This window comes from Chanos chanos, chromosome 1 (assembly GCF_902362185.1).
Source record: "Chanos chanos chromosome 1, fChaCha1.1, whole genome shotgun sequence".
Lineage (NCBI taxonomy): Eukaryota > Metazoa > Chordata > Actinopteri > Gonorynchiformes > Chanidae > Chanos > Chanos chanos.
Window position 1 is genome coordinate 34,521,365 of NC_044495.1, and position 72,089 is coordinate 34,593,453.

At 39.5% G+C, this 72,089-nt stretch overlaps 4 protein-coding genes across 5 annotated transcripts; all 4 read left to right on the plus strand.

Annotated features, from left to right (window-relative positions):
• Positions 1-5,401: 5,401 nt before the first annotated feature.
• syt12 (synaptotagmin XII) lies at positions 5,402-14,265 on the plus strand. Its single transcript, XM_030784933.1, has 7 exons — positions 5,402-5,463; positions 8,748-8,941; positions 9,253-9,636; positions 10,508-10,723; positions 12,123-12,243; positions 12,560-12,693; positions 13,641-14,265. The coding sequence occupies exons 1-7, from the start codon at positions 5,418-5,420 to the stop codon at positions 13,812-13,814; spliced, it is 1,269 nt and encodes a 422-aa protein (XP_030640793.1). The 5' UTR covers positions 5,402-5,417; the 3' UTR covers positions 13,815-14,265.
• Positions 14,266-16,133: 1,868 nt separating this feature from the next.
• On the plus strand, positions 16,134-25,815 carry cat (catalase). 2 transcript variants are annotated; one of them, XM_030785446.1, is made up of 13 exons: positions 16,134-16,264; positions 17,506-17,677; positions 18,394-18,504; positions 20,830-20,960; positions 21,167-21,271; positions 21,418-21,543; positions 21,625-21,816; positions 21,985-22,137; positions 23,280-23,418; positions 24,126-24,256; positions 24,420-24,527; positions 24,639-24,728; positions 25,133-25,815. In XM_030785446.1, exons 1-13 carry the CDS (start codon positions 16,199-16,201, stop codon positions 25,193-25,195), a joined length of 1,587 nt encoding a protein of 528 aa, XP_030641306.1. In that variant the 5' UTR covers positions 16,134-16,198; the 3' UTR covers positions 25,196-25,815. The 2 variants fall into 2 exon arrangements, with proteins under 2 accessions (XP_030641306.1, XP_030641298.1); XM_030785438.1 differs by having other exon boundaries at positions 16,135-16,264; positions 24,639-24,722.
• A 10,387-nt stretch (positions 25,816-36,202) lies between these two features.
• Positions 36,203-38,141, plus strand: ifitm5 (interferon induced transmembrane protein 5). The gene is made up of 2 exons (XM_030790454.1): positions 36,203-36,409; positions 37,920-38,141. The coding sequence occupies exons 1-2, from the start codon at positions 36,203-36,205 to the stop codon at positions 38,139-38,141; spliced, it is 429 nt and encodes a 142-aa protein (XP_030646314.1).
• A 2,649-nt stretch (positions 38,142-40,790) lies between these two features.
• Positions 40,791-48,743, plus strand: LOC115806306 (uncharacterized oxidoreductase YjmC). Its single transcript, XM_030766995.1, has 11 exons — positions 40,791-40,975; positions 45,591-45,739; positions 45,919-46,107; positions 46,238-46,299; positions 46,422-46,475; positions 46,702-46,800; positions 46,891-47,026; positions 47,464-47,582; positions 47,878-47,973; positions 48,109-48,219; positions 48,382-48,743. Exons 1-11 carry the CDS (start codon positions 40,962-40,964, stop codon positions 48,442-48,444), a joined length of 1,092 nt encoding a protein of 363 aa, XP_030622855.1. The 5' UTR covers positions 40,791-40,961; the 3' UTR covers positions 48,445-48,743.
• Positions 48,744-72,089: the final 23,346 nt, after the last annotated feature.

The window sequence follows — 72,089 nt, forward strand, 5'->3', positions numbered from 1 at the left end:
TCAATTAGCGCACAATTAGGTTCAGTAGGAGCTGTCCTTTCAGAACCACTGAAATGTGCGATGTTCATTGGAAATAACTCGTTGCATTTAATTTAATTCATCCTGGAAAGGTGAAAAGATTTGTATACAGTGGATAAGAAAACAAATACAACACTACCGACTAAGTCCCTTTGCAACCCTTAGTATGGCAATCATGCAGGCCCTTTCGGTTGACGTCACGAAATTTCCACGAAAAAATAGTTTCCTTCGGCATCATTCTATCATCTCAATCCGCTTTAAAAAATCATCAGTTGATTAAATTAAAAACATATATATCTCCTACTACAAAACTGTGGAAAAGTGGTAGAACGTGAAAAAAATCGTCACACACTTCCAAAGACAAACAGAACTGTTTACCTACCCTTTACTGATAGTAATGCATATTCTGAAATCTTAAAAAGGTGGTCGGTAATACTTCAAGGATAAAGGTACGTCGTTTAAAACGTTGTGCGTGCATTCAGTAGAAAAGATTTCACTTTCTTGCCTTTCAGTGATCATGAACAAGAACAATATGCTTCTGTAATGATACAGATGCAATAGTTTTCTGGGGTTGTCATGGTCACCTAGCTGCTTGGTGTATTGTTGTGGGGCCTTCAGGGATACTCCAGCAAGGCTTTAATTTAATACCAGCGCACACATATAAAGAGCACAATGGGATATACCAATACATCTTTCCTTGATACTAACAGACAGTACATATTGAACGTATCTTAACTAAAGAACATTATTCTGTTAGAGGGTGCAATAAATTTTCAGTATGATTCATTTTGCAATTACATAACTGTAATACAGATCCAGTTCCCACACTTTGTCTTAAGAGTAAAAGTATGTACTCTTTATGCTCTGTATACTCATACACGTATAGTATTACGTAGTTAGAAAGTGATATTAATAGTAGAACACTGTCAGATAGCAAAGCACAGCCACAGTCTGTAATTCTTTGCTGGCAGTGTGATCAGCATCAAAATTCAGCACCAGACGTATGACAAGCAGAAGAGACAAAACTGTGAAAAATAGCAGCAGAGAATTCTCCTGTATGTTCAGTTCATGGTGACATTGAGTAAGCAGCTTCACCATGTTCATATGGCATGTAAACGGCAGTATGGGTTACATCTGAGCCTAAGACCATTGGTATCTCTATAGTTTTAAGAAGAAAAAGTATCAGGCCTAAAGTACTAATAACACATATTTTATTATTAGGCATCAGGAAGAGAGAAGATTTGAGAGAAGTAACAGTGGACTGTCCACTATCATCATGATTTTCAGTCAGTTCAGACTATTGTGTGGTGGCGATGAGGTTAATTTTTATAATGACTCATTGCATGGGCACAAACTTGATTTATTAGACATTGCTAGCTGTGCTCCCTCATTGAGAGAAGCACATTTGAGCACTCTCTCTCTCTCTCTCTCTCTCTCTTCCCCCGCCTTCCCACAGCAATGCAGCGTCCATTATTATTGATCACTAGTGTTTTAGTATTGACGACCAATAAAGGGAAGTACACTTTTTCATTTATCCTCAGCAAAAAATAGGACAAGCCCCTTTCTTTCTTCAGCCAATACAGTTTTGGACTAAACCTTTGCAACTGCATTATGAATTATAAAGGCTCTTTCTCTCACTCTCCTTTCCTCCCATCCTATCATTTCACATTACTTCACCCAACAGATTATAGTCATGAGTAAAATTTTGCTAAGCTGTTTTTTTTTTTCTTTTAATTTGCTTGTTTATGAATTGAGACACTTCAGTTCCCTAGTATAGAGGGAATGTCTAGGAGATGGCTCAGTTCTCTCACAACAGATGCACTGAGTGGCAGCCTATCTGTGTTCCTGTGGTTTTCACAGGCAGAGCGTGGGCAGTGGCAACACCCCCCACAGCACAAAGGACTCTCTGCATTCAGCGGCAATTTAAACAGGCACAGCAACATTCTTCAATAAGCGTCACTAACTCAGAATTGAAGAGCCATGCTAATTAATCGTATGACAGTATGTGTTATTGCTGAATTGAAAAGAAACATAATTAGTGGACTAGGGGGTTTTGTACAAAGTGGACAAATTAGGTATTATGATTAACTCAAGCTTTTATAATATGCAAAAAATTGTATACATTGCAATGTTGTTGTGGTTTATGATTGTTCAAGATATTTGTTCTACAGCAACAGTCAGTTGTATTTTCAGTGTAACTTGCAGAAAAAGATCAAAATGCATTTGTATGGCTATTCTCATGTTGCATGTTTAAACTCCTCATTATGTATCAAATACACAGAAATTCTTAATGTTGGAGTAACTGAGCAACTAGGTAGTCCTGTATATGCATATATATATATATATATATATATATTTATATATATATATATATATATATATGTGTGTGTGTGTGTGTGTGTGTGTGTGTGTGTGTGTAAGACTAGGTAGGGCAGTTAAGCATGCAAGTGACTGAATCTCTAATGCATTATGGATATAACGAGGGTAAGGGGTAGCTGAGGAAGAGGAAGGAAAAAGAGAGAAGAAACGCTTGACATTGTTTTGCCATTTCATTTATTTCAAGCTTGCACTCCACCAGTTATTTCATTCGCCCTGTAATTGCAAACTTCATCCCAAGAACTGAGTATTTTTCATGTTTTTTTTTCCTTTGCTCCTTCTTCATGTCATTAGCGTTATGCTTTTCTCCAAGCTTCAGTTCCTAAGAGGAAAAAAAAGGAGAGGAAGCTAAGAGAGTAGGGTGTGGAGAAGGGGGTGGATGAAGGTAAAAGGAAAGGGTTTATGAAGTATGACTCATGCTGTCAACTTACACAAGATTTTGTAGCTTCAAAAATAGCACAGCATGAAGGGCAGTACAGTCCTCATTTTGTCTTGCTCAACCATGTTGCGGCAGATATTGGAAATAAGACTGGAACGAATTCTTGGCATTGTATATTTATCTTAGAATAAAGCATATACACTTGAAGCAAAAGATCTAACTACAAAAAAAAAACAAAAAAACAATACATTTTGAAATCCAAGAAGGATGCAATCCCTAAAAACCCATGAAACACCTTTTAAAATATGTGGAAATTCCAAATAATGTTATTTTTTTTTAATCCACGTCATGGTGTGTGAAAGAGGCTGATGTGTCAGGGTTTTAAAAGTACAATAAAAAGAAAATAAGATTTGATTTGTTTTCGTAACAAGCCCACCATGCTTAATTTGAAACAGCTTATGAATTGTAAAAGTCATTATAAGATATGCTCGGTGATGGTCAACCTGAGCTGAAGTGTCTTTAGAGCTGGAGAATACTGGTTTACGCAGAGTGTTGAAGCTCACTCATTTACTCCATGTATACATGTGTGTGCGTGTGTTAAACATGCGGATAGGCTTTCATGGATATGAGTGTAATTGTAAACAGGCACTTGGCTGCTTATCCATTGTTCTCTTTCTAATCATTATTCGGTGAATACAGTGTGAGCAAAAGGTCATTTTTGTCATATGAGGATCTGCTGTAACACAGTGTATCGCCCACATTTGGAGGCACTACTTAAGACTATTTTACTGCAACCCATTGCTTCAAAGCAATGTTGATGGTAACTCACTGGTATACATTTGTAACTCACTTGTATACATTTGATTCCTTGACAAACAAACCCAACACAGTAGCCGAAAAACACTTCTCCTGTAGGAAATTTATTAACACAATGCTAAGCACACTGTCCAAAAGTAAAAACTTTGATCAAAATGATTTTGGAACTAATAAGCTGTTCACATGAGAGAGAGGTTATGGATGTGCAAACATGAAAACATCATCACAGTGCCTGCACATTCAAGAGAATATCAACATTACAGCTGAGTTTTTGCCCCTCTCCCCATGATGCACTGACAATTAGACAGCTTGGCAAAGTAATCTTAGCACCTCTGGAATTCATGCAACAATTGGGCAGCCAGTTCACATTAGTATGCCAGCTGCCACACATATAGTTGTCATCTTTATCTGTATCTTTGGACTTTGTATCACAGAACTTACCTGCTTACTTTAGAAAGAAAGTGTTGTGATGACCGGCTTTGCCCCATAACGCTGTTCTAATCATCCATGTCCCTCGTCTTTCACACAGATTGACTTATTTATATACCTGCGTTCATTTTCCCCCCTGCCTCATACACTTGGGCCATTCCCCAGAACAGAAGGAAGTCACAGTGTTGGCATGGTGATGCAGCATGCATAGTTCATAGGTTTTAGTTAATAACAGTAACACCAATGATTAACCTACATAATTTTTCCCTCCCAAATGAAGGCATCTGTCCACAGTGGTACGGGGCAAGTAAATGGCCTTTTTCAAGTCTTTCATACACAGACAGTTGAGACCTATGAAAATGAGGAAATGTGGACTGCTCACAGTTGTTCTGTCTGTCTGTCTGTCTTTCTGTCTGTCTATTTCTTTGTTTTTAACACAGAAATTCAAGTCCATTGATTTGATTGCTTCAGTAAAGAGATTCCTTTAGCTGAAATAGCACTTTGGTCTTGACTTGCACTTGTAACAGAGTCCAGAGGTCTGCTCACAGCTGCATTATGTAACATTTGACAAGTTCATCATCACATCATATTAGGGTAGGTACAAGGAGTAAACCCATAACCATCCTAGACAAAGTGTAAAGACTACCAACGAGAAGATTATCAACACACCACATGAAAGAAGTAGTTTACTGATAATGGCCCTCTCAATTCACAGTATTAAAGTACAAGCTCTCACTGAGGAGATTTTCAAAACATCATTTTAATATACTTATATACTTGCTCTCATTAAAGGGATTCTTCAAACAGCAATTTAAGAGGCTCATTGACAGGAGTTTATCATGTACCATTTGAAAAGTAGGAATTCCTTAGTAGGAGTTTTGCCAAACCACCGACTAAGGTATAGGATCCCCCTGAAGAGATTCCCAGCATATTTTACGCAGATTCAGAATTCAGAGAAGCAGTGAATCAAAGCTCCAAATTAAGTTGTCCAGGGTCACGCCTTCTGTGAGATTGCACAACATGTTATGCTTTAGAGCACCTCATGGTAAATGCTACTGTTAACAGTTTTACTGTTCAAATACTGTACTAAAGTACTAAAGTCTGTTTCAGAGTCCTCCACTCTGTCAGCAAACAGCTGTGAAAATAGGGACCTAATAGTTGTAACCACTTTTGAATCCAAGGTCTGAAATGTGAAAAATGGAAAAGAAGCTTAGTTGGATGACAAAGGTGACACAAAGAGGTGGCGCTCTCTCAATAACTCTGACAGGTCAAGAATCAAGCTGTAATCTTCTCATGTCATTACAAAGAGTAGAATATTTGCTTTAAACCTTTCAGTTTTGATCTGAGAATTTTTTAACTTTTTTTTTTCACTCTTTTATTGCAGGTAGGTTTCTGCATAATGTCCTCAGTGCACGGCAGGGACATATCTGACTACCATGTGAGCGGTAAGTGTATGAGCCACATTCACACCATTCTAATGTAGCTAGAGTATAGTCAATTACTATCTTATCCCCCTGTGCCAGTATAGCCACCTAAAGTGTCTGTCCTAGGACAGGGTTTCCCAAAGCCAGGCCCGGGGACTCATGTGACACATCTGTGTCAATAATTTAAGGTCTCACTATTGCTTCACCTCAACAGTTGGCTTTGCTGTCTAGTTCAGTGAACTGATTACATGGTTGTACTGATTATTTGGCTTAGTTGTATACGGTGGCAATCATTATTCACTGCTTGGGAAATTGCTTTGCTATGCTTTGCTATAGTAGAAATGATCTAGAGAAGATAGTAAACGTTTTGTAAGTGTACTCATTAGTTCTTTCATACATATTTTTGTGAATAAGCATGTCTATACTCACCATTGTGATTTCCAACCTTACTCCTGATCTATTTTTCACTGAAATGTCTGAACTATGGAAATTTTGCTTTCAAATTTTCATGCTGTAAATGGAACTGGATATTATTAGCAAAAAAAGGAAGAGTTATCTTCCAGCCTTGTGTCAGCATTGAAAGACTTCACATTTTTCACATTAGGCAGATACACACATACCTGTGTAGGAACTTCTAAATGGGCATTTTATAAAGAAATAGTGTTCTTCTACAACAACTTTATCAGCATACAAATTACTCCAGTGAATCTATGACCATGTGTGTTGCATATTTAAAAGCACTTACACAGTCTTGCAAAATTGATGTGATTTAAGAGGAAATTATTAGAAATTACTTAATTGAAAAGCCAGGCAGCACAGGCACAAGAGACCTCACTTAGAGGATGACAACTTGACTGTAGTCATAACTCTAGCAAGAGCCACTGAAGGTGAATCAGCTGCCTTTTATGCCTACTGGCAAACTGAGGCACAAATGGCAAGTTCGCTGGCCCCATTCAGACGGTGCGGGAGGCTCAGTGCACAGACTGTAGTTGTCAGTGTGATACTGACCCCAGTGGTACCCTACAGCTGATGAGACTGCATGTACCTCAGATACATCAAAAAAGCTGACTCTGTGGCTCCGTTATTTTGGCCCCCCAGCTGCCACACTGATGGGTAAACCTGCAGACAATGCCTAAAGCCCAATCTTTTTGCCTAGTGAAGCAGATCAGCGGCAGCACTGAACTCTGCAGGACAGGGCTCTTGACATCCTATTTCATACAAGACAGACACAGGCCCCGCTGTCATTCATATTGCTGGCCCTAACTCGCAGACTCTGTGGATGCCCTCATTCCTCTCTTACTGAATACTGATTTTGAAAAGAAGTCTCTCTTCACAATATGACCTCCAATGAAAAGTTCTTGTAACTATCATCTTTATATCCTGTCAAGGATTTTATGATGAAAAGACCATCTTCAACATAACATTTCACATTACGTAAGACGGCAGGAATATTTTGAAACTTCACTACTTTTTTGAGCTTGGTTTCTCTTTGTCTGACAGCAGCAGCTCCAAAAATCTCACAAGGCACAATGCTATAGCCTTTTTCATTGACTTTGGTGGCTTGACTAGCATGAAATTAGTGTGAACCACATGCTGTCGACATCTCAGTGATAGGGGAGAAGAGCCTGAGACAGCACTCCCCACTACCATCAACACCAAAACTCCAAATGGTGTTATGTCTGGTGGAAAACGGAGTTGCACTCCATCAACTGAGCTCTAGACACTGTACTAAAGCCCAGTGAAGCTGTTCTGGCTCGTGATGGCCTATCACCCTATTAATTATTTTGGTGTAGAAAAATATATAAAATATTATAATGCCAAATTCTGCCATATCAGAGAGTGCTAGCATGCAGTGTTATGCTGAAAAACATCTTGCAATAAAAAAAAAAAAAAAAAAAGAATCAAATAGTACATATAACTGATAACCCTTTATAATAATGATTACTGATGAGTAAATTGCAAGGCACTAGAACAAACTATTGACAACTTCTTTACTAATTTTTGTAACTAATTAATTAATCATAATTAATTATATTAGGTACATTTACAGATTATTCTTTGGTGTTTTATCACACATTATTTGTGTACAGATCATTTAAACATCATTTATTTGATATATAAAATGTAACATAATTATAAGAAAAAAGAGAGCATGCTCCCCAGATTCATGCATGAAGGACTGGGCTTAAGAGGCCATGATGATACTGTGTAAACAAGCTCTTCTCCTTCTGTTCAAGCATCTTGCCAAGTTCAGCAGTAACTGGGTTCTTTGACATGTTTGCTAAATTGAAGTCTTAGAGCTGAGAACGTGTTTAAGAACATGTTGTCTCCCATGGACTTCTGACTCATATCTGATGATGACACCACCCTGACTGGTTCACTGCCAATATATTGTGGCCCTTTTCCCTGATAGAACTGCAAGATCCAGCCTCATTCCCATCTGTCACTGCATACCCAGTTCCTTGGCTTGAGATAGCGTGCTCACACTTCGCACCATGTTTCGTATTCTTAAAGGGAATGGAATGTTGTGACAATCAGCTTCATTGTCTGCTCTGAGTACCTCTGAGTCACAGTTATGGTCTCTTTGTTCAGAGTGACTATTAATCAAGAAGTACAGAGAATATTTTTTCTTTATAAAGTAAGAGGCTTTGCTTGTTGAAGTAAAGAAAAGAGTGCAAAGAAAAGTGATCTGGTTTATTCTTTAATATATAATCTGGGTGATTAGAGGACACTTAGATTAGAGAACTCATGTGAGTATTAGGTCTGTTGAAGATGGGCTAGACAAAAAAAAACCCATGTTAAAGTAGTCCCCAAGCCAGGAGTTGGTAAACACTCACCTAAAAGAGCATCCCTTCCACCATCCCCACTACCTCATACTCTGTCTGTCCCCAGATGTATAGACAATTGAGAGTGGAGTTTGTTATTTTATTTTATTTTATTTTATTTTATTTTATTTTATTTTATTTTATTTTATTTTATTTTATCTTATTTTATTTTATTTTATTTCATTTTATTTTATTTTATTTTATTTTATTTTATTTTATTTTATTTTATTTTATTTTATTTTATTTCTGGGTGCCTCAGAGGTTATTAAACCTGCAATTTTTGGTGAAAATCAGAATATGACAAAACAGTGTTATTTAAACCCTCTGGTGCCTTTTTGCAATTTTTTATGTGAACTTGAGCGTCGTGATTAAATAAAATCTTCAATATTCTACATATAAAAAATGGCATTTCAGTTGTCAATACTCTCACTGAAACATACAATAAATAACTGTTCTCCCTCTCACCTCTCTGTGTGTAAGTGGTTCGTGAACCCCCTGGCTGGGAGGTTGGCATCTACATCACAGGATTTCTGGTGTTGCTGGGGGTGGTGGGGATTAACCTGTGGAAGCTGTGGAAGTCTGGCACCTTCCCTGTGCCCTCCCCCTATCCAAACTTCGACTACCGCTACCTTCAGGAAAAATATGGCACTTCTTTCTCAGAGGTCAGACAAAAGGTAAGTCAGTCGTCTCCCCAGCTCCTAGGACATTGTCCATTTTTTTTAAGGATTCTGATCCTGCTCTTGTTCTTCCATACTTATGGGAGACCTTACATACCTGCCTGAGTTACAGCAATACTACAGAGTATTAATATAACAAGCTTCCATTCAGATGCCTCTGACTGACTTTAACATTCAGATTTATACTCAGTATGCGAGAGAGGGTAACAATAACCAGGTATCTAAAAGACAATATTTTAATATCCAAGTGGGCCAAATATCAGCAAAGAGCTTATTATTCTCCATCACATGTGTTCTGTTTTGTGCAGAGAATGGCAGCCAACAACCACCGGAGAGCATCCACTGCCAGCCGTAAGCCAAGCCTCCAACTCGGAGATACTCCAGACGGACTTCGGGAACTGGGCACACTGGAGCTGATGAGCCGTGAGCTGGATCCAGCCGGCACCATGCAGCTGAATCGTTCCATCTCAACTGACTCCCTCAGTTCCATCTCCTCTGTGGCCAACAACTTTGGCCATGAGTTCACCGTTGGCCAACTGGAGGTGACCCTGGAGTATGAGGCTCGAGTCAGCACACTCCATATTACCTTGCACCAGGGTAAAGATCTGCTGGAGAAAGAGGAGGAAACTTTCCCTGGATGTTTCATCTGTGTCACACTGGTGCCCGAGGAGCTGAACGTGGGCGTCACCAAGGTGAGAGGCCCCTTGCCGGTGAACTTGTACATCCCAGTCACTCCCAGTGAACATCCTATGGTTTTACTGGATAATCTGAGCCTTGGCAAATGCCAATCAGCTGTTTCCATGGTTGCCTCCAGGCTGATAAGAATCAGAGCACCGTGGTGCCGTGTAAAGGTTTTATACACAGGCAAATAATGACAGTTTAACTACCCCCAGCTGAGGACTGAGGACTGGGGGAGATTGTTGGGAAGAATGCTGATGTCAGCTCTAGAGCTTGCTACAGTGCCTGTAGAGACCAAGCTGTTACGCTTGGCTTTGCTCCCCATTCTTTCCTTTTGCCTCAGGCTGAAAGACAACACAATATTCCTGGAAGCCTAGTGCCTGTGTCTTCAAGTAGAATCATTTTAGAAGTGAAGAAGTGAATATGTTTGCAATTCAACAAAAATTAAAGCCCTCTGGGTAAAACTAAACTTAAAATTAAAAGACAAAATACAAGCAGTAATAATCTATATAAACTGGGAATACAGGCCGACGTGCAACATTGTTATGACAGCAAAATAACATCACTAAAGAGAATGATTTCACTGATTACTGCCCCCAATATATTCTTTAAAATAATTATTGTTTATTCAGAGGCATACAGGTCAGGCCAGTGGATTCTGAGTATTTTTGTCAGATTTTGTTAGTTCAGATAAGCATTTTCTGAAGCTGGTAAATCTCACATTCTCGCTATTCAGTCTACCTCTCTCTGATGTTTAAAGTCAAACTGTGATTTACAAATAAGACATAATACAATTTGGGCGGGTCTAAAGAACCCATGTTGACTGTATGATATGGTTTTTGAATCTCTTAAAACATACACACAAGTCTGTCTGTATTCAAACAGGTGCAGAGGAATGCATTCACAGTGGTCTTTGATGAGCGGTTCTCCATTGCCCTTGATGCTGCTGCACTGGAGGAATACAGCTTGCGGTTTTCTGCATTTGGGATTGATGCAGATGAGAGAAACATAAGTGCTGGAGTTGCAGAATTGAAGCTGTCTGATCTGGATCTCTCCATCCGGCCATTTAATGCTTGGCTTTATCTGCAAGATGTCAATAAGGTAATTATTTGCCTTGCCTAATTTTGCCATCAAGTCCTCTCTGAATTAATTTGGAAGTAAGATATTTTGGATATGTTTTTTACAGACAATGTGATATTCACTGATTCAGTTGAATTGATCAAGAAACAACAAGCCACCATTGTTTCTTTCTTCTTGGAATTACACTTTCCTCCATCTAACATGACATTAAACTAAACATTTTGTGGAAGTTGAACTGAAGACAGGGCAGTCTCCAACAAAATTGGTCCAAAGATGCATGATTTAGCACTGATCACACAATCACACATTAGGAATAGTGAAATACACAGTGAAGAAATTGTACAGAATCTCCCTCACTGTTTTCTTTTTACACTACAGATAACAATGCATGGGAGGCATAATTAAACCATTGCAAGTCTCCAGTTTGCGCTTCTCAGGGTGGTGGTAGGCATCTTAATGTCTAATCACCGAATGTAATGATTTTAGCACCTCTTTTCTCTTTTCAGTTTCACTCATAAGCACAAAACTATGTCTGCTTGTTCTCTGGTGTATAGAGGTTTAGGGAGAGCAGCTGTCTAAACTGTCACCATTTTGACTAAAATTGCCATAAGTCTAGTTTTCTTAAAGGGCAAGTGTTCTGCTCCTCCAAAGAGTTTATTCTAGGGAGGATCTTTATGGACCATTATATGGGCTATACAAGTTATCATTCCCTCCGGCCTGCTTTTCCATCTTCCAAAAGGTTCTCTTCTTGTGCAGATATACTGAACAACTAGATGCTCACTAGAGGATTTTGAAGTTGTGAATAGAAATTTGAGGTTGTGAGCACCAAATTACAGGTTTTACTTATCCTTCTTCTAGGCAATTTGCAGTGCACCCCAGAGTTCAACATCTTGTGGAACTAATCCCTCATGCCCTCAGAACTGACCCTAACTCTGCCACAGCGTACATTTGGATTACACTTGATTTACTAATGAACAGAATACAGATATGCATTCTGTTACATGCAATAATTCTAAAATGCACCAGTTTCACTACTTAATAAAGCACAACCACACAGAGATCAGGTATAGAGGGTATTCTCATGTGACACAAGTGGTTTTCTATGAACTAGTTTTTACATTCTTTCTGTCATTTCTGAAAAAAATAATTTTACTTATCATTTTTTGCTCTACCGTTTAGCAGGTAAGTGATTTCTACATACATCTCATATTGTGGTTAAAAGCAATGAAGAAATTACCACAAAAAGGAAATCCACTCTTTTTTTTTGTCCCTGTGTTTAACAGTTAGGTGTTTAACTGAAACTCAGGCTTGCTTCTCTTTGAAATGTTTCTCTATCAAGATATTATTTATCATATTGGGCTTCATTTGAACTGTATTTGTTGTCAAGTAAAAACCAATGCTCTTCCTCTGTCTTCTATAGACAGTTGATGCTGTGGGGGAGATACTGCTGTCACTGAGTTATCTGCCAACAGCTGAACGCCTTACAGTGGTCGTAGCCAAAGCTAAGAATCTGGTTTGGACCAATGGGAAGACCACAGCAGGTAATCACACAACAGAAACCCTTTTTTTTACATAGACTTTGTCCAGAAATATGCAATGTCACCTTACTTCTTTACCTTTTCATTTGAAAAACATTTTACAGCTCAAATGGGGATGACTTTTTATTATTATTTAATGGTACATTACCTGAGATGATCAATCTTGGTTCATAGTAATTAGGAATGTTTAAATGTAAAATAAACATCTGTGTGTGCAAAGTCATAGTGTTTTACAGCTTAATTCACAAAGTAAAGTTATACTCGAAAACAAAAAAACTAGTTTGTGAACAGAAGGATTCTGTGTCTTTTCTGCACACAGATCCATTTGTCAAAGTGTACCTCCTTCAGGATGGCAGGAAGATCAGCAAGAAGAAGACCTCTATAAAGAGAGATGACACAAACCCCATCTTCAATGAAGCCATGATCTTCTCTGTGCCAGCCATTGTGTTGCAGGTGACTATGGATTCAGATTTCTGCTAAAGGTGCAAATCTGTACCGATAGTGTTAAAAGTCCAATATGTAATATGTTCATTAAAAAAAAAAGTTACCTAATTGTCTTAGCTAAGGAAATTTGTGACACGAAAAAGAAAAATCAACTTTGGAGACAATGACAACTTCAAGAACATTTAGTACATTACAGTAGTTCCTCTTCTGGGGTCGTGATGTTCAGGTAATTTCATTAGCATTCAAAATGCCACGACAGTTTTAGAATAAGAGCTGAACAGACATGGCACTAGGGGATCCTCATAATTATGACTTTATGACTCAGAAATAATGAGGGCACCTAACAGCATTGAGGAACTCTCCTCTTGCATAGAAATTAACATATTTGCATTCATGAAAAAGATATCTTGCAAACAAAAACATGTTGATAAGAAAAACACTCAAATCAGCTTTGAACTCATTATTTCTTGTGGAAAAGAAAAAAACAAGGAGCAGCATAACACTTCAGAACTTCCATTGCAGAGGTTTATTTATTCCAGCAATAACAGAGTTACACAGGCAATGTCTCTCAGTAACATCTCAAACCTTTATGAGGTTGTTAATAATATTCAATGGCATGTATATTGCCAATGCACTGTGCACTACGGTTTTTATATTCATTGTGCTACTTAATATTGGTGACTATATCTAGCTATATAATCAGTAGTGGCCAGTTAACTATAATGCTAGAGAAGTTGTCTCTATAACACGTTATTAATTGTCCATGTAAATATTACAGAAAACTGTGCAAATTATACATCAGACAAAGCTCATTACATTTAACTAATAAATATTTGGGAAAATGTTAAACATGTAGCTCTATTGACACCCGCTCATGTTGCACTCTCCTGATATGTGCCTTTCTGTCAGAAATACTGAGATCCATACATACATGACTTGGTTTCTCTTCTGTGCAGGACCTCTCTCTGAGAGTCACCGTGGCAGAGTGTACAGATGACGGCAGGGGTGAAAACTTGGGTCATGTGATCATTGGCCCCGAGGCCAGCGGCATGGGCATCACTCACTGGAATCAGATGCTGGCTACACTGAGGAAACCCGTGTCTATGTGGCACCCTCTGAGGAGGACCTAAACTTAATCCTTCGGGCCCAAATTCCCTTTCCCCCTGCCACACACGTCTGCATGGTGCCTACTATTTCACTGTCCAAGGGTAAAGAAATTCAAAAGAATGAAGAGAACACATCTTTTCAGGAGACTAATATATTCAGTCTTTTCAAGGCAGTTTTACAATGGTGTAATAAGGGACTTAACAAAAGTTTAAGTTCAGTTTGAGCTAATCTGTGAGTGTATATTGTAGCAGATGAGAAAGTTGAGACTTGATTTGTCTCAGGTCCTGTGCTTTTTTGAAATCCAGGTTCTCTTATCCAGGTTAAATCAACTGTCAGTTTGTAAAAATTATGACAGGGTGGCAATGTGAAAAGCAGAGGTACAAGTGCCAGTAAATGTTACATTACACTATGTGTGCCGTTATAAATGTTTGAAAATTTTTAGTAGCTACTACATTGTGCTGTATTTAATGTCAGTTTGGAAAATATAAATGCGGTTTAATCGATTTGATTGGGTATAGACAGTGTATATATGAAATCTAAAACATCTTCATTCATATTAACATAACAAATAACATTATTATTATTATTATTATTATTACTATTACTATTATTATTACTTTCTTTGCTTATCAGTTGTTGTGTTGCTGTTATTCTTTTGTTCATTAATCAACATTTCTTATAATTCTGGAATACTTTCATGCAGTCCATCTACAAAAGTCCTCATGTCATGTCCATAGGTTTCCAAACATACCGATGCACTCGGTCAAAACAAAATTATTAGTAGTGATGTAATCTGTTCTACCATATAGCTCATATATTTTGTGGAAATTAAATAAAGTGAACTGATGGAACTCAACTCAACAAATTGTAAATAATAACATAAAAGGAAAAACATCTGCCTTATACTGAAAAACTGTAATACAATAATATTATCCTCAGTCAGTACAATACAATTTTCAGAGTGACCCTTTGTTCAATGTAGCTCTAATATCATACTATGTAGCACTTGTGGACATATGCCTTGCTTTTGTAGATGTACCTAGTAAGATACAAGTCAATGCCAGTTCTCAGCAAGGGGTTGTTTAGAGTGCCAAAGACTCCTGATGTTGTGGTTTTCATTATAATGTATGGGTATATCATTTTACCTTGGAAAAAAAACATTTATTTCAAAATTTTCAAATCAATTTTATGCATTCTATACATTAATAATTGGAAGTACAGAATGTTTGCATTTTAATGAAAGCAAATGATTCCCTTTGACTTCCTAACACACCTCAGATCTTTCACAGAATTTTCTTGGCCAACAAACATTTACTATGCATAGAGTATGAAAGTGTATTCTCACCAAGGACAAGTATTCTGTAGTATGAAGTCATGAAACAAAATTGTCTTTAATCCTGTAAATACTGCACTTGATATCTTTTCACAGTCTTTCATTTCACAAAGCCAGTTAAAAATGAACACATTTTACATTCAGTGCGGTTTCATCCTGTGCCAAAATCACTATTATGGAAGCAATATTTTCACTTACAGAAAGAACACTTTTCCTTTTTTGTGGTCCCGCAGAAGGGAATTATTCGCTGCATGACACTGTAATTGATCTGCCACAGTAATGTGTTAAATATAACAATTTAAATAATAAAAACAGTTTGAAATGTTTTCATGATTGTTCTCTGGTGATGTAATTTGAGACAAACAGAAATTCAGAAGGGGGAGGGGCTGTTGGACCACTTCATTTGAGAGCAATACAAAACAGGCCAAATACACTTGTGTAAAAAAAAATCTCATGAAATTCTAATTCATTATGTTAACATTATTTTCAGCCTTAAAGTATATCTAAAATGCATGCAAGTGCTATACGTGCAATACAGGTCAACAAGAAAAAGACGTGTCACGAAGCCGACAAATACTGCGATATGTTTTCCCATATTTGCAAAATCATATACAATCCAGTGTATGTGATGAATCGCCTGGTAGCCTACAGTTTACACTAGTTTGATCGTGCCTGACAAATATTTAGCCACTTAAGAGTTTAACCAGTTATCTGCTCTTCACTAATGTCCCTAATATCCATACTTGGCTTTTCGTCTACAGTTTCCTGAAATTTGAAAGTTTAATTCGGTGATCAAGTTTTAGGGTAGGTTCAAAGAATCTCTACTGTTTTTCGACCGCTATCTAATAGGTTCATTTTACGAGTTTGCCCTCTATCACGTGGGTGTGGCTTCCGAAATCCCGTCTATCGATGGGACGTTGAAAGTAGGTCAATGGATGCAATAGCCAATAGGAATTGGAGTAGGGTTAGGAGGAAGACTGGTGCTGAAGTTCAAGAATAATAGGGCTTGTTGTTTCAAGGAAGACCGAATCAAATCAGTTTGAGGTTGCAGCGGTTTCCAGAACAATCAGCAGGATGGCTGAGGATAGAGAAAAGGCAACAGATCAAATGAGGCTATGGAGGGAGAGCCGTGGATCTCAGGTTTGCACGAAGTTTTTGTGACGCTGTTGCAGCTAGCTGTGCTAGCTATTTTAGCTCTGCAGTGAACTGGGGAAAAGGTCATGTGAGGACGAAGTATGCTGTTTTGCTTTAAAACATGCAATTTGATGAGATATGGACTTAAGAGTCACACTTAAGCCTACTTTATATTGAAATATGAACTTTAAGCTTAGGGGCTTTCTTTCATCGTCCTGTGTATTACCTGTCACATCTGACGCAAACGCTGCAAAGTAAACGTCAAATGTTCAGTTTAGATAGACTGTCGCTGGAGAGCTAGTAGTATACGGCCCTTAAATCCTTCGTCTTAAGTCTAAAGCGCAGTTTGATCAAATGTCGTAGATTTTCAGTACATTATTGTTATTGTTAGTACTTTATTGGCCAGTATATTTTATAGTTAGTGATTGCTGATCGCCCTATTGCTATTTTGATAGAGAGTGCAGCAGCAGATTCCTGGCAGTTGTTCGACTTCTTAACAGTGGTTTTGTGGAAACGCCGAAAATAATTTATTGTAACGCTAGCTAAATCAGAAACATCGATGATGTTTCCAGTGTTATGTGCTAAGTTTGCCAATCATGGAGCAAAGAAGAAAAGGTAGAGTTGAGAATGAGTAAGTCGATACCTCGTATTTTTCATGTCATGGTTATCTAATCGTCTCTCTAGCACAGGTGGGGGGGGGGGGGTGTATTCGAAGTTGGGGGTCAAAGGTTTAACGCTGGATGTGTGCCGTGTGTTTATCTTCATTAACCTCATGTTGCATTGGGTCTGAGACCGCAAACAAAGGTTTAAATTGTATTGTATTGTATGAAAGACATGTAACGGCACAGTCTTTACATACTGTTTTCCTTCATCCTTGAATTGGAAGCAGATTAGGTTATATTTGCAACTGGGTAACAGTTTGTGCACACAAGCTTGATATCCATGCTCACTCCCCATGCAAATAAATTTAGACCATTCTGCACTCTGTGTTGAATAGTTAGTGAATAATAGAATGGATGTCCTACCTTCTGGAAATAGGGTCACATCAGAATTGCTTCAAGACCACCAAAATGTGTTTGTAAAACATAGATCCCTAAATATTTTGATGAAATGCTGTCGTGATCTTTCAGAGTTATTACCTGATCCAGTTCTTTTTTTCTAGCATGATTAAGATTGAAAAGGTTATATTATCTCCATTCTTAGTGCTCCTTGCCCTGAAACTTCTGTGTATCTTCTGCCTCCAACAGAGACCAGACACTTTGACCACGGGTGCTGGAGTCCCAATTGGAGACAAATTGAACGAACAGACTGCTGGTCCCAGGGGCCCCCTCCTCGTCCAGGATGTGGTATTTACAGATGAGATGGCACATTTTGACCGAGAACGTATCCCAGAGAGAGTGGTGCATGCTAAAGGAGCAGGTGAGGCCGCCTCGAGATTTATAAGACACAAGAATCAATTTTGGACTGATAGCTATGTAGGAATTCTCACATATTTGTCTGGGTTTAGACCAGTGTTTCTCAATCCTCCTCCTGGGGGACCCCTGCTCTGCACATTTTCCATCTTCCTCTCCTCTACCTACCTGGCCAAACTCATCAGTGGTACTTTTGATTTGCTGAGCACACATGATTTAACCAAGAGTATGTTGATCACACTAATCGGGTGTGTTTGGAGCAAGGGTGGATAGAACATAGGCAGAGCAGGGGTCCCCCAGGAGCAAGATTGAGAAGCACTGGTTTAGACCAACGAAACCACTAACTGTTTCCTCCATTGACCATCATGATACAGAATGACATTAGAGAGTGGAACGCTCATCTGTTTTATTTGGGGGTTAAGGTGTATTTTGTAAGTCTCTACGCTATTTTGAATGTAGCGATTTTATAATGATGGTACACTGTGAGTGTACCTCATTGTCAAGATACAAGCCATCTTGTTGTGATACTGTTTTGCAGTATATTTTGAATTCATTTCTTCATGCCAAGTCCCTAGCAACCACCCAGGAATAATTGTCAGAAATGCACATTTTTAATATGTATTACATATAGAGTTTAAGGATGGGCAGATTTGGTTTATTTTTTGTCTTAAGGGCAGATCTGAATTTGACAAGAAGCTCTGTGTTTTAATCTTCTCTCCACAGGGGCTTTTGGGTACTTTGAGGTGACCCATGACATCACTCGTTACTGCAAGGCCAAGGTGTTTGAGCATGTGGGAAAGACCACACCAGTAGCAGTCCGTTTCTCCACTGTGGGTAGGCATCACTTTCACAAATTACTGCACACTGTCACTTATAGTACATGACTACTGTTAATCTTACAAAAATAATTTTTGCCATACATGCAATATTTACTGTAATACAATGACAAAGTAGAATAAAGCAGTGTTGACAGTGATATGGACACACAGGACTTGTCCCTGGAATATGAAATTAGATGGCTGCACTTCAGGAATGGCGATATAACAGTACTCTGTTTTGCATTTTACTTGTGCCTCTCTTGTACCTTTAAGAAAAGGAAATGGTAATCACAGGAATGAATTTTAACCCCTAGGTCAACTTGAGTTAACCTTAGCTTTTGTTAGTAAAATATTTGGGAGGCGGTTGATCTGAGAGTGAGACAGAGATCATCTGATCTCCATCCTCTAGATGGCATTGTTACTCCTTTTGAATACCATATCAAGTCTCATAGAGTACCTCTGTCATAAACAGTAGGCTGAATTGTACTGTCTACAGTATTGGTATGAAGGAAGATTGGAGCTTAGAGAAGGGTTCCTTTAAAATCTTGTTTTTGCATTTCAGGAATCATACCAGTTTTTGCTTCTATTATCTTATCATCTTTTTTTTTTTATCTCATCCTGTTTGAAAAGACTGAGTTGTTCAGTGCTGCACTAAGCAAGTGCTCTGTTTGGTGAAATTGTGTTTGCCAGTTTCACTGAAGTGGTGGACTGTGTACTTATTGATTGTTTGGTAAAGATAGATGTTAAGCTCCTGAAGGTCAGTTCTGTTGTAACAGATCCTTTGTCATCTAACCAAACAGTAGTTGTATAAGAGTCCAGAGCATTCATGCAGCATGTTTGGCAAAGTTCCTAGAATATAGTTTTCCTTTTTGGATTCTTATCCCATTTTATCTCCCAATTCTGCCAGTCCAATTCCCTGTCATCTTGTAAGTAGGGTTGGGTATCGTTTGGGTTTTTCTCTGATACCCGTTCTAAAATGATACTTTTAAAACGGTGCTGGTGCCTGAACCGATATTTTAAAAAAAGGAAAAAAAACACCAATCAAAGATTGACGACAGTAAATAACGGCTTTTTTCTTCTTTTTTTTTCTAAGGTAAATCCAGACTTCAAATTGAACAATATATTAACTTAACACCTTAATATGTAAATATAAATAAACACTAAACACTTAACAAATTTACATAACATTCACATAATGAATAAAACCTAACCCAACTACAATAAATAACAGTTACAGTAATAATAACCGCAAAATAAACTTTGTGTTGGAATTCTTCGTATTCTACAAACTCCAGCTTCAAACTTCAGAAATTCTTTTGCAGAGTGAGATATTAACATATTTGCTTTCTCCAGCATGTTGCATCACCTGACCTGAATACTGTGCACTGATTCGCTGAACAAATTTATCGGGTTGTTTTCAAGAACAGCACTGGTGTTTGACATTTTCAGCTGTAAAATGTGAGCTTGTAATGCCTTGACAATGGACAATAAAGGTTTTGTGACAAAATGTATTTAGCTCAGAATGTGCTGTGTGTTAAGAACAGCTCACGATAGGCAGTACGTTTTTTTAAAGGATGTAGTTTATCCGTTTTTGCAGTTGAACTCTTCAATTATTTCAGTTGACAGCTCAGGCATTTAAGTGGCACTGAAATCTACGTTGTGATTCGGTCTGGTAGATAACAATCGTATAGGAACCGGTGCCATATTGGCACCAGGTTTTGGTACCCAACCCTACTCATAAGTTTCCAACATTTCACGATTCCTGCACCAATGCACGCATCCTCTGATACGTGTCACCACTTCTTTTCACCTCCCAGTGTGCAAGCGTTTCCATGGGAACATAGAACATGTAGAGCCCTGCACTGTTTCTGTCAATTCACCTGTAGCTGTGCAGGTGCCCGACCGATGTTAGGAGTCCCTGAATACCCTACCCTGTCAGACTGATCCTTCCAGAACAAGGCCGATTGTGTTCTTGGTGGTGTGTGACCTAACTAGTGGTTACACTGGGAATCAAAATTGGAACTCCAGCCATTGAATTTACCACTCTACTATCCATTCATCCCAAGAATACAGTTGTGTAGCAATTATCATGTATTTATTTATGACTGAAAGAGGAAATAAGTTAAGACATCAGACCTGACCTGTAAAGAACAGTTCAAGCAGCCCACCTCTTTACTGCCAGCAGTCGCCTCAGTCTCCCCATGGCTTTTATTCTTATTTCTGTAGGAGTATGGATGTGTGTGCTTCTGTTTACATGTGTGTTGCATATGTACTTGTGCCTCTGGGTGTGTTTATGATCAAATCCTGCCTCAGCTCATATTGTCTCTTATGTCTACTTTAGCTGGAGAGTCGGGATCAGCTGATACAGTTCGGGATCCTCGAGGCTTTGCTGTGAAGTTCTATACGGAGGAGGGGAACTGGGACCTTACTGGCAACAACACCCCTATCTTCTTCATCAGGGACGCCCTTCTGGTCAGTGTCAAAGACAGTGAGTGAGAATACGTGTACAGTGAGAAAGCAAGCTTTACTGAATGTGTGTGTCCATGTGTCCATTGTGTGGTCTAGACATGATTTTCCAAATTGAACCATAACAAACCATTTTATTTTGATATTTGTTAACTTTGAATCATATTCGGCAGTGAGAAAATAGCCTGTTTGTGTCCCCTCTGTGTCTGCAGTTTCCGTCCTTCATCCACTCTCAGAAACGTAACCCGCAAACCCACTTGAAGGATCCAGACATGGTCTGGGACTTCTGGGGCCTGCGGCCTGAGGCTATGCACCAGGTACTGTTCTTATGGACTCATTCTTTTGAGCAGCTTGCATCACAGGCAGGACTTCAGTGTGTCATGCATGAAGGTCTCCAGTTGTCATTTCACAAACGGTTTTGGTTTTTTTTTTATGTTTGATTCGATAAACTCTTTCCTCTTAGGTGTCTTTTCTGTTCAGTGACCGGGGGCTGCCTGATGGCTATCGCCATATGAACGGCTATGGCTCCCATACTTTCAAGCTGATCAACGCTCAGGGGGACCCTGTGTACTGCAAATTCCACTACAAGGTAGTCGGTTTTCAAAAGCTGTTTGAATGAACTTTTTTCTGTGTTCAAGGTACAGCTTAACACATTCCTCTCACTCTACAGACTGACCAAGGAATCAAGAACCTTACCCCAGAGGTGGCAGACCGCCTGGCTTCGACTGATCCCGACTATGCCATCAGAGACCTGTACAATGCTATTGCAAATGGCAACTTCCCCTCCTGGACTTTCTACATCCAGGTCATGACTTTTGAGCAGGCTGAGAAGTTTCAGTGGAACCCATTTGATTTGACCAAGGTGCACAGTTAATCTCTAAGCAATTTTTTTTTTTTGCCTAATACCCTATTGCCATTATACCGTATTGCTCATATATTAGTCAGTCATTTTGTATTACTGGCTCATTTGTAAGTGGTTCTCATTATGCAGATGTAGATGGTCATTGAGCTTTTTGTTTTGCTCTTTCAGGTCTGGTCACACAAGGACTACCCTCTGATCCCTGTTGGCAGAATTGTACTTAACCGAAACCCTGTCAATTACTTTGCTGAGATAGAACAGTTGGCGTTTGACCCCAGCAACATGCCCCCTGGCATTGAGCCTAGTCCTGACAAAATGCTTCAGGTATGATGCCATTGAAAGTCAGTACATTTTTAGGTATTCTTGAATTTTACCCTTTTGCACAACTGCATCGAAAAATCTACATATTGCATATAAAGCAGTTTGTGAAAGCTTTGAAGTAGTATAAGTTTTGACATTAGAGGAACAGACACAGAGAAAATATAATTAAATTTAATAATAATGGAAAAAAATACAACTGTGATATTAACATGTCTCCACTTTAATACAGACAAACACAAAGATACACCCAGGTTCATGCATAAAGAAATAAATCTACCAACCACGACCAAGCACAGCAAACTGCAAGGCAGTTATAAAAATAGCAAACTGCGTACTTGCATACGTTATGCAAGTCAACAGACATTTAATTGATTAACACAACTTAAAGTATCTGTTTTTACATGTCTGAAACACAGAAAGCTTTTCATAACTCTCCTTGTAGGAAATCTGTTTTTACCTTTCATCTGTTTTTCTAATCTCTTTTTTTTTCCTTGTAAACACTTGGCTTCAGCTCATCATATTAGACTTCTCTCTCTAATTGAACTTTCTTTAAAAATGATCAGGAAACAGTATGCTTTTATGAAGTGATTCATTTTTTTCTTATTCACAGTACTCTCAGTACGTTTCAGCAAAATTGTAACTGAAAATCTATAGGAGAGGAGTGGTTTTATGTATTTTAGGTAGGCTGTTGTGTAGTTGAATAATCAGATATGTAGAGAGTTAGTGAGTGAAGAAGGTTCACCTTACAGGAACAGCTTATCGTTTCTGTTTTGGGGAAAGTACACCACACACACAGCACTGTGGTCTTTTAGGTTGTTGTACCACAACACATTCTTCAAAACTTCCTTTCTTTAAAGCCTTTCTTTTCTTCCTTTCTCTAAAGCCTTTCATTAAAGGCTATACAGGATAACTAAACTAAATTTTTTAAATGCTTGTACCGAATTTGGGGTAGTAAAAGACAGTATCAGTCCTGTCAAACAAAATTACAGGTTTGTATTCTGGTAAAATATCTGGTTTACAACACCTGTCTGTACGCATAAAGAAAAATGTTGTCATTAATGTCTTTTACTGATTGTTTGACTTTTAATTTTTGAAAGACCATGTTGTCCAGGTTTAATTGCTTAGCAACATGCTGTTCTCTGCAGGGTCGGCTCTTCTCTTACCCAGATACACACAGGCACCGCCTCGGGGCTAACTACCTGCAGATCCCTGTGAACTGTCCCTTCAGGGCCCGAGTTGCCAACTACCAGAGAGATGGACCCATGTGCATGTTTGACAACCAAGGTAGAGCTCTGTCCCTGGCTTTGTACAATTTCTAACTTCACATAGGTGTATTCCTAGCAGTTGGGGCTATGATGACATTCTGAAAATACACCCCTAAATGCTAGAGGTATAGCAGTTCACCCTATTTATGTTTTGGGTCTGAAGAATATCAAACTGGCTCAGTATTGAAGTTTTTCTTTCTTTTTAAACATATACAAGTTTAACCAAAAAAAAAAAACTAATGCATACAGCAAAAAAGCTCTTAAAAAATGAAAATGAAACAAATTTACCCTCAGTACTTTCAATTCTAAGCTGCTTCTGGTGGAAAATGACTGTAAGAAAACTAAACTTCAGCAACAGTTTGCTCTTCTGCATGACACTGGAGTCTAAGGCTCTTTTCCATGACAGTTAGAGGAAATACTCTAAACATCGGTACTTTAAGGTTCTTTGTCAAGAAAATTACAATATTTCTGTTTTTATAAATGTACCAAAGTAGCCTACTGCCATGTCAGAGATTTGAATGGAGCAGAGGGATCCTATACTATACAATAAATATGTATTTCATGAGATTTGGAATCAACAGAAAAAACTACACTTACAAGAGTGGAAAAAAATTGCAGTTCACCCCATACCTACCGTGAACCGAAACAAGGACTACAGAGCCACGGTTTTCAGTTTTGGTACAAAATCATTATGCTCCCACTAAATGCTGCCTGTGTGTTTGTCAGGTGGGGCTCCTAACTACTACCCTAACAGCTTCAGTGCTCCAGACACCCAGCCCCGCTTTGTCGAGTCCAAATTCAAGGTGTCTCCAGACGTGGGCCGCTACAACAGCGCGGACGATGACAATGTCACTCAGGTGTGACTCATGTGGCGTTCACAGTTTAGCCAGGAACCAGACAGCTTTATTATTCAGTTAAACAAAACAGGCTAACTTTATTTTTTTTTTACAACATATGTAATTTAGTTTGCTATGTGACACAAGCAGCTGCTCTCCTGTCCTCCGCTGTCTGGTACTATAGGTGCGCACCTTCTATACACAAGTGCTGAATGAGGAGGAGCGTCAGAGGCTGTGTCAGAATATGGCCGGGCACCTTAAGGGCGCTCAGCTGTTCATCCAGAAACGCGTGGTGAGTCCGCAGTGACCGTGAACTAATACACATTAAGTAATTTAAGAACTATTATCTCCCCCAACATCTATTGGCCATCACACTGAGTTTCAAACCGTTTATTAATTCCAGGTTCAGAACCTGATGGCCATCCATCATGATTATGGATCCCGTGTGCAGGCCTTGCTTGACAAGCACAATGCTGAGGGCAAAAAGGTAAGTGCTCTGCTCTGGCTTAGATGAGCTTGGCAGATGGCTGACTGCTAGTCATACCAGGTAGTGCTGATGCATGCTCAGCCTAATGCAAACATTTTTGCAGATGTTAGACAAAATTAGAAAGAATGTTTTCCTGAAAAATCAAGTCAAGTCAAACAAAGAACCATTGCAGACATAGTCTGTGGGGTAAAAAGTAACTTTTTAACCCAAGAGCTCAGAAGAAATGTTGGAAGAGAAATAAGAATATTACACAGTAAGAACTGGAAGGATGGACTTACAAAGGCAGCAGAAGTTCACTTGGCAGACTTCTCATCTCTGTAACTACTGTGCATTGAAAATTTCTGTACTTCTAGAGAAGTGATTTTGTTTTTCACATGATCGATCTCTCTCTCTCTCTTTCTCTCTCGTAGAACACAATACATGTGTATAGCCGAGGTGGGGCCTCCACCATGGCTGCCTCCTCTAAGATGTGATGTGGAGTTCTGCTTTATCCAAGTGCATGTCACCATACTCCTGCATCTGCTACAGTTAGACAACTGAGTCTGAGAATGAAATGGCAAATGAAGGTTTCTGACATACAAGTGATTCCTGCTACGTTTGCATTTACATCAGTCTTTTAATTTTATGCCAAAATTACAATATATCAGCCTGTGTTTTTAATCTGATGCCCAGCAAATTGGAGCTCTGCCTTTTTTTGTTTATTTTGAACAACATTTAGTTTAAAACTCGAAATTATGGTAACTTTTCCTGTCGTTGTCTTGGAATAAAGCAAATCCAGGTAGTCTGGATGGACACCGCTAGTGAACCTCTTACACACTTATGTCCATGCTCAACGTTTTTTCATCAGTGCCTTAACTCAAACACTTAACAGTAATCCCTTGATCTTATCAACACATTACGTGTCACTGCTACATGCACTTAAAGGCACTAATGGAACTTCCAAATGTATGAATAGTTTGTTTCCCTATATAATGTTGCTCTAAAGAGCACTGTTTTGTTTGATTCTGACAACATGAACTGTGGAGATAAATACTGTATGCTGCGTCCTATTTTGTAATCAAAGCTAATAAATTCAAAATTAAATTGTATGTTACATACGTCTTTGCATTTTATTCTAAACATTATTATTTTCACATGTATAAACAAGTGTGTTTTAACAATGTATGATGTGTTTTAAAGCACTGTGGTTGGGCCATGTAGTTACTCCCTCGAAACTGAAGACTCTTGGGTGAAATTCTCCGTTTTGGTAACACTTGGAACTTCAAAATAGACATAACCTTTTCGTGAATTTGAGTTGAGAGTTCTAAATAGCAGACGTTCACAGTTCATAGGGAGAATAACAGTGGTTGCAAGAAAAATCAGTTTGAAATTCTCTTTTCTCCATTTGTTTATATTGTTTTCTTAGACCAAGGTTGGTCTCCTGGGAAAGGATAACGCTTTAAAATTTCAGTGTGAAAGGTTTTTTGTTGTTGTTTTTACCAAACATGGACATAGAACTAATGATCTGTCATTTTAATAGCATCTAATCAACTGTTGTATAGAGCAAGCTGTCTTGTATTGTTACTGTAATATTAACAGTCTTGGGAAGTATTACAAGCACATAGACCCTGACATTTCTGCATAAAGCAGAATATACAGCTGTCTGAGAAATATGCATGAATAATCTGTGATGCGGTGAGTTAATCAGGAAATATGTGTGACAGTGAAAGCCAGATGCACTAACAGAGAGATGATAGTGAAGAAAAACTAATCATTGGTCAAACCACGTGTATAACCAAATGGAAAGAACGGTACTGCACTTGTTAACCAAGTAACCAACAGGCAGCATTAAAATACATTTACCACATAAGGATACCATAACAACTCTGCAAGACAGTCGACTTGCCAAGAGTTTCATCATATAGTACTACTCTGAATGCATTGGTCCATATACAATGCATAAAGAGAAATGTAATGAAAGGAATTTATTGAAACACATTCAAAAGCCCAAGGAAATACCATTAACAGTAATTAAAGCATCTTTGAGCAACGATGATCATATTTTTAGCTTCACCTTGTCTCTAAGCTTTATCGCCCTCCTGTTGGAGATGAAAGCATGTTCAACATTAGCCATGGGTTATCTCCCCAATTTTTCACATGGTTTATGTGCCATGTAAAAGAAAAAGAGATCAGAATCTATCAATCACAGCAGGTCAGTACAGGTACTGAGATCCCTACAGTGGCATCAAGAGCACTTAAAATGGAACAAACGGCAAGAGACACACCAAAAATCCAGTGATGCCATAAAATTGTGGTGAGATGTACTTTACTCAGAAAAACATAGTTATTTATTTCCTCCTTGATTCAGCTTGCTGATATCTGTATGTGTTTGACCTCTAAGCTCCAGCATTCTTAATATCTGGCTCCTCATGATTAGTCAGCAGTGTAACCTGCGAAAGCTACAATCTTTTATGGTAAAAGAGGGAAGTCTTACAATTTACAATTTGGCATTTAGCTGATGCTTTTACGCTGAAGCATCTTACAATTAGTGCATCAATCATGTTTAACTACCTCATAAGCAAAAGATCGCAGTACCAGTTTTCAGTACCATGCTCCTGTATAACCTGCGACAATAAAACAGAAAACTACAAACAAAACCGGCAACATAAAGACAAGGTAAGTGCATAGGATTTTTTCCACATTTTATATCATGAAATCTAAAAACATAACATGAAAGAGAGAGGTTACACATTGGGGGACAGATGGATTCTGAAAAGGTGGATTTTCAGTCTCCTGCAGAAGATGGCGAGAGATTCTGCAGTTCTGATTGGGTGAGGAAGGTCATTCCACCACCGTGGAACGAGGTCAGAGAGAAGACGTGGTCGAGTGGAATGGCTGCCGGGTTCCTATAGTGAGGGGACCGCCGGGTGTCCAGAGGACATTGAGTGGAGGGATCTGGTTGGAGAGTAGGGAGTGATCAGAGACTGAAGGTAAGACGGGGCAGAGCCTATTGTAGCCTGGTGAGCCAGCACCAGTGTCTTAAACTGAATGTGGGCTGCTACCGGGAAGCCAGTGAAGTGTAGTGAGAAGCAGAGCGACATGAGAGTGTTTTGGGAGCTTGAATACCAGGCATGCAGCAGAATTCTCAACCAGCTGAAGTCACCTCATAGTGCAGCCCAGTAAGCCAGCCAGTAGGGCGTTGCAGTATTCAAGGCGGGAAATGACGAGTGCTTGAACTAGGAGCTGGGTTGCTTGTTCGGTAAGGAAAGGGTGGATCCTCCTGATGTTGTAGAGGGGGAATCTGCAGGACCAGGTGATCGCAGCGATGTGGCTTGGGAAGTTCAGCTAGTCATCCAGGTTTACGTCAAGGTTTCTGGCTGACCTGGAGGGGGACACCACAGAACCCTGACAATCAATCGTTGGGGAGCTGGGGAGCTCTTTGCTGGGAAAAAGAGAAGCTCAGTCGTCTCCAGATTGAGTTTGATATGGTTAGCGGACGTCCAGGAGATAATGTTGGCTAGGCAGGCTGCAATGCGTGGCTGGACCTGAGAGCCGGAGGGGGGAGAAAGAGAACAACAACTGTGTGTCGTCAGCCAGCAGTGGTAGGAAAGGCCATGGGCAGAGATAACTTGTCCGAGTAATCTAGTATAAAGGGAGAAAAGGAGTGGGCCAAATACGGAACCTTGTGGGACCCTGGTCTGGAAAGGGCGGGGGGAGGAGATTGATTCTCTCCAAGATACCTGGCAGGAACGGTCAGACAGGTAGGATTCAAACCATGTGAGTGCAAATTCTGAGAGGCCCATCCCAGCAAGGGACAAGAGAAGAATTTGGTGGTTCACAGTGTCTAATGCTGCAGAGAGGTTGAGAAGTAGGAGGACAGAGCTGAGTGACTTCGCTCTGGCCAAGTGAAGCTCTTCTGTGACTGCGAGGAGGGCCATCTCAGTGGATTGGCCGGCTTTGAATCCCAACTGGTTTGGGTTCAGGAGGTTATTCTGGAGGGAGAGAGTTAGTTACACAGGGTTTTACACAGAAAAAAGTCTTGTTGATATTGATCTGTACTGTGTCTTTAACAGTGGAACAACCTAAACAGTATATGTTTAACACAATGTTTTGCCATCCCTTTCATGTGATCGAATGAGACTTAATTAAATTTTTGCACAGTCAGAGTGATTTGTATGTTGCATTCACACTTTTGAAGGCTTATAACTTGTTCTCTGTAAATCAAGCCCACCCTCTATATCATTTCACGTACTGTTGCAATGCCCATATCCAAACGGATTTTCATTGTCCTGTAATCCTTACCAATTAGTCAAGTAAGGGAGAAAAATTAAAACTATCTATGAATTCTCTGTAAGCATATTTCATTTTCTCCAGTTATATTTAGGTATAATCATTTATTTGAGAATGAAATCAGTAAAATTCCATTTAGGTGCTATCCATGAATTCCTTGTTAATATGTTTCATTTTGTTTAGTTGTAATTAGATATAATGTATTATCTGAGAATGAAATGTGGTCAGTAATACATCATAAAGTACTGACAAAGACCAGTGTGCTGTATTCCTTTGTGCTGTAAGCTGGTTGTAGTGATGTGGGAAGGTATTTGGGTATCTCATTTAGTTAAATGCTAGCTTTTTATGGGTTTTCTACGACATGTATTGTAGAAAATATACAAACTGTGTGTAACTTATTGCCATAGCAGTAAAAAAAAATGCGATGTTAAACACTGGTTTCATCTCATAAAAAAACTGTGACACGATGAAACTCATCTAATAATGAAACTGTGACATGTGGTCAGTTAAAGTGGAAATTTGCGTGTGTGGGTGTGTGTGAGATTGAAAGCCAGATACAATAAGAGAGAGACTGTGCCTGTGCACAGTGAAGAAAAATGAAGCGTAGGCCAAACCACACATATCTCGACACAGAAAGAACAATGCTGCAGTTCTTACCCAGGTAACCAACAGGGAGCATTAAAATACATGAACCACATAAGGATACCATAACAACTCTGCAAGAAAGTCAAAATGTCAGCAGTCCCACCATATAATAATAATAGTATAATAATAATAATAATAATAATAATAATAATAATAATAATAATAACTTGTACATTATAATAATTTATATAGTACTTCTCAAAACAAAGTAACAAAGTGCTTTACAGGGATTAAAACATATCAAGGCAAATAAAATCGGGTGATTACAATAATAAAAATGAAATTAAAGTATAAAATAAAATAGACAAAAATGACAACAACAGTAACAATTAAAAAAGGTGAGACATGTAGGAAATAAATAGAAATGAAATAGAAAAAAAATGATAACAACAGTAATAATAAAACATGTAAGACATATGGGAAACAAAAACGGTGTGCTAGAATTAATAAAAGAATCTCTCAAAAAGATACATTTTGAGAGGTGATTTAAAATATGAAAGCAATCCTACAAACCTCAGATTCTCAGGCATGGAGTTCCATATTTGAGGGGCCCTGACCACAAAGGCCTGGTCACCTTTCATCTTGAGCCGGGACTTGCCCGAGGACCTGAGGCTGTACGCTGTTTCGTAGGGGAGCAGTAATTCAGAAATGTAGCTGAGAACTAGGCAATGAAGAGCTTTAAAAGTGATCAGTGAAATCTTAAAATCAGTTCTATCAGTTCTTGCTGATATCTGTATGTGTTTGACCTCTGAGCTCCAGCACTCTTAATATCTGGTTCCTCATGATTAGTAAGCAATGTAACCTGCAAAAGCTACAATCTTTTAAAGTAAAAGAGGAAAGACTTGTTGGTATTGATCTGTACTGTGTCTTTAAGAGTTGAAATCTTAAATTTTTGTACAGTCAGAGTGATTTGTATGTTGCATTCACACTTTTGAAGGCTTATAACTTGTTCTCCGTAAATCAAGCCCACCCTCTATATCATTTCATTACTGCTGCAATGCCCTTTTCCAAACGGATTTTCATTGTCCTGTAATCCTTACCAATTAGTCAAGTAAGGGAGAAAAATTAAAACTATCTATGAATTCTCTGTAAGTGTATTTCATTTTCTCCAGTTATATTTAGGTATAATCATTTATTTGAGAATGAAATCAGTAAAATTCCATTTAGGTGCCATTTAATGGTATTTTGCATGTGCTAAACAAAAGGGAGGGGAGAAGAATGACGATGTCAGTGGGTCACCTGAAGTCTAAAAACCACCCTCAATCCTCCAAAGCATGATATTAAGCACGACAGTTTTTTCATCAGAAGCTGTCTGCATTTTCTGGCTGAACCAACATCATCTCCAAAATTAAGGTAAAATAAAGTTAAGATTAATTTCACGCACTTATAATGCATTTGTTTTGCTCTAATTTTGTATGAAACCTCAACGATCAAAGAAGAATCAGATTGCACATCACTCTACACTTTTTTTTTTAGAGTATTTTCCTTTGAGAAAAATGGAGATGGTACAACCACCTTCTGATGGTCTGCTGAGAGACAACAGATACAACCACCCTGGACAAGGCAGACCCATCCTCATGGTCAGCTCAGTGCCTCCTCCAAAGGACTATGTTGTGTGGTCTGCATTCAGTCTAGTGTACATGAACCCATTTTGTCTTGGTTTGTTGGCCCTTTACTTCTCAATCAAGGTGAGCTCCATGACCAACTATCTTTACCCATGCCTACATATTATCAGGTATATGCTACCATGCACAGAATATATGTTATTTAAGGATGAAAAAGTCCACTTACCGTTAACTGTAAGCTTCAGTTTATAACTGGCACTCAAACTAAATAATGATGACAATAAAAATCATCAGTAAATGTGCTGGATTTATCCTTCAGTGTGCTAGATTTAGCCTGGTTTATTTTCATCTATTAACTCCCTAGGATTTAATCTTTTTACTATGTATGTGGGTATGTATGTAGTTATTTGTCAATTTATCATTCCTATAAATAAAGCGACTATTTTATCGGACACTGTATAGACCCACACAGACAAAATTCAGATAATTATAGTAAATATTGATCTTATTGTCTGTACATTTATTAGTGTACTAACAAATCAAACTACATATAACCTATACAACCTAACCTATCTTCAAATGCGAGTTTGGTGCCATTTCCAAACAACAAAGTCTGTCATGGAAAATGGAACAACACTTTCATATGTGTCTCTCAGTCCAGGGATATGAAGATGCAAGGAGATGTGGAGGCAGCACGGGGACATGGGTCCACAGCATGCAAACTAAACACCGCTGCTGCTATCGTACCGGGGCTCCTCATTGTGATTGTCATCGCCATTGCGTTTAGAGCAACAAGCTACAGAGGTTATTATTATTAAAAACTGAAATATTTGAAATGAAATACACATTTAGTTTTTGCAGCACCAATATGCTTGTGTGTGTGTGTGTTTGGGGGAGGGGGGTGGGGGGGGTTATGGCATTAAATTCAAATAAATATCTCTGTCATTTAAAAATATTTCTTTTTTTAAAGGAATGCTTGTACCACTGTTTGTTACATTATATCACTGCTATTACAGCACTATTAATAAAATTCAGTGGAAAATGCTGATCATGGAAGCTGTACAATGATAACCTTTTCATAGGTCACACCAGTTACAACCAATGATTGAGTTAGCCAGGCTCACTCTGACTGCTGAGCCACAGAAAATGAGTAGATGAACTTAATAAGGCTGTCCTGAAGATGGAGAGTCACACGACACAGTAAGTAAAATTACAAAGTAGGATTTACTGAAGCTCTTCATGGAAAATACAGGGGTTTGATCTCAAGGTAACAAAGAAGGTCAGACTCAGAACCAAGCAATCAATGGCAGAACTGAAATATAGAGAGTTAACAAAACAGAGGAGCAAACCCACGCGACAGCAAATGAATTTGAACAGTGAGAAACATAATCAAAACAAAGTACTGCACACAAAAATCTATGTCGCCCTCTGCTGAGCAACAGAGAGAACAGCAGTCAAAGACATTAAAGAAAGATTTCTGATCGCAAACTATGATGTTTTTTAAGCAAAGGTATTGAGCAAATTTGGTAATACTGAACTGGAATAAGTTCTGTTTGACTTCATAATGTACCTCACTATCAAAACATTAGCCAAGGGACCAATGGGACAGAGAACAAATCATGAGGCTGAGTTCTGGGATTACATTATTTAAAGGGTTATTGATTAACGAGCTAATTTTTGATATCCTGCTGAAAACACGATATAAATATGTTTACATTAAGAGCATGAATGTGCCTCTTGAACTTAGCTGAAGTGTGATGCCTTCCTCCTTCCATAATTTATAGAGTGGTACTAGGTTGTAGGCTTCAAGACTTATGGCTTTGTCTGCTTTAAAGATTATCTGTCAGAAAAAGGTTAATTATCAGAGGGGAATCTCAACAAGAACTTAGAGGATTATTTTCTACGGTTATTCTAAAATAGTACTGTGGTGTTCTTTTTGTTGTTGCCAAGGAGATAAAGTTGAGAACTGAAACAAAAAGAACCCTCTACACTGGGCCTGTGAATATACCCATAATATTAAGGCCATAACAATAAACAATAAGGCCATAACAATAAACTGCAGCCCCCTTGTGTCACACTATAGAAAGTTTAAATTTAACTTAAGTTTAGGTTTTAATTCCTTTATTTATCCACACAATGGGGACATTTGATCTGTGCATTTGACCCATCCGGAGAGCAGTGAACACACACACACACACACACAGAGTGGTGAGCAAGTAAGCACATACACACACCCAGAGCAGTGGGCAGCCCCAGGCACAGCGCCCAGGGAGCAGTTGGGGGTTAGGTGCCTTGCTCAAGGGCGCCTCAGCTGTGTATAGTGAGGGAGGAAAAAGTACTGTTCATTCAAGCTTGCTTCACTACCCTTTAGGTCACGGCTGCCCCGCAAACCCCTAGGCATTTGTTGTTCTAGATTGAACTAACCAATAACTTTATGTTAAGGTAAGAACAAATTAGGGTGGATGGTGAGTAGTTTACAATGAGGCCCATAAAAAATAAAGATTTTATTATAAAGATTTTAACATTTTATTCATACAATCAAAGAAACAAGAAGGGAAGTCCACTTACTGAAATTCACTCCACTTTCTGAGATTAATTTTTATGTGTAACTATGATTTTCTTTTTCTTTTCTTTTTTTTTTCAAAATGGGAGCCGTGGCTGCATCCAGCTGAAATGCTCCTATTCTGTAAGAAAGTGAATGAAATACTTAAGCCATGTTTGTTTCAGATCCTGAAAATTTGCCAACATCCTCTATCAGACAGGTGAGAGTACTTAAGGTCCATTCAAAACAGAACAGCAACATCTGCATACAAAGCTCTGCGGTGTTCAGGGACAGCTGATCCAATACCATGGATAATGTAGAGGGTTCTAGCAGCCATCATCAAGGTAATCTCAGGCTAAGACAAAGATCAGTAGACACAAAGGACACTCTTAGTTCCGCATAAAAGGTTAAATGGCTTTGAAATTACACTGTCAGTCCAAACCTCAGCTGATAGATCAGAATTCATAATGGGCTAAAATTAAAACTGTATCTAATATAGTAAGTGCATCAAACATATAAATTCTTTCAACTCTGTCAAGTGACAGTCACCTTAATCTTACATTATGGAATGTCTGCCAGTTTTAACAAAAGCGTTTTGATATGGCTCTGCCTCTTTTATTTTTATGAGCTTATTATTCTAAACTATTTTTCATTTATTTATCAAGTTCTTTTAGCATATCGTCAACTAATCAACATGTCCTCCTAATGAAGGTACGGTTTTTCTCATAGTGAAATGGCGTTTCCTTACTGTTTCCTGTATATCGATTGGTTGAGAGATAGGAAACTACTGATTTTTCGAAGGTCTGCGTATCTTATTCTGGTCTCTGTGGAAACTCTACTGCCATCAGTGGACATTTCAGCTTTGATTCCGTTTTCTCGTGATAACGTGTTATTTTTCTTTGTTTTCTCGAGATCTCGAGTTATTTATGTCATTATCACGAAATGGCGTAACTTTATTTTCCCGTGATAAAAACAAAATTAATTCGATATCTCGTGAGAACGATAAATTGTTTTCGCGTGGCCTGTCTAGTGCTGGATGGCATTCAATGTAACATATGTTTGAGGAGCAAGAGTACGTTGATAAGATCATCACATTTGGCTGGACTGCTGCTGAAACAGCCTTATGCCTTGCTGGGGAAGATACTCACTTCGGTGTGCGCCATCTACGAGGGCAGGTAGCAAGGATCCATCTCTATCGGCGGCACAATTTAAGTGAGATTAGTGATGTGGTGGACTACATGCTCCTGCTCCATCTCCTGTAGTTGGTTACACTGAACGACAAATAGCAAAGCACAGGCCACTTTACAATTATTTTGTTTTCACCGGAAAACAGTTGTTTTCTCGAGATCTCGAGTTAATTATGTCGCTATCTCGAGAAAACAAAGTTTCGTTATTCCGTGATAATGACATAATTAAGTCGAGATCTCGAGAAAAAGAAAAATAATACGTAATCACAAGAAAACGGAATCTAAATTAAATGTTTATTCATGACATTTTAGGGCTTCCATAGGTCCTAATGATGGATGTTCTTAAAAATTAGGATTTGTAACCTCTGAATTACCTTTTCTCGGTTAGATCCACTGATTTTTCCCCACAAATCGACCCTCATGTTAATTTCGAATTATTAATCTTATAAAACGGTTTAATTTTTTACACTGTTTTGCAGGTTCAGCCCAGATTATTACCTTGTGCATACAGAGTACTGTATGGAACATCTGCAATAAATAAGCCTATATAGGAAACACGATAATACGCCTCCGAATGATTTGCACTAAACTAAACACCACAGGTTAATAAGAAATCACAACGCCACAAAAAGGGGGGGGGCATCATACAAAGGACTGAGTGTTGGAAAATAAGAACTGTTTAGTTATTTCTTTATAATATCATGCCACAAGAGGGCAATCCTGCTTCTGATTTTTCTTATGGTTGTTGATGTCGTCATAGATCTTACTGGAGCAAATAAGAATGTTTTGCCTAATGCGATTCCATGTTGTCAATCATTTTCAAACGAATTCCAACTGGAAGGTGCGCACGCCGCTCGCTTCAAAAGTATGCTACATGAAGTATAAATTATTAGATTATTCATATCATTCTAAGAGAGAGAGAGAGAGAGAGATTGAACATAGTCACAACAGAGGGCCACAAAGAGAGAGCCCTTCTCTTGGAAAAGTCATTTATTTATACTTTGTTCACTCTTCTTTTCAAACCCGTCCTCTGGAAATATCCCCAAGTGTTGTCTGCAAGGTACAGTCATAGAGACCGTCTTGAAAGGTTTCCCTGGAGGAACCAGGAACATCCTGCCCTGCTCCCTGGCTCCTGGGCCTGACCACATAATAACAGGTCTCCCAGTTCTACCCAGCATCATCCCTCTCTCTCTGTCACCACCCATCCATGGGGTGAATAAAAGCTGGGGACAGGAAGGGGACTCCTCACCAGGCTACCCACCAAGAACGAAAATGGACAACGCTACATACAGCTATTCGTCCGACTGCACCCCACTCACCAACTGCAAGTCGGCACGCAAGCCAGCAGGGTCCACGGTGGTGAATATGGGCCACGCAGGCAAGAAGCCACCCAATGATTATTTGGTCTGGTCTCTGTGCAACACCTTGTATGTTAACTTCTGCTGCCTGGGTTTCATGGCCCTCATCTATTCCATTAAGGTGAGCATAAATCTTATAGAAATTTTATATTAATCTCTTCTTGTGTCTTGTTAATGTACTGTCTCACAAATGGAGTGCGTAGGAGAGTTTCTTTTTTTCCACCTCATAGACTGTATATAAAATGTGTGTTATGCATATTTTCTTCACATGATACCTTACATGAAAAAAATACATTTTGTAAAGAAAATTGACAAAAAATACAGTGATTAAAGTGCCTATATATTTTGAGAAAATAGTTTTAAATAAGATTAAATGTAGCCTTTGGAAACAGACACACCATTTAGTCTCTACATGTGTTGATCTGGAAGTGATTTGAATATTGAAAAATAAACTCAGGAGCTCCTGAAGGCTCTTTCTCCTGTGTAACGCTCTTTAAAGCAAAGATGATACTATGATCTGCACAAGGCTGGTTGCTATGAGCTCTCAAAAAAGCTTCACAGTTATAGGTAGTGCCAGAAGTGTTTAACATAGTTTTAACCTAACTCAGAAGATGTGAATAATGCTCAGGGAAGTACATTTTGTACTTTGTGCTATTTTTTAAACTAAGCAACCTATGATATGTTTGCCCATGCTGACCTTCCCTACATGAAAAAAACAAAGCTTCTTGGTTCTCTTATTCATGAAATTAGATTTCTCAAAAAGTTTCTAATTTGATACAACTAAAAGATGAGGAGAATTCCATACAAAGACAAAAACCTCTCCCGTTGCAAACATTTAGGGTTAGGATGTTTGAACAATGTTGATCAGGATTAGAGAAATCATTTTTTTGTGCCATCATTGATCTGTGTTATCGTCATTCCTAAATTCAGGGTTTTTTGTAGGAACGCGATTAGCTGAATCAGGTGGAATTTAGCTCACATACCTTGTGGCTCTGTAGGCCTGTCTAACTCAGAACTGGATGTTTTCAAACTGTCAGTACTTGCTTTACATAAAGATTATTTGAAGAAACATAAGATGTCCCACAGATGAATCGTTCTGCTGCCATGGGTGGCTCATAATGAGAGGTTGTTTCAGGCCTGTGTGGATGGTGCAGTGGTTTAGAAACATAGAAGGCCCAACCCGTGAATTGTCTACCACAGGAATGTGGATGCGGATGGAGGATGCTGTAAGCACAGTGGTGCGGGCTAACTTCCTCTAAAATGGTACCATACTCAAATTAGAGACAGGCACAGGTTTGAAAATGGAGTAATTGGTACATAGCTAATATTGTAGTTACTATGGGAGACTACAGACAGTCCATTACACAGTCCATCACTCTACATACTCTTTTCTTGAAGTTACCGAACTATTGTTTTTGAAACACAAAGTAGTCAAAACTGTATTTAGTTCAGAACAGCCCATAATCCTTGTCTCAGAAAACAAAGCTAAATGAACTTATCTGTATATCCTCTGCCTTACAGCTCTCTTAGAAAATACATTGTAGTGAAATGCAAGTTATATTATATTTGTAATCACATCTACTCCTTTAATCATATCTTCACCTGTCTTTTCTTGATTAACTTCTTGCCAGGCTCGAGACCAGAAAACCCTTGGGGACATGCGAGCAGCACAGGAGTGCTCTGACAAGGCAAAGTGGTACAACATCCTTGCCTCGGGTTGGAACCTAGTGGTGCCTCTGTTGGTGCTAGGACTCCTGGTGCTACTTCTGGTCCACCTGGGGAGCATGGAGGGCTCTTTTGACTTCTTTGGGGAGGATGGCTTCCAGAGCTTCATGAAGCTCTTCAGCAGGTAGACAGCCAGACAGATGCATCCCCTGCAACCAACTGACCATGGACAACTGACGCTCCTTTTTTTTTTTCCTTGGTTTTTCTTTTCAAAATTCACTGTTTTCTATTCCTTCACTGAACTTATAATTATGCTAAGTTTTATTGTAATATTATATTTAGTCTTTAATAGAACTTACATGGTTTTCTATCACTTCTTATTGTGCAGAAATGTGACTTTAGTACAATAAAATATTAAACAACTTAAGTATTTTTGTCCTCAGAATGCCACTTTTTCCAAGTGTCTCTTCAAAGTGTATTCTCTTTTGCCAAAGAATTGTGTGTTTAAACTGCTGTTGGAGGAGTGATGAACATATGCGGAGGGCCATATCTACAGTTTCCATTCACATCCCTTTTTTTGAGCTCTCCAGAGGTACATGTGGTCCAAACCTGGCTTTATCTGTGTGTGTGAGTATGACAATGCGTGAGTCCTACTCAGTGTATACTGGCTTGCTTTTTTTCCACTGTCGTCTATGTCTTTCATACATTTCTCCTATTGTCTGCTACTACATTTCTTAAAAGCTGATTTTTGAATGGTCCAAACACTGTGGTGAAATCACATATTAGCATTCAGCGCTATTCCTGAATGGTTTTGAGTATCATATAATCAGTGGTGGTTATGTTCCAGTTTAGACAGCATTTCTCTTAGCGTTAGAGGCTAATTTTAGCTGTTTATTTTTTTTAGGGAAAAAAAAAATCATCGCTACCCCGTTATCTTTCAGAGCATGCTGAGCAACATGGACAATCAGTTTGGCAAGACATGTGCAAAATAATGTGGATAATCTATTTAGTTTGATTTTCACTCAGTGAAAATTATTTTGCAGTAGTTTTTAAAGTTTCAAAGATTAAAGGGACAGGAGTCTTGAATACTATCTTCCATCCTGAAAGAACTGCTATGCTGAAAGTGTTAGCGAATTTAAACATTACTTTCTGAAGTCAAGGCCATTCAGAAAGACCACCCAAAAACACTTCAGACATAGGCAGCTCATAAAAACCATATGCAACCAAAATAGTTACATGCAATTACCTGGAGAGGTAATTTAATGGAAACAAGAATTTCCACAAATAGAAGATATCATTGACATATCTCACAGTTTTCTTGACCATATGTTTTATAGCATGCTTGTTCTGAGGATTTAATTTAATACTGCTGCCAGTTTTTAGAATATATAGAATACATACATATATTGGGGATCATGGCCAGTGAGTTGTCACTGTGATTTCCATGTGACAAGGGAAGGTTATGAAACTGTTTTTACACATAGTGCTCTTGTGCTTAAGATTTCAAGTACACGAAATCTTAGACTTGAACTTGAATTAATTATTTTGTGAATGCTTAAAATGAAATTGAAATGAGATATGAACTGAAATATGCATTGCCTCTGTAGCTCTGTGTAGTTAGGGGAAAAACTGTGAGTGCAGTTGTGAGTGTAGCTGAACAGGCTGGACATCCAGACTGTGTGAAAACAAATAAGCTAAAATAAGTGAATATAGATATCACTTCTTCAAAATGTTGTCTGATATATAATCGCAAAAGTGACTTGCCATTCTCTCTGTCTTTTTCCTTGCCCTGCTGAAGCTGCCTGTTTAGGCCCCTGTTCATGCATCACGTTGGCCCTCTCCTCCTGACTGTTTTCTCTTTGCTGACCCTCCCTGTTCCCACCCTTCATGGCTGTGTTATATTAGTGGCCAGTAGTCAGCTTGCTATGATATTTATATGTATCCAAATCACAGGCCAGCCTGCCAGCTTTCTATTTTTTCTCATGTACCAAAGTGGTTGCAGATGTGGTCCTATATGAAATTAAAGACCAGACCATGAGCTGCACTTTGAAAGCCAGAGGGAGCGGCTTTTACTCTGTAAGCTGTGGATGCAAGAGTTTCTAGTGCTTTGAGTGAACTACACAAATATACAGACCTCAAGTCACATGGCTGGGTGGACTCCGGTGCAAAGTCTCCATTAGTGTACAACAGACAGCTGTCTCCGAAGATACTCTGGCCACTGATTTAGAACAGGAGCGTAATGGCTCATTAGTAAAGTTTGGTAAGGAAAGGGCAGGCTGTTAAGCTAGGAGCACAGGATCATATACAGTAATTATTTAGATTAGGGGGATTCAAACTGATGTTTATTTTAATTAGCTGTTGTATTGGGGACAGCGCTTTTGACAGAGTCCCTTTTTGATTTGTCCAGTGTTGGTTGACGAGTCTGTATTACACCTAAGGCATTATGGACGTTATAATTGTATTTCACTAAATTGTTTGGTATTATTGGGCATGAAAATATACCCTAATATGTAGAGATTCATCCTTGCACACGGGTTCTTTTCAACAATTCAATAAAATGGTGTGAAATGAAAAGAGAGTCAGCCTACCGTCTATCTGTAAAACAACTTGTTGCATTTGTTTTGATTCATTTTATTTGTTTCGCTATGCTAAACGTCTTCGTGAATGACTTATTTAAGGCCTACACTATTTCCACGGCTTGTTATCTACGATAGTCATGAATGAACCGTGTTTGGACAAAGGTAGGGGAGACTAATTCCAAACTGTGGCGTAAGTTGCAACAAAGACAAGTGTACATAATGGCGTGGCCTCGTGACCCTTCAATTCCCGAAAATACTGATAGCACTCAAAGCGTGCCCTGCGGGTGCTTTTATAAACAGTGTCAATACCTGTCCAACTTGACAGCACCAGGCGTTTCCACCGGCAAGAGCACCGCAAATCTCTAAATTATCGGTTAGCTACCAGCGCCTATCTCGGAAGACGTATTTCTCTACCCTCCGCAAGCTATCATGAGCTTGACCAGGTACATCATCTAAAATGTCATGGAAATGCTTTTAACTAGAGTTTTCACCTATATCTTTACAACATTACAGCTTGCAATGTAATGACGATACTATTCCTTTGTTCAGTAATTTGAATTTTAAAGATTTATAGGATTTTACTAGTACATGGCCAAAGTGCCTCTGCTCTGACTAGATTAGCTCAGTGCAGAGGACGGTGTGGTTTGTAAATGTGTCTCGATATAAAAATAAAAGTGTACGTCTTGGTCAGATCGAAAGAATGGTTCAGGAGATTGCACACGTTTGTTGAACTTTTTAAAAACCTTTAGAATTTTAAGATTGTTGATTTGAAAATCTCTCTTTGTCTGTTTCTCTCTTAATTAAGAAAATGTCTATATTTAGTTCTTAGTCAAATAGAGAAAAATCAGCTGCACATTACCGGGGATTTTTGTCGTGGTGCACTGTGGTTATAATTAAAATGCTGTGTAATGTAACCATACAGGTTTGCCCAGGTTCAATCATCTTGTGGCTTATGTAGAAGCACTCTCACAATGCATTGTTGTTCAGGAATTTTTGGGCCATTGTGTTTATATTCTCTGTAATGCATAACGCAAATTTATTATGATTAGTAAACTCCCAGCACCACAAGCACTTTACAGATATTGAGTTCATCTTCATTGTTTGTATTTGTACTGTATTGTACCTACCACTAAAGGTCTCCATATTTTGAGCCTAACTGAAACCACTAGAAAACCATTATTGTGCACATATGCCTGTGTACATGTGTGAATGTGAGCGCATGCACAAGAGAGCAGGAGAAAGATTGAGGTCGAGCAGGATTTTAACATATACTTCTCTGGCCTTTCATCCCTGTCATTTTAGCCGAGCATATTCACCAGATGGTATGGACACATTTTTTCAGTATATAGACTGGTAGTTTATGGTACTGCTTTAGGGTGGATCAAACACACTCAAGCAAGCACCCCCAGGAACACACTTTGGTGCAGAGGTTCTCTACTTGTGCTAGATCCTCAAGGTATAATCTTCTATAATAAACTCGAGAGATTTAATTTTTTACCTTAAATGACATCTGGTCTTGCCTAATAAATTGTTTTACATGCATTTAAGTTCACATATAACTCCTCTGCGCAAAGCCAGTTATCATATGGTATATGAAAGTACTCCCTTGCTTTGCTGTTCACTCCACCTAACGGTGATCATCTTTTACTAGTCTTACAATTGGGACATTTACAATTTATATTCTCTGTGATATTGCACTCTGTGCCATCAGCCATTGTTTATACAGTAGAAACAGTTAAAATGAGTGGGCACTGGTCGTCACATTCACTCTATGCTGTGCTGAGGCAGTGTCTAGCTATGTGATGCACTCCATCACAGGTTTCTCAAAACCATCTCTACTTTCGTTTGCTATGGTAACCCAATGGAATTTCAGCGTGCTTCTTTGTTTTATGTGGATTTTGCAAGTTGTAACATTGTATATACAAAATTCTGATTTAAAGCAATTGGTTTTCTTTGTTAGATATCTGTTTGTGATATGCGGTTGTTTACATTGTTGGTTCCAGGTTCAGACAAATCAAGTCACCTTACAAGAGAATCCTGTGTCTACTTCTAAAAATATTGATTCAAAAAGCAAAACTGTTGATGGCAGCTCTTTTACAGAACATTTACTAAGAACACAGTGTTGCAGCATCTTGTGTATATTTACTTAATTGATCTCTGTACTGCCTGTGTGGATTTTTATTCCACAATTTTTACATTATGATCATCATTGCTGTATATTGTATTATAGTATATTTCAAACACCCACGCTGTCTCATTTGTAAATCTCCCCTTTCTAATTTGATGTGTGTCCCCCCCAAGAGTAATCTCTTTTTGAAAATCTATTTGATGGTCCGTTTGAAGTCCAACGCTCTCATTTCACAACGTGTCAAAGATCAAAGTAACCACTTGGGGTGAGCTGGTACACTTAACTCATGGTGTGTTATCACAGCTATCTCAGTGAATCACAGTAATCAAAAAACATGTACCTCAACATTCAGGAAAGGCAGTTCTACACAAATAAACCACTGATGTTGTATTTATTCTTTAAAACCAAGATCAGTGCTGGTTACAATCAAAACTACTTCATACTGAATTTTTAAATGTTTCTCCCAACAGAAAAAGGTGTTTTGTCACCGCACTTTAATGGGTTTATTCATTTGTTCATTGCTCTGCACCCCCTACTTATCCAAAAATTCACAAGAGGGAGCACTAGACCACCATTTTAACGCAGCTGTGATGCATCACTGATGAACAGGCTGATGAGTCGTCGCTGTGCTTGTGTGGTGTTTTAAAATGGCCTTGAGTCTATTGTTGTATTTATAAAGTGGTGCAGCACAACATTTTGACTGTGTGTAATTTGAACCAAGAGAAGACAAAAAGAAGTCTTTCTTATCAAGCTTTATTGATTACAAAATACATTGTTTCATAGTGTGATATAGATTGTAGTTTGAAGTACAGTTCAAACAGATCACTGTTCTTACCTGGATATTTTAGCATGGCTTTAATCCAACTGAATGAGTCCATGACCAGAACTATCTGTATTATTGTACACTCTAAAAAATCATAAAGTTTATCATGTTTTGACAGAGAGCCTCCTAACTCCCTCATACATGCATGTGCACACATTCTCGTTATTTAACAGCCCAAATGTTTGATAACAGCCATGGGTGAAAGTCCGTTTTGCCTAAAACTAAACAGGCTTTTTAAGTGCTCTTGATCAGAACTTTTTCAAGTACACATTATTTTCTAAAAGGGCATACTTGAATTACCTGTGTCACTTATTCTGGGTTGTTTTAACGTAAGTGACATAGGGCAAATGATGTGGGCAGGTTCATTTCAAATGTTTATAGATGTGTAGCTACTCAACATTTAGTTAAGGGTTATGTGTCAATTCATTGCTCCTGAATGCACCAAGGCAAAGGATGTGTGTATGCGATTTGGAAAACAACCTACAATCCCATGGTGCACCACCTGATGATCCAAGTACTTACAAAGGTAACCGCACAGATGTTAAGAGGCGAGAAGGTGAGACATGGTAAAGACCTCTGCAATCAGGTCCTCTCATACACCTTTGCATGTTTTGCTCAAATGCTCTGTGTAACAAAGTTGCTAACTCTGGTAACCATGTGCTCCTATGATGTTGCTGTAGCTACTTTGTTTTCAGCCTAAATCGCTCAGTATCACCTCCTTCTGAATTGGAGTTTAAACTGTGAACGGCTGGAATTATACCTCCATAGTATTGTTAGGAAGTAGTATTTTGATAAATTGCTTGTAATGTTTATAGGTAACTGCCAATAAAGGAAGCAGAAAGTGTTTTAAAACAGCTATGGGCCACCACATGCCACCAGAACAGCTTCAGTGTAAACTGTCCTAGATTCTAAAAGTGTCTGGAATTCTACTGGAGGGAGCTGACACTATTCCTCCAAGAACAAAATTCCATCATCTGGTGTGTTCCTGATGGTGGTGAAAACTAGAAGCCACTCCAAGATGTTTTCAAAGTGTTCATTTGGTTTAATCGCTAAGAAACTTGGTGAAATTGTGCATAATTAGCCTGTTGCATCTTCAAATCACACCACACGATAACAGCCTGTATAACTGTTAGATATAATTGGAAGGCAAAGAGAGGGTGATGCTGCTGTACTTATACTCAGCTGTGGTAAATAGAATTCTTTCAGCATTTTCTATTGCTGGTCTGATTTTTAAACTGTCAGGAGATTTAAGTATTTAAGTTTTAACGCGGGCACGGCGCTTCAGAATAAGAAGTGATTGAATATTAGCGATTCTTATCACAGCTCATACACCTGGAAGATAGGCCTACATACACAAATAAAACAACCGTTGGGTTGGGGGAAAATCAGTGAAGGGGGATAATGTTTTGAAATTAAAATGAATATAGTTGAATAATGGATAGATAAAGTCCCATTTTAACCCCTGAACCAAAAGATAAAATTATAATGTGGTGGAAACATGTCTTAGGTTCCATAAAAAGTTAAAAATTTGTTCTTAGAAGCGATAAAGCCGCATATTGCTATGCAGACCATGCCTGATATCATGCTACTACTTTCTCCAAACTGTCAGCATTTATGGATAGTGTGATCTTGGGTGACTGGTCGCGATGATTATTAGTGGGGCCAGTTTACCAAAAACCTCTCATGTCTCCAACAGTGTGAATTTCTGCAGAAATTAATTGATTGATTGAATGATTAAAGACATTGCTTGTTTATACCCGGGATTAATGTATTTTAGTCCGCTATTTTTAATTTAATCACATGACAACTGTACTGTGAAAGGTTATTTTTATTTATTTATTTATTTTAATTTTTTTTTTATTATTTAAGTCATGAGATAAAGCATTGTATGATCACTGATATCTTGAAATTCCGTATTAAATTCTTTTCTCACACCTTTTAACCACAAAATTTTCGGTCAAATATGTGTCTACCCATTTCTTTTCTTTGATACATAACTTTGTACTTTTTGAGAAACAATCCAACTTTTAGATGCTTACAGCTATTTATTTGTTTATTCAATCATTTGTTTGTTTGTATATTACTTCAGTGTGTTTTTACTTCCCAGGTGTCTAATTGCTCATACTGAGGTACAGGCCTTTATTGAGAGATGTATGCTGACAGTTGGCACAAAGCCAAGTCATGCCAAGAGCCTAGCAGAGGTATTGGTGGAGGGAGACAGGCGGGGACACTATAGCCATGGCCTGAACAGAATGGGTCAGTAAGTCACAAAAATAGTCACTTTGTCATTTGTATTTTGCACTCTGATCTGGGACATTTGTTTTTATCAACGCGTTCTTGTAAATTGTGGAATTGTATATTTACAGACATTTGTCTCTTGCATATGATTCAATAACACCCTCTCAAGTGAGACAATATGCATGTGTATTTCACAGATTTGTATGTTAAGGAAATTGATGCTGGAATTTGTGCAAAAGATGGTGAACCAGTCATTGAGAAGGAGTCAGTAGCCACTGCACTAGTAAATGGGAAAAACTTACTGGGACCAGTGGTGGGCAACTACTGCATGAGCCTGGCCATAAAGAAAGCTCAGGATGTGGGCATTGGCTGGGTGGTGGCCAGAGGTAACACAAAAGTTTCAATTAGTCCCTTGCATAAGACCAAAATCAAATTTCGTCGATTTATGTGAAACTGCGGAACAGTAAGCCAAATTGTCTTCTCTTGTTAAACAAATATAACCTTTTGTGCTTTCAGGCTCCAACCATTATGGTATTGCAGCTTATTACTCAATGCAGGCACTAAAAGAGAACATGATCGTGAGTTGCACTTACTGTATTTATGTTTATGCTGTGTCTCACTCGTGTGTGTGTGGGCTTATGAAACAACAGGACATTTGAGTCGGTGTGTTGAGAGATGACTTTCCTGATATTCCCTGCAGGGAATGACCTACACAAACACCTCTCCACTAGTGGTCCCCACAAGAGCAAAGGAGGTGAGCAAGTACAGGATAAAATAAGTAAGAGCTGCATATTTTCTTTTAACACGGGATATGTTGCATCTACTATACATGTCTTTAACATGCTTACAGAGAGCCTTTTACATTTTTTTGTGGTGTGTGTGTGTGTGTGTGTGTGTGTGCCTGTTTGTTATTTCTGTGTTCGTGTTGTGCTTTCCACTTATGATGTTTTGGCTGATTAGAGTGTGCTATTTGTCTCCAGTGCACGCTGGGAACCAATCCAATCAGTGTGGCTGCTCCTGCCAGAAACGGGGATAGCTTTGTGCTGGACATGGCCACATCAGCAGTGGCCCTGGGAAAGGTACATCATCCAGACATCAGTTTAGATTTTCAGGTTATTATTACATATTATAAAACCACAGTTTGCCTTGATGCTCTCTTTTGTTCTCAGGTGGAGCTGCACAAGCGAAACGGCAACTCCATTCCAGTGGGCTGGGGTTGCGATGCACAGGGTAGACTGAGCACAGATCCAGGGAAGGTGTTGTCTGGTGGAGGCCTGGTGCCCATTGGTGGCTGTGAGATCACAGGTCAGGCTAAACACCACAGCCAATCTGGCATGCATCCTGCCTCAGTGTTCTGACTCTGTTCAACAGTCAATATCATACGAGTTCAATTTGGTAAGGGAGCACTTAAGAACTGTATGATTAAGGACTGCATGACACAAATAAATATTTTTGTAGCAAACTATGGCTTTAAAAGTAACCAATAGATTCTGTTGTCTTAGCATTTACATTCATTTCTGGTTAAGTTTGTGTAGAGGTTTAAACCACATTCATTTTCTGTGAAGGTAGATTCATTTTCTGTGCAGATGCTTAAACAGATTTAAAATGTACTTCAGTAAGATGTGGTTGTCTCCGTCTCTCTCTTCTCTCTCTTTCTTTCACTTTCTATCTATTTTCTCTATCTCTCTCCCTCTCTCTCTCTCTCTCTCTCTCTCTCTCTCTCCCTTCGTCTGTGCCTTTAGGAGGACACAAGGGCTTTGGCCTGGGAATGATGGTAGAGGTGTTCTGTGGAATGCTAGCAGGATCTCAGTACAGCCGCCATATTCGTACCTGGAGAGTGACAGACCGCATGGCTGACCTGGTACTGACGAAAGTCCTGTTGCTGTTGCGTGAGGCTTTTTCGTTTGAAATGCGAATGATGGAGGAGACATGTAAATACTGCCCTCTGGTGGTCTGTACAGAACAGTTCAGTCCCTGTGTGGAAAAAGCTGTTGGGAAGACACCATTTGGTTTACAAATATTAATAGATGACAGGCCATATTTGGCATGAATGAAAGGTTAAAGTGACCCTTGGAAAGGTTTTAGAACCACGTTCACAAAAGATTTCTTTCTTTCTTTCTTTCTTTCTTCCTTTTTTTGAAATGGCCTCTTTTCAGGGTCAGTGTTTTGTGGCAATAAATCCCGAAAACTTTGCCCCTGGTTTCAGTGACAGAATGTCAGATCTGCTGTCTCTTCACAGGAATCTAGAACCAGTGAGTACATTACCATGTTATGCCTGTGGCTTTGAAATTGTATTGAATTTGTCAAGCCATTCTAATTATGGGTCCCTCTTGTGTGCAGAGTTTAGCCTTGACAGTGTTTTTACCAACGCCTCTGAATCTGTGTAGGTTGAGCCAGGAGTTCCAGTCGTTGCTCCTGGAGACCCAGAGAAGATGCACATTGACATGTGTCAATCACTTGGTGGTATTCCTTATCACCTGAGTGTCGTCAACCACATGGTATAGCTGGTCACAAACAGAATCACAAAACAAAATCTACTTCCCTGTGTGATATAACACTGTCATGTTTGTTGATGAAGAGATGCTGTTGTGTACTCTGAAAACTGATCTGCCTTTTGTCCCTAAGACTTGCCTTAAATTCACTCTTTTTCTGTTTTTCAGAATGATTTTGCCAGAACCATCGGAGTAAGCCCCTTGTTGCCCAACAACAGAATCATTCAGTGACACTGAAGTTTCTAGGAAAGTCAACTTTAAATCTCCAAAGAAATTCCAAGACAAACCCACAACTTAGATATTAATGTAATATGCAGCACTTTTATTAGAAGATCAAAGATATTTTTGAACTGTTTGAAAGAAAATGTAGAATTTGCACATTCACATGGTAAGCTCTGCAGTAACATGTTTTATCAGAATTATCAATGAAATGGATTGTTATATGAAATAATATATTAAAGAACATAAATGACATGTTTTTAAATTTTATAATTTCTAGATACATTTCTAAATAAATGGCTACAACTCCATTTGGCTTTGTCGCTTTAATGTTTTTCTCCCATCACACGTCCCTCCCACCTCAGCTGCGTAACCTGGGACCTAACACATGCATCCACTAGAGGTCAGTGGAATACTGAAAATACCTTGACAGAGGTGCGACAGAACTCTTTTTTTTTTTTTAACCAAAGCAGATGTGAGTACATATGTTCTGTTTGCTTTTATGTTCTGTTGTCCATTTTGGTTATCTTTCCATTTTTGTCACCCAGTATGTTAGTATGTTTATTTATAGTCAGTCACATATTATTTGTGTTCTCATTTATGCTTGTAATTATGTTCTCATGGTGGACACTGAATGATTGCAGATAGTGTGAGAATTAGTCATCTTCTGTTATAATGAATACAACATTATAGTTGTTTTGATTGTTACACACTGGCGAGTCTAAAGTCTGATGGGATGACTACAAGAATATTAATCCATGTTAGTAAGAATATTAATCCACAGTGTGTTTGTGTTCTACAAAACCTCAGTTTTGGTACTGCTTCGATTTGTTAATCTCATACAGGATTTATGGCTTACATACAGTGATGTACATGCTCTGTTGTCTTTGAGCACAAAAGCACTTTTTACACATCCCTGAATATATTACTTTAATAATCTGTGTAAGCACAAAGTACTGTTCAAAGTGAAAGAGGAAATAATTGGTTCCATATTTCGTGTAATGACAAATCATCAAGCAGGATCAGTCCAGTTTTGGTCAACATCACTGTCATAGGTGATAATCAGACAGTGGACCTGAGACTGGCCAACAGATGCTGCGATTAGAGGTCCGGTCAACCCAGCTAAATCCTGGCTTTTCATGAATGATCAGGTCTTCACAGTCAGAGGGACAGAGACAAAGGGAAAAATCAGGAAATCAATCCTCTTGAGCTGTCGAGGAAAAGGGAAAAGCGAGTGGATATGTGAGGAAGGAGATTAGGAAGGCCAATGAACTGAGGCCCCCAAAAAGCATACGCAAGAGCAACCCGTCGCATGGATTAGGGTAATTCTGCTTGCTCGTTAGATGCACACAGAGAGGCCTGGTCTAAGATAATCCACCAGACAGCGGCTGTCCGTGGAGCGACCCTGTGTGGATTAGTCAGGCCTCCAGTAGCTAGGCCCTGCGTGTGTTTAGTGGGGCGCTGGGATTAGGTAGCCTGTAACAGGTGTCCCTCTTTGTGCTTCTCTGTGTTAATCCATTGCATATTGAACATGACCTTCATGAAGTGGAGCTGGATGCGTAGAATCCTTGGTGCAAAAAGGAAGGAACAGGAATTATCACTTTGATTAGTAACCGCACTGCCCCCCCCTCAACCATGCAGTTAGAGAACCATAATCAATAAAACCAATATGACCTTTGCACTCTGTGCTCCTCTTGTGGGTCACACTACTCAGTCCTGAGTGACTGGTGGTTGGGAGGTAGTCCCCTAAGAGCTGAACATATGCAAAATCACAAACGATGACTGTTGTGGAGCCAGAGGAGCAAGATGGTGAGTGAGGTCCGCACAGCTGTAGAAGGCAGAGAATCGCTGTGTGTTAGGGTGCTACAAGTTCACGCATTATCAACCCTTGCCTGATGTGTGAAAAGCCCATCACATCCTACTATGAAGTGACCTACTATGAAGAGCTCCATAACCAGCACCCCCCCCCCCCCCCTCGAAACACACACACACACACACACACACACAGAGCCTTCCAAGCCAACACACAAACGTTGCTACATAAACCAGCTGCTAATTCCACTTAAACAGGACCTGGTGGGGACTTGATCAAATGTGTTGGCAGAGGTTGTGTGCAGATTAAGATTCCTCCGGAATGGGACTGTAATTCCTATTCTAATTCTTCTTATCTGGCGGATTAGTCAGATTTAGTAAAGGAGAGTATTTCATCTTGGGGAGCAAAAGAAGCCTGTGTTTAGATCCTCAGAAGACCCTTCTTCTGCTGCTCTTTGACCACGCTATTGTGCGACCTTGGACCGTGTGGACAGGAAAAACAGAGCACTTTCCAAGGATCTGAGCATGGCCAACAGTAAGATCAAAACTGGAGAATAAAGAGGAGGGGAGGGAAAGAAGGAGGAAAAAAGGGGAGAAGGGCGGGGCTGGTTGTCTGCCTCCCTGCTGAGGCTTTAATGAAGTGAGGCCATTACCTCTATTGTGCTTCACAGCTGTTGTTCCAACAAAGCCAGATATTGCCTGAGCCATTGTTCTCAGTGTCCCCTCTCTGATATGAAGCTTCTCACTGCTGTCTGGCTGTTTTGGAATGCTCATAGCTTTCAAAACTTTTGGTTGGTCTCTGAATGCAGCTGCTTATTTAACAGTATGAAAAGTTGGTCTGATGTCTTAATTATCTGAAGATGCACAGAATCGCTTTGCTTTAGTGTTGCCTGTTGGTAGGACCCCACACACAGTTGCAAGATGGCAGAGTTGCTTGTTCTTACACTAACATGATAACAACCAGATTGAGTGTCTGAGTGTCATCTGTCCATGTGTGAAGTCGTAATGACTTGTCCACATCTGAAGTGCAGTTTGGCATCATTGTGATTACAGACAGTCTTTTGTTTGACATCACAATCCACTCAACTTTCTCTCAGTGTTTATTCAGCTTAAAGGCCCAAAACGTAAGTCCTTCTTTTTTTTTCTTCCATCTTACAGCATCTACCCTTCCAACACCCCCCCCCCCCCCAAAAAAAAAAACAAAAAAAGAAAAAGAAAAAAAGCATTGAGCGCTGACAGTTTTGCACTCTGTTGAACAGAAACGTCCATCTTAGTTTGTGCAAGCCTAAATCTTTTGACTTTGGTGAATGTCTTAAATGTTCAATGAATATGCAGTGGTTGATAGTTCACACACACTCTGCTTGTATGCAGCTCGTGGCTGTTTCTTAAGTGATTTTAGAGACACCTCTCGTAGAGAGAGAGGTTAGAGGGTGTGTGATACAGTTTGTCCCTTGATTGGAAGGAACACACGCTGCTCTCAGGAAGTGACACAACACTCTGAAACAGTAGTGGAAGTCAGCTGAGGAGTGTCAGTTTGCTCACCTGGATTTAGTGGTGTCTTTCCTCAAAAAAAAACAGGCACCACCTGCTGTGGTCCATCATGAGATCACCAGGGTTTTTTACAGGAACTGCTGACACTTCCGTCAGGTCGCCCTGGTGACAAATTGTGACACATGAAGGCATTTACATCAGAGCATAGTTTTGGATTAGTGGTATGGAAAAGGATTAATCATAGGGGTATACTTGGAAAATTTGTAGGTTTCCCCTCACAGGTTTGCTCCTTGTTTTCCCAAATTCCTTTTTAAGTTAAGATGTTGACTTACTTGTTTTTATACAAAGCCCTGAATGTCATTTTCATTTAGAAAATGGGCTTGTCCTCTATTGTCATTTAAACCTTCCTTTACACTGTAGATATACAGTTTCCCCTTCAAATAGCAGGGCCCCCTAAACTATCTCACCAGTGACAAAGGCAGTGTTTTGGCCTTTTTTGCTAAGGCTAATTTGAACCTGAAGCTGATAAGGGCTTGCCCTGAAGGGAGAGGAGCAAAGGAGAAGGCTGCTCTCATCTCTGCTGGAGCCCACAAAAACCAGCTGTCGCACCCGTAATTAGTGGCCAAAGGGGGTGCGTTTGACGCTAACAAGTGACAGTGAGCAGCAAATCACTTTTTCAAGTCCTTTTTGTTGAAGTTTTTGAACTGTGGCCCTGCTTTGTTAATTTCAGATTGGACAGGCCCAACTGAAGGTATGTGTCATATACCTTCCTCATTGCTTGGGGTGGCTAAGCCATCATCTCCCTTACTGCTGTATTATCAAAACAGGTCTCTTTCATCTTTCTTAATCTTTTTTTTTTTTTTTTTAACATTTTTTACTTACAAGTCAGCACCCTCCCTAATGTTGGAGGATCATCTCTACTATGTACTAAACATCTCAAAAATAGAATGATTCATTAGTTATAGATGTCTGAAAGACATAGATGTTAGCTGGAGATGAACTCCTTGTGGTCACCATCTTGTGCAAAATGAATGCCATACACCGTAATGTTTTGGTCTCATGCTTTCACGAGGACATGAGTCTTCATTTATTCATACTCCCATCAATCTGTCATCAAAGACAGGTTGCATAGTCATTGAACATCTTATGTGTAATATTTGGATCTTTACATTTCTGACATGTAATTGATTTCATGTGTCTGAATGAGTCAAATCTATGTTAAGCCATTTGTATTGAACCACAAAGGTACTGGCCTTATTCTTGAGTTCTCAGGCTAAGCCGAGTTCTTTGCTGAGACAAAGTTCCAGGCCGCACTGGCACGAAACCAGTCAATCCCATATACCCACAAATAGCAAACTGTAGACTCCGAACTTTGATAACCCTACTACCCCAAGACCTCCCAGCCTTTCTCTGCCCTCACCAGACACAAATCAAAACCTGAACATCTCTCTTTCTCTGTTTCTGTCTCCGTCTTCACACCTTAAAACATGTTTTTCTTGTAGAGAAACTATATGTCCCCTCATAACCAGTACCTGTCACGTGCCATGTTAGTGCCATGATCATTATCCACACTGTTGTTTCAGTTGGAGGGACAGAAGGTCAAAATTCAGTGTGACTAATGGGACACAGCAACGTGGGGTCGTGACTTGAGCGTAGATTTTTTTTTTTTTCTTTTTTCAGTCACTCTGCTGGTGAGTCCATTTGAAGGGACAGCAGTGGTCAGGTTTCTGACATGGTTTCTACAGCTGTGCTTTTGCATTTGGCTCAGGACTAAAGGGTGAAGGATTACTGTGCATGCTATTTTTAAGATGTGTTAAAACACAGCTATAAAATGCCACATGGTCAAATTTGTCAGCCATACTGAAAAAAAAAAATGTAATGCAAGCTTCATCTGTCGCCACAGCAGTGTTTATTGCATTTAAACAGCACATTTCTCTGCTTTCATGGTGTGTCTAATTGGTGCCAAATGTTTCAATTTCAAGAGAGCAGTATATGACAAAGGTATATGTTTCCTTGTAATAAGGACAACAAAGTGTTCAATACAACTGTTTTGTCTTTATTAAATAACTTGTTGTCAACTAGAAATGACTGACAACATCATTAGTCATCTTGTTCACAGAAGTAAAAACATTAATTTATGTGAAACTGGCAACAATCATCAAAAATTCCCACACGAAATTGCGTTGAATTGCAACGTACGGCATCGGGGTGTCAGCTGGTATATACAGTATGAGTGCCTGGCCCCTCCCCTCAGAGGGTCAGTCTCCCACTGCTTGCTGGGAGCTGGACAGCTGGTGCCCATAGCAGGCTAGCTGTGGGATGGATGGGAAAGCAAGGCATCTGCTGCTCAGGCCAAGACCCCTCTTGCCCCCTGTCTGCCGTCAGCTGAGAGCCATAGGGGACAGCTGGGTATTGCTGCTCTGAGCCAATTACATCACTGCGAAGCCCCACAGCCCAGGGGAAAGCCCTGCATCCCTTCCCCCCTGCTTTCATACACACACCACACAGTTTGATCTGTGAGTGTGTGTGTGTGTGTGTGTGTGTGAGTGAGGGGCCCACTCTGCATTTAATCAGCATGTCGTCATGTGTTGAACTGCCCTCGCAATCATACAGAATCAGCTGCAAAACGATGTGAACAGACAAATTTGTATTGGCTACACTGAACAATAGAATTTTTATTTTCTCATCTCTTTCTAGTTTTGTGCATTTTCTTCTAAAAGCAGGTATGTGTAGAATGAGATCTTGGTGTGCCATACACACTCAGAAAGGGAACGAGTTGGTGTTTGCGAAAGATTTTCATTACGAAGGATTTATGTTTCCACTGATATAAAAGAGTTAATTAAAAATAAGAAGATATCTGCACAAACAAACAATCCTGTATCTGTAAGAGAATCAACTGAGTTCCTAATCCAGACACATACATTCACAAACACCAGTATGCTCCTGGTTCATCTTCTTCATCCGTCCTGTGGAAACAGAAGCTTAGAGAAAGAAAAGGCCTATTACCCCTCTCATCATGTGTTCTGGGGTGCAGATTTAGGCCCCACTACTCAACACCAACTCAAAACAGACGTTAAAGGCCTAAACTGAATGTTTGTGCTTGAACTTTGATATGAGGTTAAATTAAACAGGAGAAAGGTGAAAAAAAATGTTAAAATCTTGTTTCAGTCAATAGAGATCTCTTAGCTCATGTGTTATTAGAAAAACTCTATTTGGACAGTGATGTATGTGACAGTTAGGAGAATAACAGTGCATATGTCACCATTCATCATGTGAAATCGATTAACCATTAGTATCTGTCAGCATACACAGTTTGACCATATTAAAAAAAAAACTTACACAAGCAGGTGCATGTGCACAAGCAGACATACAGATTTAAGCTGTATTAAAATGTTTTATTGCCTATGCTGTTGTTAGTGCTATTTTTAAATATTTGCCATCTGGTGAAGCTCATATGGTCACCTGTCTTACAGTGACTCGCTGTTCTTTATTTCCACCTTATGCTGTTTGCAGTTCTCTTTGTGTATCATTATTGGTTGCCTCTGGATTCCATTGGGTGTTTTGCAGAAAGGATTACGATAAAAGAACGTGTCCGTATACATGATCACATTTTTCTCCCTGAAAACTCTCAGACATTTCTTTCTGGTTGAAATGAGGGCCTGATGGAGGGTGTTGGTAACAGGGGTGTATTCTCCATCTGTTGCATAATTGTACAGCATCAGATCATCGGCAAGGTCGCCCCTTGTTTCCTCTTAACAACCACAGTCCATCTGCTTCAATCTGGAGGATATAGACATACGCTGATTGGGTGCTGAACCATTAAATTGTTTCATTTTAATGAAGTTTGATTAATTCTTTGTGATTCTAGCAGTCCTTGGCTAATTTGAGTCTATTGTCTTGTCTAGAAACAGTTGGTAGACTTGAAAACGGTAAGTTCATTAAGGATAAATAGACAACAGATACGAGAAGATGGGCAATTACCAAGACTTTGTTTGCATTAACAAATCAAGTATTCTGATCTATGTACTTCTTAGTTTATATTCATGCACTCACATCACAACCACTGCTTCAGAGGTAAATCTAAACACAACTCATCTTTTCCAGTGATGTTTTTGAGATACATGGAGTTTTTGGAGTTTTTCAATAGTTATACCATTAGTGCACTTATGTCCATCTGAGGCCAAACCTGATTATTCTGTGTCTTCAACTCCCAAAGGTCTAATCATGCCCTTAGAGAATGTTAGCTTAGTTGTTACCCAGTCAAGTGGTCTCATCTGTCTGCCATTACTGCTGACACACAAGAACACCAAGATTGACTAACCACTGTTTCACAGACCCAAACTCCTCAAATCATCATTCCAACTGTTACAAGGGGGCTCATTTCCCTGCAACCTGAATCTCCCACCAGATGATCGTGTAAAGCCCAAACATCTCAAATTGATTCACTCAGCTTTCCCAAACATGAGGCAGCCCTAGCTGCCGCTTTCTCGCACTATCAGGTGACAGGTTTGCATTTGGTCTCTCATTTCCCGTGGTATACAGTAAATGATTTTAAGTTGTTTGCAGAAACTGGTCATCTCTTCTGCAGTCTTGGGGACTCTCAGCTGTGCTAAAAGCCATTTTTGCAGTTGACTAATAATAGTAGTAATTCCCAAAACCAGGGAAGAGTTCAGAGTGGTGTCACACATATCATCTAGTGCTTATCTTCACATTCTCTTGAGAACATTTACAAAAAAAACCTCATTAAAATGGCAAATAGTTGTTTCACAATGAATGCTTAAATGAATCATTGCCCATTTTAGTGGTGTTTCGCAAGCTATGTAAAAAAAAATGCACACTTTTAAGGCTCTTAGAAATTAACTGAAGAAGATCTTAAATACAGGTACCTTAAATTATGATGCTTTCTTTAACCAAGATCTTGAGTTTCTTCTTGTCCTGCTCATGGATAAGTGTCTTCATCTCTCAAGTGAATGTGAAGTCCTGTTGATGTTCTACAATATTGTGGGTCTGACCGTAATTTAGATGGGCTACATGACAGAAATGAATCACTTGGCTTCCTGTTTAGCCCTTTTTGTTTAATTCATAACAGCTTGCGCTATAAAATGTCAAATTGTGGCTGTACCTTTCTTGAGATACCCCAACAATTTAGACTTGCACTGACCGGTCAATTTTGGATCCTTGTCGACATTATACTTAAAATATTGCACTTTTTGAACATTAAATAAAGTGCAGGCAGTTTTCTTGGCCAATGAATAGTAAATGTCACCATGGGTTAAATGTTAATGAAATCAATCCTCAAACTGACGTGAACAGCAGGGTAAACATTACCTGTGACAAAATCACTTGCATTGCTTCTCTTTTCACCAAAAGCAAAGAAGGAGGAGTTAAGTTGACTCCAAGGACATTGTGGCAATAACATTGTTAGGCTCTCGGGTACCACATTCCTTATGGCCATTGTATAAGTCTCTGTAAAATAAGTCCTAGGGCTTGGGAAAGGAAATGAATGAAATCTTTCCCAAAAAGTAAATAAATAAATAATTTTCCAACAAAACAGTGCCAACAACAACTGTTTGAAGACATCATTTTAAACTGCAATGCCAGCTCTTGCCATTAGGGGGCAGTCTATGGCTTGTTATCAGTTTGTGAGCAAAAACAACAATATATTGAATCAAATGAGACCCACTGCCCTTGTAAGTCAGGTTTGATATAAGCGATGTCTGAAGCAAGTGAACTCTGACCCACGTCCCTAAAGAAGCCTTCTCTGCTCTCTGTCTTTACAGCTTGGGAGAATTCCCAAGTTCTGTCTAGGTTCATATCCACCTCTGCTCTCCTGTCAAAGAATCTCTTTTTGTGGCCCACCAGCTGTGGTATGTGTGTGTATGTGAATGACCACTCTATGCGCACAGCACCCACCCTGTCTAATGGTAATGGAGTAGTCTAGAGGTTGCCAAATGGGTGGTAGAGTTTATTTCCTTGTGAAGGTTGGAGTGAGGGTGTGTGTGTATGTTAGGTGAGATCATCAGGACAACCACATGCAGCGGTACCATAGGCTTGACCTCTGTTAAAATAAGTAGAGGTCCAGTGTGGGTAGATCTCTCTCATACTGGTCCTAAGGCTCCAGACAAAGAGTATTTTTACATTAACTGTAAGACACACATGTACACCCCTAGTGATAGCTATAGGTAAACCAAACAGTGATCCTGGGGAGGCTGTTGGAGCCTTTATCTCTCTCAGGTGTATGGCTTTGATAACCTGTGTGGGACAGTGACAGGTTCTGCTAAGGCTCTGACAGGTCACACAGATGAATACAATCCCATTTCTCACTCTTCTCTTCTCATCCTTTATTGTATGTTGTGTCCTTTTGAGCTTTGATCATTTTGGGCATTCATTGATTCACCATTGTTATCTGTGATAGAGTGTATCAGCGATGCGCACAATGTACAGTAGCAGTTATTTGTCACAGATTTGTGATGCCAACCTGGATTAATAAATTTCATCATACACTGCTAATGATCAGCTGTCCTTTGACGGAGGCTGTGGACCATTTAATCTTGGTTCGTGTAGAGTTTGTGTTTGTGTGTGTGTGTGTGTGTGTATGTGTGCTTCCTCTGGGCTCTCTGTTCCTGTGTTTCAGCTGCCCCCTCAATATGAAAACACACACCCCTCTGCACTGGCCAGTTTCCTGTAATCTGTTAAGAGTGCTCTCAGTTTCATTTGTTTGATGGCAGGTCTGATTAGTCTGAGAGATCTGAGAGATTCCTTCTTTTTCAGAACCATAACTTTCTTTGATAAGTTGTTTGATAAGTGGAAGGATGGGGTTGTGAAAGTATCATCACTATTTACTTATTTAAACCTGTAGTTACAAACACTATCAGGCCATGAAATTCACATGGTAGTTTAAAAACTTGGATGAAACCCAGTGGTTTTAGCTTACACATAAAAAGAAGTATAAACATATGTTATAAACCCTTAAAGTGACAGTAAAGCATAGAACCAAATAGTTACATGTCCTTTCTAAAGCACCTGAAAGTCATATTCTGCAAACCATGGTCATATATTCTCAATTTATTTTATCACTGAACATGCAGAAATCTTTGAAGCTGTGTCTTTAAGGCTGAAACTAGTGAATGCTGGAGCAATACCAGCGTTTATTGGCAATCTCTCCCTGGAGCAAAAGAGTGAGCGTGATACTGAAGTGCTGCACTGGATTCTGACTACCACACACACACAGGCACGCACACACTGAGGCGCGCACACACACACACACGCACACGCACACACACACACACACACACACACACACACACATATACACACGCACACACACACATACACACATACACGCATGCACATGCACCCACGCACACACACACGTACACAAGCGCGCGCGCACACACACACACACGCACATTCCCAGGTCAAGGATCAGTTATTACTCTTTTAAGCAAAAGCCTCAAGAGCATTTTCAAGCAACAGTCTCAACTGTGTTTGTTGAGAACTTGTGTGCTGGTCAAGACTGCATAGATTTTGTGAAACAATTCAAACAAAGATTTCAATTCTTTGTGGTAAAAGCTTGTACTTGGGCACATAATCTCATTATGAAATAAAAAGTAGATAAATAAAGGCATTATTAACTAGGGATTTATAGAACACAATAATTCTGCGAAAAACTTATGTAGACCTCTGAAATAATGTTAATGTATGAAATAACTGAAATTCAGCACTTTTGCCTCTCAGGTATAATTGTATGTTTTCTGGGAACTCAAACACTCCCTCTCACAGGCGAGGGAGGGGGTGCCTGGACTGAAGGAAGCTGCCAAGTTTGTTCACGGTGCACTTGCCAATAGAGCCTTAATATGTTTATTTAAACCAGTGTTCCTGCGGAATTCATGGCTGGCTAAGGACTTGCCTGAGTGGGAAGGAGGGATAGAGGGAAGAGCGGCTGGAGAGAGGGAAGGAATTGACTGTGGATGGACTACTAGAGTAGGGGTATTTTTTGCTCTCACAATCGATTAATCAGTGAAATGGGCCCTGGCTTCATGTGGAGGAGTGGTGGTTTTGGTAGCTGGAGCTTTCTGTCTATCTGCACTCTCCATTTGCTTCACTCTTTCATCGCCATGGTGACCTTATCTACAATCCTCTGGTCAGAGGTTCAAGAAAGTGTGCACGTGTATGTGCGTGTGTGTGTGCGTGTGTGTGTATGTGTGTGTGTGGTGTGCTGCCTTTACATACACCAGGAGAAAGTTGCCCGTTTCAGGTCATCAGGTGTCATTCATTTCATACACAGCTATGAGTGAACTCTGGCTTATCAGATACAGCTGGAGACAGTGACTCGTCTTACTGGTCTTTTTTAGTGAAGGAATTGCTTTTACATGTGCAGCACTGTGCTGAAATGCTCTCTGTGTTAAATACAGGGACATATGAAGAACTGCCCTCATCATCATTTACAAGTAACAGCTGTTTGCATGAGTGTGTTGCTGTGTAGTTACAAGATAGAGAGAGAGAGAGAGAGAGCGAGAGAGAGAGAGAGAGAGAGAGAGAGTGTGTAAATGTGTAATAAGTTAAAACTGTGTGCAGGGTTGGCTGGTACTGGGACAGACAGGTGGCTTTGGATAAGCTCTCCCTCAGGATGTGTTCCTGACAGCTCCATGTAGAGTGAGTGAAACCTGACAGACAGATAGACCACAAGCCAAAGAAGAAAAAAAAAAGCAGTGGAGGAGGCATGAGGGAGCGGAAAACTTCCATCAGCCCCAGGTTGAAACAGGAAACATAATATTACAAAAGAAAAGAAAAATATCTGCAAGTTACCGCAGCTTAGGTATGTCGTGCGACAGCTACAGCATACACAGGAAAAAAGGAAAATATGGAGAAAAAAGCCTCCTGTTTTTACTCCCCAGAGTTAATCCAGCAAAGCTTAACATAAGGAAACACAAGTCTATGAAATGTACCTACATACAGGCACGGGACGCACAAACACATTTACCCAGTCTCTAGTTCTCTACACTCATTCAGACGAGTCAATCCTCTTCTTCAGCTGTAGCAAAACTTGGAATTTATTTCAGATGATCAGCTGTTAACGATTGAGGAGAGCAAGCCAAAACAACTGCTGTGTTTTACCGGCCATGAGTGCCTATGACATTTGGAATCATTTTATTGAGCCCAGTGAGGGAAAGGAGGAGGGCTACCACATCAGTGTTGGACTGTGGATGGAGGGGGAGCAATCCAAAGCCCAAGCTTGTCTCCACAATCCTTTCACCATGGTCATAAACTACAGTCCAACCATATTATCAGAATGGAAGCTCCTCCTTCAGATAATGCACATTCCAGCAAGAACACCTGCACTCTATAAATATGCACACAATGTCTCTTTCACACTCTCATTCACATACAGAGACATATGCTTTCAACCACAAACACTTACACGCTCTCTCTCTCTCTCTTTCTCTCTCTCCTGCAACCCCTCCTGCAACCATCACACACAGAGACCTACATACACACACACATGCCCTATCACAAGTTCACAGATACCCCTTTAAATGTCACCATATTTATAAGGGATACTGAATATTTACATTTTGACAGTTTTTGGTCAAGTGAGGCTGTGTTTTGTGTGCACACATAGATGCACTGCATGAGGATTCAGTCATGATATATCTTTCATATGCACACAACTGGAGTACTAATTTGAGTACCGTTTTATCAGTGGCATCGGTGGAATACCTTGTGAAATGTCAAGTGTTTATGTTACAGTCCTTGACATGCTAGCTTTAGCTGCGGATGCAAATTCATGGTACTTTTGTCAGTTGAGGAATCTGCTCCCAGCAGTGAGGGAATAATGTCGGCAATGAGGATTCGCAGTCTGAGTTACTGTTTCATTTATTTTGCCTTTTTACTTGGACCACCCACTACTGTTACTCTTATCACCTTCTGTCAGTAACGGCCCTCTTTCTCACTCTAACCTACCACAGAGATGCACATGCTCTCACACACTCTGTCACTCTCTCAAAACTCTTCTCTCTCCCCTCCGTGTCACCATTGTGAGGAGCCCACCACTGTGAGGACCTCCACGTGCCGAATGCTTGTGTTTGTCATTACTGTCAACTCCCCAGTGCACATCAGGCCCTGTTTCCTAACCCACAAAGAACATAGCCCCCCTCCCTGGCTTCCATTATACAACGATGACATTCACAAAAAAAAAAAAAAAAAAAGAACAACACCACTCAACATGCTGCCATAAGAGACCTGAAATCCCAAACAGCTCTGAGTCATTATGAAAAATATAGAATTTTTTTTTTCCTTTTTTTTTTTTTTTTTTTTAGTGTTAACTACTTGCAGCATGTGTCTCGGTTTTGTTTGGTATTATTTCTGTTTTGAAATACAAGACTGCAAAGGAATTTGATCACATGATCCTGGTCCAGCTAATCTAACAGACAACAAGAAGAGTGATTTTTTTTCTCCATTTGCTTTACAGGAAGTGTCATCATTTTGTTATCTTCCACAACTGTAACTATTGTGCAAAAGTGTTGAGTGGGAACAGACATAGGATGTGCTACTTTAGAGGGAAGTAGTCATGGTGGGACCAAAGGGATGTGCTTGACTGCATGCAAGCTCAGGCTGTACTGTCATAACAATAGAGTAAAATTAGTAGTATGTAGACAATACATTCATGAGATTAACCCCACCTCCTGTTTATCTGCCTACACCGTTAAACTGACAGAGAAAGTAATCAACAGGTCAATAGTCTGTCTGCATACTCAATGTGACAAGAACATTTGTGCGGTACCATTTCTAAAAAACATAAGCAAATGGTAGTCCATATATACTCATTTGACACCAAGGTATAAAATAATAATGCATTTAAGAGTTACCCTCATGTCAATATTTGGCACCATGGTGGCAGTTGTGAGTAGGAGTAAATGTTATGTTCAAGAGGATATGTTTCAATCCTTATCTTTATATGGTGATCATTAGTCTAACACAGTAGGGGAAGTGGAACAAAAGTTGACCTTAATCTTCAGAGTGAAAGGTCAGACACATATAAGTCCCACAACTTGTAATTCACAGGAAAGTGATGTAGACAACAGTTCATTTGATATTCAGTCTGTTGGGAAAGTCCCAAGCAGTTTGTGTCAAGGGTCTTTTGGGGCAGTCATGAGGGAGGATAAAATGTATTATATGTTTCATGGCAACAGGTATAACTTAGCAAAAAAGTTCCACTCTGAGTTAATGGTGGCATTACAGAGTAAAAGCAATAGACATTTAAGTCATTAATTGGCATATTAGTATAGCCCTCTATTAGCGCACCAATTTACCTAAAAAATGAGAAACCCATGAAAGGCCAGAGTGACAGCTCTGGCCTCACTGGTGTCACATGGTAAAATACCCTCGAATTATACCTTCAATGTTCTCTCTTTCACATTGGCTACATTGAAGCTTCACACCCATTTTAGCAGGTGGTGGCTTTAAACGGAGTTTCAGGGCTGTGGGTGTGAAAGTGTTTCAAGAGGGTGTCACGCACAGGGGGTAAAGTCACGTTCAGTGCACGCTTGGCATCCTCTTCTGCACGCTAAGTTCCTTTCCTCAGCTTCACATTTCCTATAATGCCTTAAGTTGAACACAGGAAACTTGCAGAGTTAAGAGGGCCTGTTCTGATTCACTGAAAAGATATTTGGCCTCTATTGCTGTGCATATTCCGTGTGTATGCTTCTACTATTATTTCAGTTAGGAGGCCAGTGATCAAAGATATGTTAATAGCCAAATGTAATTCAGAGTACAGCATCTGAATGAAGATAGTATCAAATTTAGAGGAAATTTGGCAGATGTGTTATTTAGAAGTTCTTATTACCTCTGCAGTGTAGGTGTGAACATAGAAAGTGATCATTTTGTCTTAGACATGTTGTCTAAGCACAATGATTTCTCCTCAATGCTTCAGTCAGTGAAACACAAGCACACATGAAGTCCATTAGCATATTCTTTTCATTCCCACCGGAAAACAAGTGTCCTCACTCGCCCCTCTCCATTCGTTCTTACAGCAACACTATTCCCTCTCTTTTTATAATAGGAGTGTGTTGCCATGTCTGCCTATCCCTGTCACCACCCCTCACTCACTGACTGAAATTTTGACATTTTGACCTAAGTTATGCCTATAGTATGTCTTAGTATGTGTGTGTGTATTGTGCTTTCATGTATGTGTTTAGTATGATTTAGCCTCAATATGCCTGACTCGACGCATTTTAAGCTGAGGTGGCAAAAGTAAAAGTAGAAGTATTCTTTCTAAAAAAAAAAGTACTCTAGGTAGAATTAAAGTATCCCTCTAAAAAACACTAAAGTAAAAGTAAAATCGTCACTCATTTACAATTTACAAAAATGGTTGTCAGTTTAACTGTTCTTAGAGTACTTTTTTTTTAGCAAGAGTACTTCTACTTTTACTTTTGCCACCTCTGATTTTACGTCGTGTATTCCTTTCTCATACAGTAAAGGATGTCTTTCACAAAACACAAACACATACACACTCTATCAAACACTTTCCTCAGTTCCTTTTTTCTGATACACTCATTGTTCGTTTGCCAGACGACGTGTTTAAGAAGATTAGCAACTGGAGTGACATCACCAGGATGATGGCATGTCACAATGTTGTACTGGATGAATCAGGAAAACCAGTCACTGTTTCTGAGAAACCCACTGAGTCATCAACAGACATCTGAGTCACTCAAAAAGTTCCCGCTCAAGCCTGCTCGTCTGAGTCTGTTACAAGCATTTCACTACACTCATCTCCTTGGCAACGAGGAGTATTCTCCCGCCAAAAATGTCCTGTTGCCACCATCCCCCTCTCCTTTTTCTATCAGCTCCGACCTTTGCCCCTGCCCTGTTGACTCGAGGGGCTAAAGAAGCACAAAGTGCTCCTCGTTCCTAAAGGGAGAAATAGCCTTACAACCCAGTGAGGGGAGGAGGAGAGGCTGGGCTGGCCCCGGGGGAGGGGAGACCAGTGACATAACTGGCTGTTCAGCACCAACCAATCCTCCACACCTCGCCCTGTGTACACGCACATACATACACACAAACCCATACACGCTGGAACGCGCACGCACACACACACACACACACTTCCTGTGCTGCTGGACTGAGTGTTTTATCTCTTTCAATTTGTGACTCACATATGACACAACATAAGGTTTACCATACCTTACAGACAGCCAGACAAGTGAATAAACAGATAAAAAGGTGTAAACTCTCACATGACATCTGTCCCTCTGGCTCTGCTGCTGATTTATCATATTCAATCAGTTTATTCTGTGAATTGTTCACTTATTTTTCACTTATTTTTATTATTCACTCATGTGCCATATCCATAGAGCTGGTTTACTCACAAAATCAGTAATTCATTCATTCATTTTCAAAGCCACTTATCCTAGTTAGGGAGGTGCTGGAGCCTGTCCCAGAATTAATTGGGCAAAAGGCGGGGAAACACCCAGGACAGACTGCCAGTCCATAGCAGGGCAGATACACAGACAAACACATTCACACCTACAGGCAATTTAGTGCCGCCAATTTGACTGACTCACATGTCTTTGGACTGTGGGAGGAAACCCAAGCCAACACAGGGGAGAACATGCAAACTCCACACAGAAAGGACCCTGGACCTTCTTACTGTGAGGCGACAGTGCTACCCACTGCACCAAACCGTGTACCCTTACTCACAAAACACCAATTACGTTATTCTTATTTATATCCTAATTTTACATGCATCCTAGCTTTTCCATCTCTCTCACGCAGACACATGCACACATACGGAGATCACCATTCTCTAAGCAGTACGTATTGGCAGTGACTGAGATGTCTGTGGAGCCTTTGAGAGTCTGCACCCAGTTTAGTCCAAGGCCATACATGTTTCCTCTATGGCACTCAAGGACAAGCGTTGCTCGCCTCTCAAGTCCAAAGTTTGCTCTTAGTTAAGAGGCAAGGTCACGTCTATTTTGGATCGTTCCCAAAATCTCAAGAAATACTTTTCAGTGGCAAAACACAAAGATATTTGTCTGAGAAAAAGCCTCTCCCTTCCATCTTCTCCTCTGGTTTGTGTGAGAGCGTGAAGGATATCAGAGATTCCTATGGCAGTGGAGAAATGCACAAGCTCTTGTTGAATGATGTCATCATTGCCATGGGTGATGTGGTAATGCCTCTGTTGGACAAAAACCTGCTTTTATCAGCTGGGAACTTTGACCTCTCGAGATGAGATACAAGAATGAGAAGACAAAACGCCGCCTACCCTGTGCTCGCTGCTCAACTGGCCACAGCAGCATTCCACACATGTTTACTATTGCAGTTGTTTAGGTGTAGTGTGCGTGTGTGTGTGTGTGTGTGTGTGTGTGTGTGTGTGTGTATTTATATACACAGAGGTTTAAGGAATTGTGTGTGTGTGTGTGTGTGTGTGTGTGTGTGTGTGTGTGTGTGTGTGTGTGTGTGTGTGTGCAAGCTCAGGCACTGCACTACTGAAGGCTATGGCTATGAATACTCAGACAAAAAGTCATTGTCCACTCCTTGCGCATGTCAACAATGGCCTGATTGACAGGTGGCCCCAGCCCTGGGCTCTGTGGGGAGGGGAGGAACTTTACTTTCAAGAAACAACCCCTGCACTCCCTGGCAGAGCCTGTGGGTGTCTCAACAGGTGCGAACCTTGAAAAAAATAGAACTCTCCATTTCTACTCTCTTTCTCTTTCTTCCCCTCTCTCTGTCTTTCTGTGTGTTTCTTTGTTTTTGTTTTTTTTTCTCCCTCAGTTAAAACCGTTGTAGTTAGAACCAAAAGTCATACCTTGTGACACAGAGCTGGTTACAATATTTGGTTTGGACCAACTGTTCCACCTGTTTGTAGAGACACTTGGAATCAGGGCATAGTGCATGGCATGCTCACAGAACGCTGGAGTGAAGTATGTCTCTTTGTCATGAGAAGTAGAGGGATATCTGAGTGAAATGTGTCTACTCCAATGCAAAATGCAAATGGGGTAAGTGAGAGGATAAACCAGGCGTGTACTCATTTGTGATCAGTGAGACAAGTGAAAGATGCAGAGAGCGAGAGGAAGAGAAAGAGAAAGAGAAAGAGAAAGAGAAAGAGAAAGAGAAACAAAGAGAAAAAGAGAAAAAGAGAAACAGAAAGAACAGAATCGAATCTTTTGCATCAGGGGAAATCCCTTGAGATCACCCCCCCCCACTCTGTCTTTCTAAACCTGGGCACTACCCAACCCCCACCCGACTGCTCTTTGTTCATCCAAAGTCTCATCACCCACTGTGTCAGCCCAGTGATGTAGGGTGAGGGGGAGTTGTCCAGAGGGCGGGGCCAGCCAGGCCTGACCCAGCTTAGTGTGTTCAGTGGGCATGTCACAGCTGCTTGGCAGGGCTGCTCTCCCATCAGATGCTGCTCACTGGAGGATGGCAAGGCTTCCAGTTAATTACCCACAGAGAAGTTCTGGACAAAGCCCAAATTCAGCCATGTAGTTGTTTAGAATGAATTTGCAAAGAGAGCCTACACAGCACGTACTTCGGATGATTACAAAATTCCCTTGAATGTTTTAATTTTTGTTCTATTTTATATCAACTAAAATACCCCATTTTCATTACACATTACTGAAATATTCATGAGCTTTACATTGCATTGGATAGGTGGCCATGAATACTTAATTAGGTAGTGGAAACAATGGAGTTATTTAGTGTGATGGACAAAACAAGATATTCATGAATGCACCATGAATCATTCAGGGTGGATTCATAAGACCCACTGAGTGTTGACGTGGGATTTATTGTCGCTGAAAAGGTTAATAGAGTCATAATGGAACTGCACATAAAGATCATTTATAATGCATTCACAGTTATTAAAGACTCTTGACATCACAGACACATTGTTAATTCAAATACTCATGACATCACAAATATGTTGTTAACTTCATACATTCTAAAGACCTATAATGGGAGTGTCATAAATACAGACCAGAAAGTTGATGTGAAAAGTCTGTAAGCTCATGGAGCACTTGTGATCAGAGTGGTGTAAACCACATCTGTAGCCAATTCTGAATTTCATTTTGATTTGATGGCGAGGCCTAAGATCCAGATTCTTTGAATTGAGGAAAGAATCAACATCAGTCTTGAGGTGTGAAACTTGGAACCAAATTGGAATAACAGGAAACAAAAACTAATTCATTGAATTCCCATGAAATCACCCTGGAGAGGTGTTATCTCCAATCACAGCGTAAATCAACGTAAATTATGTTGTCATGGGTCATCACATGATAAATTATATTTAATAGGTTAAATATTACTTTATATTGGGTTCATTTTTGTTCATTTATACTGGTAATTTTCATTATGGCATATCATGTTGTTTTCTCCCCAATGAAGTTTGTGTCTGTGGTACAGTTTAAATCACTTTTATATAAGCATAGAGGATAGCTTGCATACCTTTTGTGTGTGTGTGTGTGTGTGTGTGTGTGTGTGTGTGTGCGTGCGTGCGTGGTTGGCTAGCTAGCTAATAGCCTATTGTGCTAGCGTATTTGTGGTATTTGTGGTATTTTATTGCTACACTATATTTTTTACTGATTGCAATTTGCAGCAGTTTGACTGTTTGCAGCTCATCCTCATTGGTCATTGTAAAAGATCTTACAAGTAGCATAGCCTGTGAAGTTACAGTGCAGAGGGAGATCCTACATCTTGAATTCACAGTTGAGAACCCAGCTGTGCCACACTTGTCTACGATGTCTGGGAGCAAAATGCTCCTTGGATGGGTGACTTGGCCCAGATCTCTCTCTCTCTGAGCAGTGGTCACTGATAGCAAAGCCCACTGACACTGACAATGGCTGCCTCTCCACAAATATGCCGCCTGATGCTGCTTTGAGTCTGATAGGTTTACGATGCACCGGCTCTATCATTTCAATCTGTTGAGAGCGCGGTAACAGACTACCTAATTAATGGTGTGTGAATTAGAAGTGCCAGTGTCAGTTACCAAAAAAATGCAACCAAGGGCAAACAAATTAAGGTTTTGACAAACGCTGAGCTTTTCAAGTAATTTTTCCATGAGGAAAAAGGCTCATTTTTAGCACAATCATACCACAAAATTTAATTTGAAGTTTAAATCTAATTTGAAGAACAAATTCCACTGGACAATTTGTAAGGATGTTGAAGGATCAGAGAAGAAGGTGAGGTGTAGAAATATCCCCTTTTCATTCACCACTTTATTACATGAAAGAAAGTGTAAATGGTTTATCATCATATGATTACACAGTGTGCTCAGATTTGCACCTTTGCTTAAAACATAGGTTTTTTAAAATTATTTATTTTACCACGACGACCTGTGGTATGTAGCCATGTCACGACATGAACATCAATTAAAAAAAAAAAAAGAAAAAAAACCCCATTGCAATCATGTTGTTTTTTACGCCACTTAACACATAATATACACTATGCCATCAAAGTTTCGCAATCACCTACACAACAGTATTTTAAGCATTCGTGAACTTTTTGTAAATATCACAATGAAAGTAGAACTGATGTAATTTGTAAATCACATGGTTATCAGAGTGACTGGGAATTTTGGGGGGATTTTTCTTACTTTTGCTTTTCCTTCTGAGTGGTGATATCATTATTTCATTCTCTAACAAAATGTGAGTAACATCTATTACAGAAAGTGGTGTCCTTGACACATGGAGTAGACAGGTCTCTTCGGAGCGCAGGAAATCCCTCATCTTTTCTGTATAGAAGAACTTGGTCCTATGCACGGGTTTCTGGGGACATAGCTGATAGCTGATCGTCACAGTAAATTACTCTCATGACCTGAAGCCTTCCAGGAGAAGGCTTCTGCTGTAATAAGTATATGTAAGAGTATACTTGTGTGTGTTTGTCCATTCAAATTAAGTCAGATTAATGGATGGTTGTAAATGATTTGAGAGGGGCATGGCATGGGTGTGTGTGTGTGATAGACAGAAAGAGAGAGAGAGAGCTCTTTGTGCTCTTGTGGGTAGCGAGTGTGACCCATGACCAGTGTGGGGACGCACCCTCAGCCTCCAGACTCCTCTCACACACTGCGAACGGCCTTTGTTCCATTTACGAGATTGTTTTCTGGCATGCTCATTTGAATACGGAGGATTTATTTACGTGGGTTTGGAACGGGAATTGCATGGGAAACTAAGCTAATTGCATAATGTCATAACCAAAAAATGCAGTATATGATACACGCAATACATTCTTTTATTCTTGGAACTTACTTGGTGCTGGAGATCCATTTGAGTTTAAATGCGTTGTTAAATGTGATTCCAAACACTGTTGTTATGTTCAGTATAAAAACAGGAGACATTGTTTTTGCAGAACAAAATAAATGTAAATGTATTCTCAGAACTGACATGCACATTATTTGCTCTGTGTGTGTGTGCGTGTGTGTGTGTGTGTGTGTGTATACTTGTTTTTGCTGACCTAGGAGGACATTTAACTGAAAGTACACTACTCTGCTGAGGATGTCTTGTCAAACTGCTGTCAAAATCATAGTCCCCACTAATAAAAACACTGCATAGATGGATTTGAATGAAGTATAATGCTGTTATTGGCAAAACTGAAGCATGAAAGTATTTTTGGTTTGGGTTCAAGCAAGGATTAGGGTTAGAGTTAGGTTGTTATTGTTTACTTTTGTCATAACAGAAGTCAATGGAGGGTCCCCAAAATTTGTCAGACAAGGAGTGTGTGTGTGTGTGTGTGTGTGTGTGTGTGTGTGTGTGTGTGTTTGTGTGTGTGTCTGTGTGTGTGTGTGTGTGTGTGTGTGTGTGTGTGTGTGTGTGTGTGTGTGTGTGTGTGTCTTGGGAACGCTGGGAGTGAGTATGTGTTTGATAGGTGTGCTTACTGATTCTGTCTCAAGCTATTTGTTTCTGAGATATCTAAAAAGCTCACTGGACTGACTGCAGCATGAGGTTTGTCAAGTGTTCCTACCGTTTTTTGACTTGTTTTTTTTAATATTGAGAGAGATGTTGCTTTAAAATTTCTCCACACAAAAAAGTAATGTTAGCAGGTCTGTACCACTGTGACTGATTTATGCACATTATAGGTACAGAATTGCACTGCAAGTGTATAATAATCAAACCGATAATTAGACTAAACTTATCCCGTATAAATACACTGTACTGTGAAAATTTTAGCCCTTCACTTTTTATTCAGACGTATCTTGTTTGGAGGGCATAAAGCTGTCCACTCTTACACAGAGATACACTGTGTGCTTTCAGTCCAGCAGAATTTTTTGGCATTAGTAATAAGCTCAGTTTGTGTCTTGAAGGCTCTAGGTGTCAGGTTTCACTGTGAACAATAGAAGTGTTGACTGAGTCAGCACTCTTGCTGGCCAATCACTGCTATCTCTCCCTGTCTGCACACTTAGTTCAGCCTGTGGGGGAAGGGATCTAAGAGTGAGGGAAAATGTGTAACTATTTGCGCTCTCTCTCTCTCTCTCTCTCTCTATTTCTGTGTGTGTGTGTGTGTGTTTGTCATGAGAGACAGTTGGTTTGTAGACTTACTGGTTCTGTTTTGACCTATTTGTTTTTGGGGCTCTCTAAACAGATCACTGGACTTCAGGACTTAAAATAACAAATGGGCTCATTAAAGAAAAACTGCCCAGTGAGCACTGTAAGCATGTATGTACTTTTTCCCTCAGGCTCAAACCATGCTGTAAAGTCTTCTGGCTATCCTAATTACATATTCATATTGAAAAAGACTGTGAAAAACATGTAGGTGTATAACTCATAATTTTTTTTTTCACAGAACATTGATAAGTCATTAATTTTTGACTTTATATGTTAAATTTGACCCATATAATTATGGTATATGACAGCTTTTGGAATATGAATCGATATTTTTAACATGGCTAATATGTTTAACGTGCTGTTGACAAATCTATGAAATGTAAATGCACTTTAAATTCAAATATAAAATATATTTTTCAGAGTTTGCATTCATAAATGGGACAGGAAGTATCAATACCACTCATATATACACATATCCTTCATTTCTACATATCTATAAATCTACCACATTACTACATTATCTTTACAAGCTCTCAGACCCCTGATTTCCTATTTTCACTGTACCCTGCCCACAATTCTATTCGTTTGATTCTTTACATCCTCTTGTCCAGTAATTGTTGATGGTTCTTGGGGGGCATCAGCTCCACTGCCACATTATGGCATTATGATGTCATCAAGGATGCATTGCTTTGCAGCTTCATTTCAAGATATCTAACTATGAGGTTACCCTGCACTGTCTCTAGGGTGTGCTGACCAGCTGAAACAGCTTGTGCTAGAAGTAAAGAAAAGGAGGAAGAGAATGAAAAGGAGAGGAAGGGT

Bases quoted from the DNA above. Each gene is read 5' to 3' on its own strand.
- syt12 (XM_030784933.1), top strand. From the start codon at position 5,418: ATGTCCTCAGTGCACGGCAGGGACATATCTGACTACCATGTGAGCG. The intron at 10,724-12,122 runs GTAATTATTTGC...TGTCTTCTATAG, and splicing joins ATCTGCAAGATGTCAATAAG to ACAGTTGATGCTGTGGGGGA. The intron at 12,694-13,640 runs GTGACTATGGAT...TCTTCTGTGCAG, and splicing joins TGCCAGCCATTGTGTTGCAG to GACCTCTCTCTGAGAGTCAC.
- cat (XM_030785446.1), top strand. From the start codon at position 16,199: ATGGCTGAGGATAGAGAAAAGGCAACAGATCAAATGAGGCTATGGAGG. The intron at 21,272-21,417 runs GTACTGTTCTTA...CTTTCCTCTTAG, and splicing joins GGCCTGAGGCTATGCACCAG to GTGTCTTTTCTGTTCAGTGA. The intron at 21,544-21,624 runs GTAGTCGGTTTT...CTCACTCTACAG, and splicing joins ACTGCAAATTCCACTACAAG to ACTGACCAAGGAATCAAGAA.
- ifitm5 (XM_030790454.1), top strand. From the start codon at position 36,203: ATGGACAACGCTACATACAGCTATTCGTCCGACTGCACCCCACTCACC. The intron at 36,410-37,919 runs GTGAGCATAAAT...ACTTCTTGCCAG, and splicing joins CCCTCATCTATTCCATTAAG to GCTCGAGACCAGAAAACCCT.
- LOC115806306 (XM_030766995.1), top strand. The intron at 46,108-46,237 runs GTAACACAAAAG...TTGTGCTTTCAG, and splicing joins TGGCTGGGTGGTGGCCAGAG to GCTCCAACCATTATGGTATT. The intron at 47,974-48,108 runs GTGAGTACATTA...GAATCTGTGTAG, and splicing joins TTCACAGGAATCTAGAACCA to GTTGAGCCAGGAGTTCCAGT.